The 72,089-nt window shown below is 37.7% G+C and overlaps 1 protein-coding gene across 1 annotated transcript; it reads left to right on the top strand.

The window, feature by feature from the left end:
• Positions 1 to 31,706: 31,706 nt before the first annotated feature.
• On the top strand, positions 31,707 to 66,636 carry LOC131901603 (zinc finger protein 724-like). The gene is made up of 5 exons (XM_059252706.1): positions 31,707 to 31,808; positions 54,245 to 54,371; positions 54,839 to 54,934; positions 64,769 to 64,841; positions 65,355 to 66,636. Exons 1-5 carry the CDS (start codon positions 31,707 to 31,709, stop codon positions 66,634 to 66,636), a joined length of 1,680 nt encoding a protein of 559 aa, XP_059108689.1.
• The last annotated feature ends 5,453 nt before the right edge of the window (positions 66,637 to 72,089 follow it).

The raw sequence follows: 72,089 nt of genomic DNA, 5'->3' as shown, positions 1-72,089 counted from the left end.
GATATACAGTGAAAATTCTTGTAATCATGAAGAACTCAGGAATGTTCTAAATAGGAAAAAGTTCCATGCTTCATATTTGTTCATTTCAAGGTTTTTAATGTAGCCACCATAACAATTTAATACTGTCTCCATTGCTGACAAATACAGATTTGCAGATGGGCTTAGAATAGGCCCTTTTATTCATTTTCAAACTTACCCTGACTTTCTATACTTCAACACTATTCATATATGAATAGGCTAATGTTATGTAACACACACACCCTGGGAAATATGTTGAAGGCATTATTCCACCTAAAATTTTCAGGAATGCTTTTTACTATCTATTTTGCCTCAGGCCACTACAAGACTGAATTTGCCTGGCTGTGGACCCCAGGCCAATGTCAATGCTTCATTTCAACTTACCAGGTTTTTTGAATCCTGCTTTCTCTGTGGACTCATTCCAGGATATTTTGCTTTGGTCAAGGTTGGTACATAGCTCTTCTGATGATACAGAATGTCCTGTGCATGAGAAGGAACATATGTCACAGTATTCATATGGTCCATCACAGTTGGAATCCTAACACAGGATCAAACTAAGAATAAAAGGAATATAATGGAAGATCCATAATTGACTTCCTCATTGTAGAAGGCTTGCTAAATGCTTTAAAGTATTGAGATTTTTTTTCAAGTTTCTATTTCTGTACAATTAATGCCATTTGAATTACAACAAAGCAGAAATACAAGCATGGAACATCATGTTAAGATTGGAATCCATGCATTATCTGCTATAGAGTGCCTGCAGCAATGTATAATACAAGATTGTAGGGATTATGTCATTGTGCAGGAGGACGGATATAAAAACCAGAATGAATGACATAAATGTGTGTTATGTACCAAAATTAAACCATTTGGAAAAAGACATCTAAGACTCATTAACACAAAATATGTATGTCTTTCAATAACACTTGATAGAAATCTCAAAGACAAACTACAAATCATGTAAAAAATACATAATCTTACCTGTAGAGACAAGGTTGGTATAGTTCTTCAACTTGTCATTTCAAGGCAAAGGCCTGTCAGCAAAATCCAGGCAACACAATTCCTCCTGGGTGAAGTCAATGCCCACACCCTTGAAAGCAAACAGGTTCAGAAAAAATAACACTATTCTAATTTATATCCATTTATGTAATGCTTTGATGACACAGATAAAAATTGGTAAAATATGAAATATTCTCTTGTCAAAACCTGAAATTATATTATTTGAGTAGATTGGTTGTGAGAGGGAGCATGGTATGAAATGTTGGAGTGTTGGTGACATGGCTGGTAGAGACGTATGGAATCAGAATTAAAGGTGAAATCCACAGTGAAATGTATTCTGTGATTTTGGCTTTTTGATTCTCAGGCAAGACCTGCATGAAACTAAGCAAAGGCAATTTCCCTCCCTATAACTCTGGCAGAGGAAGAGAGATGAACATACATTAAATATAGAAATAAGATGAGGCCGTTATCTATTGTCTGAAAAGGAATATTGGAGAATAGTAAATTTAATGGCAAGAGAAGGAATTTGATTTCTAAGGCATTACAGAATTTTATATGTAAATTTCTCTAGTGATATCATGACAAGATAGGAAGCCCTGTCATCCTCTCACTTTCCAAGTTGAACTATAAGAAAGCTACATTTGAGTTTCAAAATGAACTGAACTGGACTCATAGGGACTCACAGAGACTGAAGCAACATAGAACTTACATAGTAATGACCTAGGAACTCTACACATGTGTAACATTTTGTAGCTTATTCTTCTTGTGGGATTCCTAATAGAGGAGGCAGGGGTTGTCTCTGAATCTGTTTCCTGATTTTCAGATCCTTTTCTAATACTGGATTGCCTTGTCCAGACTTAGTAAGAGAGAAGTTGCCTAGTCTTACAGCATCTTGATATGCTATGGTTGGCTAAAATACAAGGGATGTCTCGAATTTTCTGAATAGAAAAAAAGGAGTGAATGGTGATAGAGAGAGGGATGGTTGGAGGAAGGGACTGGAAGGAGAGGAGCAAGGGAGGAGGAGTCCTAGTCAGGCTGGGGAAATTAATTAATTAAAAAAGCAAAAGAAATGGTTGTGATTGTTGATATCCCGAGGCAGATCCTAACACAGAACAAACAGGACATAGGCACATGAAACCATCAGAGCAGATGCAGAAGTTGAAATGTGGCGTGTAAGCCTGAAGCTAACTATTTCTAAAACTAGATATTCCTATGAATGTATCAGTCATCCAGTGCATAGGAGCTAAAAGAAGTGATTTATGCTCTGCAGTCATATCCAGAATTGAGTAACCATCTAATATTACTAAACCCTTTAGGAGACTGCAAACTGGTTTTATAATTTTAAAAAATCTGGATTTTTTTTATGTTAACTGCTATTTTCAACTGATTCTTGCCCAGAAGCAGTTTGGAGCATGGTACTTCACAGAAAGATAAAGATATTGAAACCAACCTTCCCATCAACAAATAGTTATAGCATAATATTTTTTTAAATTTTTTTCTTTTCATTTAATTAAGAGATTTTCTATTCATTTTACATATCAACCACGGATTCCCCTGTCCTCCTTCCTCCCACTTCCCAGCCACCCCCCCCAGCCCACCTCCCGTTCCCACCTCCTCTAAGGCAAGGTCTCCCCTGGGGAGTCAGCAGAGCCTGATAGATTCAGTTGAGGCAGGTCCAATTGCCTCCTCCCTGCATCAAGGCTGAGCAAAGTGTCTCAGCATAGGCCTTAGGTTCCACAAAGCCAGGTAATGCACTAAGGACCAGTCCTGGTCTCACTGCCTTGAGGCCTCCTTAACAGTTCAAGCTAAACAACTGTTTCACTTATCCAGAGGGCCTAATCCAGTTCCATGGGGGCTCCTCAGCTATTGGATCACAGTTCATGTGCTTCCAGTAGTTTGGCTAGTTATCTCTATACTTTTCCCAATCATGGTCTTGATATCTCTTGCTCACATAGTCTGCATAATATATTTTTAAGGTTTGCAATTTTTACATGTCTTATGGGGAATGGGAGAGTAAAAGAGTTCAGAAACTATGTGAAATGATAATGACTCTAGGCACATTTTTAAATCTAGCACAATAGAAATATTTTTTTACTAGGAATTTTGTGCATTTTACATACCAATCAAAGATCCCAGTCTTCCCTCCTCCTGCTCCTCCAGCCTCCCCCTCCAAAAACTAGCAGTATTCTTAACTACATGTATATACTTATGTGAAACACAGTTTGAATGGATATGACCTACATGAGTGGCACTGCCTGTTCCTTTGTGGATAGATTTCCACAACTAGCAAATGAAAGGGCCAGTCAAAATCTTGGCTTACTTCTTTTTAAATGTCTGCTGTTCCCACTGAATGACCTCCATAGGCTTATTTATTTGAATGCTTTTCTCTTAGTAGGTAGATATCTTTAGGAACAGAATAGAAGTTGTGCATTCATAAAGGATGTTACTCATCTTGGATGGGCTTTGATCTATCAAAGACTCATTTCAGGCATTAGTAAACAATACAAATATAGAGGCATAGAAATTAGACCTGCTTCAACATCTCTGCCTTTAACAGCTAGAGGGCATATACAAAATGTTATTACATTCCTCCTGTGTCACAAGGGAGTAAAGATAATACCTGAAAAGAAAATCCAGTTTCTACATTAATCCTGATAAAATCTGCATATTCCTCTGTCAATTTCCTCAAAGCTGTTACTACTGCTAAAGAGAAAACAGTGAACTCTAAGTGATGAAGGCAAATGTGAACTGCTCAGTCAGGGCAAGAAAATCAGCATCAGCCCCCATGAGAGAGATTGGTAGCAGGTGTCAGCACTACTGAAGGGCATTGCAGGTTCACTAGGAGGTTAGTAGTTAACAAAGAGAAACAATGGAGTAGACTCTAAATCTAGACAAAAAAATGGAAGAGTAAAAAGAATAAAACACTCTTGTTATGATAAATTCACACCACTTATGACTGACAAATTCCATTTGGAAGTTGGTATCATGTTTAAATTCTTCAACTTAGTATGTGACACAGTATGTCTTTATAGCAATTCTACTTTAAACATTATTTTTTGCCAGACAGTCGTAGGACACACCTTTAATCCCAGCACTTGGGAGGCAGAGGCAGGTGGATCTCAGTTAATTTGAGGCCAGCCTTGTCTACAAAGTGAGTTCCAGGAAAGGCACAAAGCTATACAGACAAACCCTGTGTTGAAAAGCCAAAAAAAAAAAATTATTTTTGGCAATGCAGACATTCCATCCTGTTTCTTTCTGCCTCTTTCTTTGACTTTTATATAATGAGCAATTGATGACTTGGAGGAAGGATCAAGGAACATGGGTCCTTCCTCACTGTTTGAGACAACTTAATTACATTCTCAGTAGGAAGTGAGTATCCATGTTTGTGTGATATATATATATATATATATATATATATATATATATATATATATATTAATTGAGAGAATTTATCCAGAAAAACTAAAATGGAGAGAACTTTGAAAAGTGGAGAAATGCACATAGGTGACAGGCAATCAAAAGTGTTTACTTTCACATCCACTTCAGAAAAAGAAACAGAAAGCCTTTTCAAAACTAAGGGGTAAATTAAACATTAGGGGCTACTGCAAATGAAGCACTTCTGTAACAACAGTCAATATATCTCATTTCTACTTATATATTTACCTGAGAATATGTCATCTGTCTTTTCCCTTCCATGTGGATCCTCTCAGAAAACTTTATTTTAAAACTTCAACTTGCTGATAATATTTCAGATTTCGAACACCAACAACACCCTGTGTTTGTTACCACACAGAGAGACTAGACGGCAAGGATCACAAACCTCATTCCTTGCTCTAGAGCAGAGCCAAGATACAGGGAAGTGTTAGCTCTCAGAGGCAGACCAAACTGAAGGTTCTTTTTTCATTCATACAGACCAGCAGCATGAAGGGCTTTAGTATAGAGGTGGGAATGTGATTGAATTAACCTGCTACACCCAGCAGAGCCAGCTAGGCATTTCAAATGGAGGCTCAGCACAGGTGTTATGCAGAAGCCATAAGGGCTCTTAAGGACCTTCACAATCTCTTATTCTTTGATATCTGATTACAACAACATTGATGCTTCTATTGGGAATGACAGAACACATCTGTGGATTAAATACAGATGAAAGTATTTCAACTGTCAGAAAAACCTTGGGATTTGGGGCCAAGAACCACAAGGGCATTCTATGCCTCTCTAAGGTCTTCAGTGATTTTTTCCCATTGTCTCTCATGACCCAGTTTATTATTATTACTTATCTAGTATAATTCATATTATTTTTTTCTTTTAGTTTTTGAAGACAGGGTTTTTCTGTGTAATCCTCTTGGCTGTTGTGGAACTCTATCTATAGACCAAGATGGCCTCAGACTCACAATTGGCCTCTCTCTGCAGCTACAGTGTTGGGAATTAAGCAGTGAACTGGCTGAAGATATTATAGAAAAATAGATGAAGAGAAAAAGGGACACACAAAACAGCTGGGATTAGGTGGACTCTGCCCTCTAATAGAGATACAACATCACCAGGAATTTCTGCCTATTCATTACAAAAAGATGAACAATAATTCATTGATAATACCCACAGCTAAGCAGAGAGGAGAGATCATTCTAACCATTTGAATAAGGAGGCATGTGTGGATCATTACTGGAGGGACAGTCTCTGTAGGGGAGCACTGATGAGGCTTAAACCACTATTGGAGAAGGCTGAGGTGAATATGTTCTAAACACTATCAACATTCACATAAAGCACAGGAGTTGTTCTCTTTTTGCTGAGCCTAAACAACACTCAACACCTGAAAGGGTTCATCTTACAAGTTTCCATTGGGCCTGAGTGTCTGCTCTCTGACATGTAAGTTTCCCTGTATACAAATGACACTCATTCAGTCCTTCACAAATTCCAAACTTCCTCTGCTCCCCATATACACATTTACTGATTTCTATGTTAGAATTTATGGCAAGTAATTTACTCTGAAGTAAACATGTGTTTTAATTTGTATTATGATCTATGGAGTTGATAATGTTAATGGCACCTTTCTACCATTAAATGAACATTTATCATGACAAGCCAGAATGTATTGAGCATAAAGCATTAATATATGTATCTGAAACTTAGTCAAGAGAATAATTTAAAGTTAAAAATTTCTAAAACATATGCTTAGTTAAAATTGTATATATTATGAACAAAATAATCTTCATGTAGAATGTAACACAAACACTAATATCCTAACTTTCTGATGGTTATAACTAGTACTACCACAGTTTAAGTCCTTATATTTTAAATCATTTTGCTTTAGCTAATTCTGGAACAAATTTAGCACCATTTTTAAGAATAATTTCTGTATGAAATTAGTCTATATAAAATTTTATTCCCTATGTAGTTTATTTACCAAGGAGTTCTTGGTGAATATCAGTTGTATTTCTTGGTAAAATGGTTCCAAATTTCATTTATACATATGGTTTCCTGTTTTATTTTCTTGGACATTAAATAAGATGTGAACATTGTTTAATATACTCAAGTCAGGTCCTTCTATTTTAAAGAATATTTTCTATGTATAAACACTGGAAGAATGTTTGTCAAAATTTTTGTTAACAAATTTTCTGATGAAATTTTTGAGCTTGGGGCATCATACTTGTGACATTCTTTACATCTGTATAGTTTCTCTCTTGCATAAATTCTGTAACGATCTTTAAGAGTTGAGAAGTAAGTAAAGAATTCTTCATATTGTGGACATTTATTTGAATAATGTCTGGTATTCCTCTTCATATTTGGTGATTCTATTGAGCCTTTGATGTACTTACTATAGTTGAACTATATGTTAGAATTGCTGTAGTTCTAGTTCTAGTACACCGAGTACAATTTCAGGACTCATAGATTGCTTCTACAAACTTTATCTTAGGTATGCTTCTAGTAGAGGAAAGAAGACTGTGAACATTGTTCAGGCACATTCTCAAATTGGACATTGTTATAATGATTTCTGAATAGCAATTTAGTGAGGATTGATACATTCAAGAGGCAAAACAAAGTTTTTACATTTCATTATTCATTATGAAATTAATAAATCTCAGTTGCAAATGTTGCAAATAATGTCTGAAAAACAATCATATATTGCACCTAAGAGCATTCTGACACTTGACACAATTCCTATGAAAGGAAATCTGTACAGCAGACATCCATATCAAGTAAGCTAGAATGTGCTGTTTCTCAAAAAATCATGTGGTTGTTATGCAGCCTTTTCTGAGACAGAAATACATCCTGTGACTAAGAACTCTGTGGAAATTGTCACACTGAAGTCACTTGGAAACATTCTGTAAAACTTAAATTTCCACTGCTAGTACTTGGGGATGTTCCGATTCTTAAGCATGAAGGCCTGTTATGTTCCCATCTATTTTTTCAGGTGGTTCCATTGATAATTTCACCACAGCTGCCTACTAAGCAAAACATTCTATTTCCTTGTCCATATGGTTTATTGGTTATATAGTATCTTTGCATGCTTTTGGCTATTATATCTACTCAGCACTAAGTCAGGGTGTGGTGATTTATGGATCTAATCTTCCCAACAAGAGGCAGTGGATGAAGGATATCTGTCAATTTGAGGACAGACTGATCTACATAACACATTGCAGGACAGCAGAGCTCTACACAAAGATCCTGTCTCTAATTAAACAAACACATAAACAGAAATACTCCAGGGAGTAGGGAACATACAAAAACCTCAGCAACGAAAACAATCTGGATCATTAGAGCTAATTGTATGCTCAGTAAGTCCCTAATGTCACCTTCAGAGAATTCATATTTCAGATTGGGAGTCTTGTTTCATAGGCTGAGGTGAGCTACCTAATCCAAACATCTGCTAATCTTTAAGGAAGGCTGTACTACCTTGTTTCACAAATGCAAACTGAGTTGACATAAAGATCAAATAACAGAATTTTGTGCACTCAATATTTTTAATTGTTTTTATTTGAGATGAGTATATAAAAATGACATTTTTAAAATTTGGTTGTGTAGAAACTCTGGATTTTGAGTTACTTTCAAATTTCTGAGCTATAATGAGACTAGAGTGCTCCAATTAATAAATATCCTTTTCTGTATAATTTGACTTATTTGTGTGGTTCCCATTTTCTAGTTCCTGACTTCTACTTCAAACATCTATGAGGTTGTATGCTTGGAATCAGAAGTGCATGGATATGTAATATAGTTTACAGGAAACATTCTTGATTATTCATCTTAATAACCACAACAAGATAAACCCTCAGTTAGCTCATCAAAATAGCTAGTCTTTCTATCCAACATGCTCTGTGGGTATCCATGTTTCTGCCTCCAAGGCTTGAATTACAGGCTGGCCACCCCACCTGGAATTTACTTGGGTTATGGAGATTGGTACTACGCTCCTCTCTAATTTCACTCACTACATTTCCCATTCCACTTATGAGTCTATTCATTCTTTGCCTTTTCAATTATTCCCAGACTTGATACATGCTAACACTATTGCTCATAAAACTCGAAAATTTATTAATTTCCCCATTTCTGTTTGAATACATTATTGACTATCTCCATTATCATAATTTCAATGATAGTCAGACATCCCTTACATATCTTAATTGTTCTTTCCCTCTATGCTGAGGACATTTTAATTTTGCCCAGCCACCTCATGTCATTTCCCCTTCTTTTTAATTTTTAAGTATTCCCTGTATTTGATACACATGAGTCTTCTCTGGTTACCTCTATTTTATCATTCTCTACTCCTTACTTATAGCTAGCATCTATTGCCAAGCATTTAATAATGACATTTTCTTACATTGTGCATGTCTTGATTATCATCCTTTTAATGGCCCCCCTCTTCTTTTTTTTCAGAAGCCTGTGATGCTTTGGAATTCCTTCTAAATCCTCATTACATTCTGTGTTCTAGTTCCATTCTCTTTCTAATCACTTCTTTTGACAATTCTACTTTCCATTTGATAGAACACTTTCTATTTTCATGAAGTATACCAATATCTTCCCTCATATTGACATTCATATATGAATGAAAGTAAAACATACATGTGGAATAGTCAATATTACTCAAGTTTTTGTAAAACAGTCATGCTTTTTAACAAAATTATTTTTCAATTGTGATGATTCTCCTACAACTTTCACAATTTAGACTTTCTTTAATGCTGAGTGATTCCATTACCTACATCACATTTTTAAATCATTTGCTGTGTAAAAATGTATGAATAAAAGGGGTATTTTCTTTCCCTATATTTACATAAAGAAACTTCATACAACATTTTTGGTGATGGAAGAGTGTAGTATAGTCAAAATTTATGTTACAGAATTCTTAAAAAAAATGTATGTAGTGTTAAAGAAAAAGTATTTTCCAACCCAACTCCTTCTGAACAGAAAAAGGAATCATAAAAATAAAAAGAGTAATACATCTAGTATCAATAAATAAGTAGCTGAGTAAAAGGAGAGTGATTGTACAAGTGAGGGGGTCAGAGACAACTGAACTGAGATTGTGGGAGCTCATAGACTCTAAACCAACAGTTAGAGTACCTGCAAGGAACCATCCTAGACCCTCTGCATGTGTGTGATAGTTGCATGACTTGGTGGGTTTGTAAGGCTCCTAACAGTGAGATCAGGACCTGTCCCTGGTGCTTAGCTGGCATTTGGGGACCTGTTCGCCATGCAGGATTACTTGCCCAGTCTTTATGCAGGAGAATGAACTTGGTTCTGTCTTAATTTGATGTGTCATGCTTTGTTCAAGCCCATGAAAGGCCTGCCCCTTTCTGAATGGAGGTGGAGGAGGAGTGAGTGGGGAGTGGTGTAGATGGGACACAGCAAGAAGAAGTATGAGAAGAGGAGGAAAAAGTAACTGTGTTCCATGTGTAAAATACATAAAAAATGAAAATCAAAAAAAGTAAATCATTAAATATTTTTAATAAGAAAAAGGAAAAGTCACTGTTTGGGCATGAGTGTCTTAAAGATGAGAAACAATGTTATTCATGCCGTGAATCTTCTAAAAATCAAACAAAATCACCACATTAGATTTAGTAAATGGTATTAGCTCATTGATGCTGATATGTACTGCTGTTTGGAATTAATGTAAGTATCTGTGTGATGATGCATGGGAGCAGGTGTCTTTTCACTCTTCTTTTTTTTTTTTTGGTTTTTCGAGACAGGGTTTCTCTGTGTAGCTTTGCGCCTTTCCTGGAACTCACTTGGGAGTCCAGGCTGGCCTCGAACTCACAGACATCCGCCTGGCTCTGCCTCCCAAGTGCTGGGATTAAAGGCATGGGCCACCACCGCCCGGCCGTCTTCTCACTCTTCTACCTTTCCTTCATTACACATATTGTGCAAATTAAGCTCTGTCCTCCCTTTCTCTCACAGCCCTAGGGGCACTCTAGGGCAACTTACTTAGAACAAATGGATTTTTTTCATGCCAGGTGTTTCAAGCTGTGATGCAAGTTACACAGCTATCGATTAATTTCCCCCAACCCCACCAGAAAACGCAGACATAGAAAAATAAAGGCAGTTTTGTAGCTGAAGGGTTTCTTTTGTCCTGACTGGCTCCAGCAGCCCCACAGTAAGGACAAACTTCTCTCACTCTTTGGTCCCACAGCTGCCCAGATGCAAGTAAACATAAACAGGCTTATATTACTTTTAAACTATGGCCATGGCAGGCTTCTTGCTAGCTAGTTCTTACATCTTAAATTACCCTATAAATTGCCATGAGGCTTGTGTCCTATGAGATCTTTACATCTTGTTTCTCCTGGCAGCAGGTGGCAGCAGCTGCTTTGCCTCTTTTTTCTCTTCCTATCTGTTTGCATTTTCTTCCTGCCTCTAAGCTGCCTTGCCATAGGCCAAAGAGCTTTATTTATCAACCAACCAGAGCAACACATATTCACAGCATACAGAAAGAAATTTGCCATCACAGATTTATTTTGATGACTCATAGACTCTCTTGCATATCCAGTGGTAAGATTATAGTCTAAGCTCATTTATGAGAAACTCATAAGATTTTACCTAACCACTAGTAAAGATATATTTTTTAGCACATAAATTTCCTTTGTGACATATTCCAGGCCTTATTTGTCCCCACCTCCTTTATTCACTCCCATTTTGGATTGCAAATGACGCTAACTATAACTGGTCTTGTGTGCACCTTGAAAGCTTTTGCATTGCATTATAAAACAGGTACTGCTGGTGAGGTTGTAGACTGGTTTCACAAGAGGACTGGTAAATTTTTGTCACAGAGGAATAAATTGGAAAGACAGAAGAGCTCAGTGTATTAAAATTATTTAACCTCAGATAATTTTCACAGTTGATAGCATATTTTCTGGAGACCATGGGAAGGAGACTATTAGAAACTGGACCCTAATAGTTTCCATTAATGAGATATTTAATGTTTATGATATTCTCTTCTATTAAGTATTTTAACATTAACATTGTTAAATTGTGTTGAAAAAACAGCACACATTGATAGTACATCATTTAACATTGGGCTTGTATTCAGGAGGCATACACATGAGAATCATGAATACAAATGTATCCCTGAATGATTACTGATATTCAAGCCAGGATTAATAACAAACAAAAAAAACCCTCAAGGGTATATGTGAAAATATGAAAAACAAAACCATTAACACCAAACCCCCTTTCATAGACACCCAAACTTGAAAAGCATGATCACACACTGTCTGATATTTAAATAAACAATGGATTACTTAGAAAATTTGCGTCTCAATATAAACATTACAGCAGAAAAAAATACCTATCACTAAGTAAAACATAATAATTGATTAACAAAAGCCACAGAAGGAACATAAAGAAGACATAGTAAAATTCACTAAATAGATTTGCAACACATAGAGCACATTTTGTATCTATGCCTGTAGCTGGAGTTTTTCCTGCCTGGCCCACAGTCAGAACAAATCTCTCTCACCCGCCAGTTCCACAGCTGCTTGGACCCAACCAAGTAAACAGAGACTTATATTGCTTACAAATTGTATGGCAGTACCAGGCTTCTTGCTAACTGTTCTTATATCTTAAATTAACCCATTTCTATAAATCTATAACTTGCCATGTGGCTTGTGGCCTACCAGCATCTTCACATGCTGTTTGTCATGGCAGCGGCTGGCAGTGTCTCTGACTCAGCCTTCCACTTCCCAGAATTCTTCTCCTCCTTGTCCTGCCTGTACTTCCTCCTGTCTGACTACTGGCCAATCAGTGTTTTATTTACTAACCAATCAGAGCAACACATTTGCCAAACAGAACATCCCACAGCACTTCCCCTTTTTTTTATTTTTCAAAAAGAAAGGTTTTAACCTTAACAAAGTAAAATTACATATAATTTGGGAATTTGGGTGTAGCTTCTCTTACTACTTCGTGCTGGAGGGGGGCCCTGTATCTTATGGGGACACAAAGAAATTTTAGGATTATGGAATAGTCCATGAAGCTGTATTGTCTGAGCCAGTTGCCTTCAAACCATTCTGGATGTTGGATCATCTGGGCCATGGTGTAATCGGAGACCTTTCAGGGGGTCTTGTCTGGTAAAATCTGATGTATCTTAATCTGGAACAAATCTATAGCCTCTTGCTTTCTATGGAAACAAAAGCAGAGCCTCCTTTCCAAAGCAACACATCCTTACATCCAAATTTTGAAGTCAAGCTATCTTTAAAATATACATATTGGTTTAACTCAACATCTTTTACGATCAAATTTTTCTCCAGTTAAAAATTATAAAGACAACACAATCCAGATTCTCTGTGTAATATTCATCTTTATGTGGCTTATTTTTTATAGTAATTTTACTGTCTTTTTAAAGACTTTATTTTTTAAAACTATATACTTGTTTATGTAACTGTATATATCACCTTTTTTGTCTCTTTCAAGCCTACATATATTTTACACACATTCTAAACTATTATATCTGAATCTGTTTTATTGTGAACATATTGCTTTAAACTGCAGTATTTGTAAGACTAAAATGGCGCTATGGCTGCTGGCTCCACCCACCTCAGCTTCCCGACATGGCAGTGGTATGTTTACTGCCAGCTCTGGAAACTATCGTGGGGCTATGCTTTTATCCAAGCAGCATGTAGCCCAGAAACCTCTCTTTTTGTTTTGTACTAGCAAAGGCTCAATCCACCACGCAGCTTAATGTGCCACTTGCAGAGGCCTCATTCCCGCCATCCTATAGGTTGAGCATGCATGCTAGGAACACACCAGTAGCTCAAACCAGCAGGTTGCTGCTCATTTGAGAGAGACAATTAGGAAGATGTTTTTAGCTCCCTTTTAGATTCTTTTCTCAGGTTTTAGGTAGAAACACTTGCCAACTCATTGGGCGCCATATGTAGCTAGAGTTTTCCTGCCTGGCCCACAGTCAGGACAAATCTCTCTCTCACACACCAGTTCCACAGCTGCTCAGACCCAACCAAGTAAACACAGAGACTTATATTGCTTACAAACTGTATGGCCATACCAGACTTCTTGCTAACTGTTCATATATCTTAAATTAATCCATTTCTATAAATCTACACCTTGCCATGTGGCTTGTGGCCTACCGGCATCTTCACATGCTGTTTGTCATGGCGGTGGCTGGCAGTGTCTCCGACTCAGCCTTCCACTTCCCAGAATTCTCTTCTCTGCTTGTCCTGCCTATCCTTCCTTCCTGGCTACTGGCCAATCAGTGTTTTATTTACTAACCAATCAGAGCAACACATTTGCCATACAGAATATCCCACAGCATATGCCAAAAATTTCAACATAGAAATCACAATGCAGTGATCTCCACCATCACTCGTGACAGAACATGTTAAGTAATTTACTTCCTTCAAGACCTATGATGAAAAAAAATGAAACATACTTATTCCTTGAATTTGCAGACAACACTGATGTCATGAATAGAGTTTTTCTCTTGTATTAGTTTATCCCCATTTCCTGCCTTCAAAATGATACAGGATTTAAAATACTTACAGCACTAAAGTCATGCCTGGGCAGTTAAGAAATGTTCATTCCCAGGACCAAGGTCTGATTTTTAAAACTTCCTATAATTCCTGCTACAAGATAAAAGAGTCTAACATTCTCAGGAACCAGAATGCAGAATCACACACCAACACAAACACACAGTGACATCACATAATTGCAAGTAAAACAATTCTTTAAATGAACAATTTTTCATGAAGGTTTCTCTCTTGTAAGCATTAATTCCTGAATGAGGTGTTGAGGCCTCTAAAGGCTTGCAGGCTTCTTCTTCTTCTTCATGAATTGATTTATGTAACAGTAAAAAAAGCACATAACCATGAAGTTGGAAACATCAGTTCTTCTAAGTTGGTGGTATCATTTGGGAATGTTTAGGAAATGGTGCCCTGCTGGAGGAAATATGCCACTGCTTTAGGATTTGAGAAATTACATCCACACACCATTTCCAGTTCTCACTCTCTGCTTCATGTTGCATGTTAAAGGTGTGAATTCTTAGCTTTATGCTTTAGCTGCCATGTCTGAACACTTGTTGGGAAGCCAATTTCATAGTGATGCTGTATTCTTCTTGAACCAAGGTTCAAATTAAGCTCCTTTATTAGGGGACTTACACATTATATCACAACAACAGAAAAGGAACTAATACAAATCTGTAATGTTTTACACCTGAATTAGTTATTTCATGCAATTTAAGAAAAGTAAAATATTTAAAAGTGTTTCATTATCATTTAAATATATAGTGCAAGTTTTATAGCTCTAGCAAGAAAGGTAACCTGACTATCTGAAGCGAGGCTATACCTAGAGCTGAGAATGGAATCTATCCAGAGTACCTACAGCTCTGAAGAGAAAGGAACACTGGCTGTTGGAAGTCAGGCTATTCATTCAGTTGTGAAGGGAAGACATCCTGGATACCTACAGCTCTGAAGAGAAAGGTTTCCTGACTATTAGAAAGTCAGGCTATACCAGAAGCCTTGTTTCAGTAGGGAATTATCTTTCCACAGAAATTTGTAATCCTGCTCCTCTCCAAAATGGAACCCTTACAGCTGGCCTCTGAGCCACTCTGCAAAGAGAGTTTCCAAGCAGGTGTGTCCATTGCTGCTCTGCTTCACCATATGAGGGAGTTTCTCAGCAGAGTCGTCAAGTGCTTCTCTGCTCTGTTCTGCTCTACTAGGGAGTTTCCAGCGGAGATGTCCATTTCTTCTCAGACTCACCCCAAATTTTTACTTTTATGCTTCACTCAAGTAAGGGGGAAATTGCTGCAGAAATATAGCACTTCTCTTGTCAAACCCAATAGTGAGTTTCTGATCTTCTATAAAAGGTCTCCTCCCAAACACATTCAAGAGATTTGAGAGCAAGGATTCCAGGATAGAGGCTGCCACTTCCAGGATGGAAAAAGACAGCTGCCAACTGAACAGGCACCAGGCTTGAACAAACTCAAAGACTGGCTGGATTTCATGCTAGGGAAGTGGATGGTTTCAATCTCAGGGATTGGTTGGTTTTGTTCTTAGTTGGTCAAGGGTAGAGTGTGCTTCCTTGTCTCTGGTTTCAGGTTCAAAATGTGTTGCTTTCACTGGCCCCTTTAAATATTTGGAGTCTGGTTTCAGGGTCAGAGTGTCTTTTGGTGGCTGGCCCTTTTACCCTATACATAAGCCTTCATGAATTCATAAATTAATTTTTTCCATGAGTTTGCTCGAAAAAACAATATTGAAATAGACATCATAATGTTTGAACAGTTTGCTGTCACTGTCAAAAATTTTCTTACAGGACACATACCCTTCTATAACTGATAATAAATGTGTTTGCTAAAGATCTTACAAAGTACTTTATAATAAGACACCCTCAGTATCTTTTTCAGATTCAAAGCATATTGTAACATGAAAAGGGTTTAAAAGCTTGACTGGACAAAAAAGTTTAATCCTGAATAATGTGCAAAACTTTACAAAGCTGACTATATTTATGGGGTTTCTCTACAGTATGACTTTTTTCTCATGATTTTGAAGATACTGATACAAGTAAAGGCTTTAACACACTGATTATATTCATAGGTTTTTCTACCAGGTATGTGTTTGTTTATGCTTTTGAAGATGACTGAGTTGTACAAAGGCTTTACCACACTGATTACATTCATAGGGTTTCTCTCCAGTATGTGTTTTTATGCACTTGAAGATCATTGTGATATACAAAGGCTTTACCACACAGATTACATTCATAGGTTTTTCTCTCCAGTATGTGCTTTTTTATGCTTTTGAAGATGATTGTGTTGTGCAAAGGCTTTACCACACTGAATACATTCATGCGGTTTCTCTCCTGTATGTGTTCTTTTATGCATGAGACTATTGTGACATGCAAAGGCTTTACCTCACTGATTACATTCATAGGGTTTCTCTCCAGTATGTGCTCTTTTATGCATTTGAAGACCATTGTGATGTCCAAAGGCTTTACCAAACTGATTACACTCACAGGGTTTCTCTCCTATTTGTGCTCTTTTATACTTTTGAAGATGACTGTGTTGCACAAAGACTTTACCACAATGATTACATTCATAGGGTTTCTCTCCAGTATGTCCTCTTTTGTGCATGTGAAGATCATTGTGGTGTGCAAAGGCTTTACGACACAGATTACATTCATAGGGTTTCTCTCCAGTATGCATTCTTTTATGCACTTGAAGAGTACTGGGGTATGTAAAGGCTTTACCAGACTGATTACATTCATGTGGTTTCTCTACAATATGTGTTCTTTTATGCTGTTGAAGAACATTGTGACATGTAAATGCTTTACCACATTGCTTACATTCATATGGTTTCTCTACAGCAATTTCTCTTGTATGCTTTTGAAGAGTACTCGGACATTCAAAGGCTTTAACACATTGACTATTTACAGAAGATTTTTCTCCAGTTTGACTTCTTCCATGCCTGCAAGAATAATGGCCCATGTTAAAAGAATATCCATTCAATACACTGTTGAATCTTTAGTTCTGTGTGAGTTTTTTGATGTATTAATAATGTAACTAGAATGATAATTACTTGTTTACTTGAATCAAATGGGGACTGCTACATATCTTCTAATTGTTCTGAGACAGGGGTATGTTATATATGTCCATATCCCTATGCTGATATGTCTTTTATCCAGAGTGACACATGTTATACCTTGTAAAGTAAGAATAACAAATCAAAGTTTTCCACACTGAATTCAGTATGACTTCCTGAAATCATAGACTTGTAGTAAAAGGATTAAGATTTAGCCACAACAATGTCCATTGACTCTTGACTCTAACTGCTCCTCTCACTAAACAGTACAGTCACAACAAGTATATGAATGATGCTAGCATTGCTATGGGCTATTTTTGTATTAGGACATTTTGGAGACATACTTATTTCCTCTTCAATATGTATACATTTTGTAATACGAAGGTTATAAAACAAATGGATTGACAGTACTACAGCATAGTTTTGTTGGGCTATGTTTCAAGTGATGATATCTCAAAAGGCATTATTCCCATGATTATTTCTTAAAAGAATGATATGCAAATACAATTATGAAGTTGAAATAAATGTTTTTGTGAGAATTTAATAATTATCAATGCAGTTTAAACTGTCCTTATTTACACTTTTAATTTGCTTAAAACTTCCAGAACACATTACAATGTTTTCACAAGTACATTTGTATCCTCTTGCACGTGATAATTACCTTTCATGTCTTCTGGAACTTCAACAATGTCCTTCAATATTATGGTCTTTCAATTGTTTCCTAAAATATAGTTCAAGAAAATGTATGTTATATTTTTGAAAATTGTGTAAAATTTTAATTACTATCTGCAGTGTAATTTAGAAACATGCCTGATTTATTCACCTCAGTCTTTTTCCTCAATCAAATTATGGAAGAGCATCAATTACCCAGGATCAGTTGTCCCCTTATTTTAAAACATGAAGGAAATTTTAATCTTACCTATAGTAGTGAGGTTCCTGTAGGTCTCCAGCATTACATCTTTGTAGAGATTCTTCTGGGAAGGACTCAGCAAAGTCCACTCTTCCCAAGTGAAGTTGACATGGTTATCATCATAGGAAACTGCATTCTGAAGTATCCCATACATGTGTGCAACAGAAAGCATGATATAGACAACATTGTAAGTATATACTTCTTTGACACTGTAGTCATATAATCTCAGTGTTCCCTATACTTATTTTATGACATAGACATTATAATGTAATCACCAATTCATTTTAGAATGAAAATAAAGTAGAGGTTTCACCTCTGTCATTTCTATACTCTTTGAATAACATATCAATTTGCCAAAAAAATGCCTATTCACAAACATAGAGGAAAAAGTAAACAGACCAACACTACAGAGTACTATTGGTGAAATTATTAAGGCCACTCCACGTAGTTAAAAGATTTATTTAATGGCATAACTTACAAATTAAGGGATAGGTAGGTTGCGGGGTCTGGGGAAGGTGTATCACAGTCCAGCAGTGTTCTCTGGAGCTCTGCTTGGTCCACCTCCACCATCCAGGGTGCCGGCACGGAGAGCGCCTGCCGATCCAGATCTTGGGTATCCAGGCGCGTCCTTTGGCCCTGCCTTGTAGGCGTGACAGTTGCCGAAGTCTCAATGGGGGTTGGAACTTCCAGATCAAAGCTGGAATGGCTACCCACTACATCTCCCCCTTTTTGTCTAAATAAGAAAGTTCTAACCTAATACAAGACTATATACAAAGGAATGGTTATCAAATATTGTCCAGGAATAATGAGGGATAATGACCTAGATAAGATGGAACTACAACCAATGCAAACAATGTCAAGCAAGAAACACATACTAAAATCCAGAGAAGTATAGAGCATAGGTAAATGGCATGTTACAAAGATCATTCCAAAAGGTGTCCTATCCTAAAGAACCTGAATCTAATACTTAATACATTCTATCTACTAAGTTGTAACTATAACTGCTAGTCTTCAATCCCATCAAAGACCTGAGAAGGAATATAATGGTACCTGAGAAATGGTAGATGGATGCAAGCAACTTTTGGAAATCTTGTGAGAGTAGACCGAGACAGCTGGCAGCCTGGACAGTCACCTAATGTTTCTCAGCATTGTTGGTGCATTCAAATTGGCTACAGGCCTAAAGTATCTGACAGACCATTTTCAGAAGCAGGAACTCTGAAAGACCATCTTACCCTGTCTTGGCAGAGTACAGTGGTCGCTTTCCTTGTGTCCCGCTTGTCCAGAAAGGATAGCATTGCATTTGTACTGTCAGCCGTCAAGGCAAGGGCAGTTCTTTGCCCAGTAGGCCATTTTGTGCCAAGAAGACAAACTTCCAAATGGAAATGTCTAGAAGCCCAACATTCCCTCGGGATCAAATTGGTGCAGCCAGGAGCAATTGTGTCTCACATCGACAGAATTCTAAGTTATTTAAATGTCATATTCTCTAGGTCTATGAAGTTTTTGAAGATTACCTGTCCATCTGACATATGTATCTGTAAATCTGTATAACCTAACTAACGTAACTATAGAGATGACAAGCATAGGTGACTATAAATCTATAAGTCTTATCTACCGAAATAACCTAAGGACTAAGGCTTCACGGAAACAAGGTAGACAGTCTATAAGCAAGTGTATGGTAAAGAACGATGACTTCAAAATTGTTACAATACACAAGATGTTATAACAGAGGTAGGAGTGTATAGTGCGATATCCAATATGACAATAATCTTAAATATATATCAATATTTATAACAGAGGTAGGAGTATGTAGTGTAATATGCAATATGACAATAATCTTAAATATATATCAATATACCAGATATCCTAAACAGAAATAGAACATACATAAAGTATGACAGATATAAATTTACATTTGTATCAATATACAAATATTTCAAATAAGAGTAGAAATATATGTACATTATAACAAGTATAATTCTGTATTTGTATCAATATACAAATTATCTTAAACAGGAATATAAAAATAGTTTATATTTGTATCAACATATAAGAATCCATAACTGCAAATTATTTAAAGCTGCTATTTTACTAAATTTGTTTACTAGTATACACAATAATCTACCATAATGTCTTATACCTATCCATTCCATTTCTTCTTTTCCTTTTTTTTTTCATCCATAACCCTGAGAATTATGAAACCTAAGGGAGAAGGGGCGTCGTTTTCTTAGAATTGCTTCCTACTGTTTAGGGGGTGATGTTATCTCTGTTGAGTACTGTGAGAAAGCACAGATAGTTAAATCTCAGTTAAACAAACTGTAGGTTCTGCAGCAAGTCTTAGAGTAATGGGTAAGATTGTCTGAAATTCTGGTAAGAAGTGTAGTATGATGATGATTACCATGGCATCATTCTGGATTGGGTAGAGTTGTTGTTGGGGCCCCATCTTCCTTCTGGAGAATTCTGAGATTGCTATTAGAAAAACTTGTTATCAAAATGGAAGATTTGGATTTAAAGAGGACATAGCATGTAAGAAAGGATTCTGAGAAATCAAGAGTAAGCATGGAGAGAATTAGAATCTAGAAGACAGTGGTCCCTTTTTATTGGTTGCCTTCTGTCCCACACCAGAGGGCTCTTCTGATATGGGACTGAAGAATCTCTCAAACTTTTCTTTTAGCAATGTGCTTGGGTTTAGAGAAGGAGTGAGCCAATTCCATCTCCAAAGCCAGCTTGGCTTATAATTGAATTGGAACCACAACTTTTCTAGATTGATAGAGAGATAGATGTTAGACAGTGAGATTTTACCGTGTGTAGATTGTTACTAATAGATTCTTTCTTTCTGCTGTAAACATCCGGATATCCAAGGCCTTATGATTTTTGGAAGATGGGTATTTCCATTATCCTGGAAACACAAAAACAGAACCCTACCCCAACCTTGATTGTTAAATTTTTCTACAACTTGTCGAGATGTCACATTGGTGGATGATCTTTTACTTCACCTCATCAAGGGGTTTTTCCTGTTCAAATCAAATTTTTATTAATTTTGTTGGTATCTACAGCTTTTCTTCTCCTGCAGAAACAAAGGCAAAACACCTTCTCCAACGTAGAAAATATCCAGGTTTCCATTCTGAGGTCAGCACATCCTTGAAATAAACTGGTTGGTTTAGCTCAGGAGTTTTGTCTGTCGTCCAATGTCTCTCCGCAGCTGTTGTTCCTTTCTCATCAGCATTGAGAAAATTCAAGGTTAATAAAGCACTATGCAATCTATTTCTAGGAGTCATTGTTACCTGTTGCTGTTTATTTAGCATATCCTTTAAAGTTTGATTGGATCTTTCTATGACTGCTTGGCCTGTGGGATTGTGTGCTATACCTGTAACATGCTTTACATTGTAATAAGCAAAGAATTGTCTCATTTTATTGGAGACATATGCTGGGGCATTGTCTGTCTTAATTTGTACAGGTATTCCCATGATGGCCATAACTTCTAATAGGTGTGTAATCACAGAATCAGCCTTTTCAGAACTCATAGGAGTTGCCCATTGAAATCCTGAATAGGTGTCAATGGTATGATGTACATACTTTAATCTTCCAAATTCTGCAAAATGAAACACATCCATCTGCCAAATTTCATTTCTTTGTATACCTTTTGGATTGCTCCCTGCAGGTAATGGAAGTTGGTTATAGATGGAACAAGTAGGACATTTTTTCACAATATCCTTAGCCTGTTGCCAAGTGATGGAGAAATCCTTCTTCAAACCTTTGCTATTTACATGGTATTTCCTATGAAATTCTGAAGCTTCTAGCACATTACCTATTAGTAACTGATCAATCTCATCATTGCCTTGTGCTAGAGGTCCTGGCAGACCTGTATGGGATCTGATATTTGTTATATATATAGGATGTTCCCTTTTTCTGATGATTTCCTGCAATTGTATGAATAATGAAGTTAATTCTGTATTATCAGGAATAAATTCAGCAGTTTCAATATGTAAACCAACTCTCTCTGCATATTGAGAGTCAGTGACTATATTGAGGGGTTCTGTGAAGTCCATAAGTACCATAAGAATGGTATACAGTTCTGCCTTTTGTACAGAGCTGTATGGACTTTGTACCACTTTACTTAAGTCTCCTGATTTATATCCTGCTTTCCCTGATTTATGTACATCAGTATAGAATGTGAGGACTCCAGAAATTGGCTTTTGTCATACAATGTGAGGAAGGACCCATTCGGTCTTCTTTATGAATTCTATTCTCTTGCTTTTGGGATAGTGGTTGTTAATCTCTCCCAAAAAGTTACTGCAGGCTCTCTTCCAGTATTCATTATTTTTCCATAGTGATGAAATTTCTTCATTAGTTAAGGGTACTACAATTTCTGCTGGGTCCATTCCTGTCAACTGGCGAAGTCTTAGTTTACCTTTTTGAATCAAATCAGAGATCTTTTCTATATAAGTCTTTAATTTCTTATTTGGTTTATGTGGTAAGTATATCCATTCCAATATAATATCTTCCCTCTGCATCAAAATACCTGTTGGGGAATGTCTGGAGGGGAATATGACAAGAATGCATTTAAGTTCTGGATCCACACAATCCACATGTGCTTCTCGAATTGTCTTTTCTACTAGAGCCAATTCCTTCTCAGCTTCGGCTGATAATTCTTTTGGACTATTTAATTCTTTGTTGGCTTCTAGAGTATTAGCCAAATTTTGTAGTCCATCTTTGGGTATTTCCATGATACCCAATAAGTTGGAAATGCTTCCTAATACCTTTTGAAAATCATTAAGAGTCTTCAATCGATCTTTCCTTAGCTGTACCTTTTGGGGTCTAATTTTTTGTAGCTCTATCTTATATCCTAAGTAGTTAATAGAATCTCCTCTTTGTATTTTTTCAGGAGCAATTTGCAGTCCCCAGTGAGGCAAAAGTTTTTTTTACTTCTTCAAACATGCTTTCTAATGTATCTAACTTTGGATCAACTAATAGGGTATCATCCATACAGTAATAAATTATGGATTGTGGAAACTTTACACGAATTATCTCCAATGGTTTCTGCACAAAGTATTGGCACAAAGTAGGGCTGTTTAACATTCCCTGTGGGAGGACCTTCCATTGGTATCTCTTGACTGGCTGAGAATTGTTATAATTAGGTACTGTGAAGGCAAATTTTTTCTCTATCATTTTCTTGTAAGGGTATGGTAAAGAAACAGTCTTTTAAGTCAATAACTATTATAGGCCATTCTTTAGGTAGCAGAGAGGGCAAGGGCATCCCAGTCTGTAGGGAGCCCATTGGCTGAATTACTTTATTAATATCTCTCAGATCTGTCAGCATTCTCCAATTACCAGACTTTTTTTTTAATAACAAATACAGGAGAATTCCAAGGGCTGGTAGATTCTTCAATGTGTTGAGCATTTAACTGCTCTTGAACCAGCTGTTCTAAAGCTTGTAGCTTGTTTTTTGTCAAAGGCCATTGTCCAACCCAGACAGGTTTATTAGTTAGCCATTTTAAAGGCAAGGCAGTTGGTACTTCTGAGAGTTCAACAGCAGTTGTGCTCTGTTTGTGAACAGCCTGAATGGTTGGTGCCTGATTTTTATAGCATGCGATGATATTATTCCTAGAAACATGCATTGGTCTGTATTCTTTTTCTGAAAGTGTAGGAATTTTAATCTGGGTATTCCACTGTTGTAACAGATCTCGGCCCCAAAGATTTAGTGCTACATTTGCTACATATGGCTTCAGCCTTCCTCTCTGTCCTTCTGGCCCTATGCATTCAAACCATCTCGAACTCTGTTTTATCTGAGATAGGGTGCCAATCCCTAAAAGTTGGACATCTACCTCTTGAAGAGGCCAATTTGGACGCCATGATTTTGGTGTAATTTTAGTCACATCTGCACCTGTGTCTACCAGTCCCTCCATAACCAGGCCATTAATTCGAATTCTAAGCTTTGGTCTTTGATCATTTATGGAAGTCTGCCAAAATATTTGTTTTATAGTGTTCTTTTTAAACTGTGATCCATCCATCAGAGCTGTTTTATCATCCATTGCAGTATCGGTTTTTACATTAGGCAGTGGTTTATTTAGTTGTCTTGGAGAGGAATTTCTTCCACAGTGGCTGGGAATGTTTGTACTACATTTGATTTGGGGGCCTGCAAGAGGCCCTCTGAGGTGTTTCCCATCAGTAAAGGGTTACCTTGTATATCTATTTTTGATCTGGACTCACTGGTCCAATGTCGGCCTTTGCCACACCTTCTACATAATCCGGGAGGTGGTTGGGGTCTCCTGTTTAGGCTATTCCTAAAAGGAGTATTACTCCTAGGAGTACCCTACATACAGTTTTTACTTATATGACCTGGTGTCCCACATTTAAAACATTTGGTAACATGGGGCCTTCTTTCACCTCTGGGATTTGTCTCTCCTATCCAAGCCTCATTACTGTAGTTATGAGACTCAACACCATTAGTATACTGAATCCATTCTTCCAAAGGAGCTGATCTGATCTTTAATGGTGTAAGTATTCTTCTGCATTCTGCATTAGCATTGTCGAATGCCAAGGACTCAGTTAATACTTTTCTTAATTCTTTATCTGATATAGCTCTTGTTATAGCTATGTTCAGTCTTTGTAAAAAATCAGTGAAGGGTTCGTGCGGTCCCTGAAATATCTTTGTGTATACCTCAGTTGGTTTTCCAGGTTCTGGAATTTTTCCCAAGTGTTTAGAGCTGCTGTACAGCATAGGGATATTGTATGTTCATCATAAATGGCTTGTACATTCCTGTCAGCGAAACATCCCTCACCAAGTATTTGATCTTGGGAGATCACAAAACCTCTGAGTTTACCTTGTTGTTCTAAATTTTTTGCCTCTTCTATCAACCAGCTTTTCCACTGTAGCTGCTGACTATATTCTAGAACAGCTGAAATTAACTGATGCCAGTCATCTGGGATGATCCTATGTGAGGTAGAACACAAATTTAACAATTGTTTTACGTATGTGGAGTGTATCCCATATGTAACTACTTCTTCCTTTATATTTTTAAAGTCCCTTGTTGAAATTGGTTGTAATGTATATGTATTATATGGCTTGGGGTGTGTGTCATCCCCTGGCATCTCATGGATGATAACAGGATAAGCCATTGTGTGAGAGCCATTTGGAGATGTTACAACCTCTATGGTCTTGCCCTTCTGCTTATTAGGTCCCTTGTCATGTTTACTGAGAGTTTCTTCTAAGGCCTACAAATGAGCACCTAGGGTATGTTCTATGGAGTGAACCTCCTCTCTGGCAAGGGACTCCAGATTTCTCATGGAATCATAGAAGTTTTTATGTTCCTCAGAAACACATGATTCCTTGGACTTTATCTTATCAATTAATGATAATCTTTCTTCCTTATATAATGTCTGGAGAGTTAGTGTTCTGTCCACTAAATATTCACATTTATTATCAATAAGATAAATTTTTGGTACAAGCCTGTTTTGTAAATCCTGATCAGCAGATTCCAGAAAAAGAATCTTTTTCTCTAAGGTCTCATGGCTATCCTTTAAAGCAGATTCCAGAGATAGAATCTTTTTCTGTAAGCCTTCATTGTTAGTTTTGAAAGCCTGTAAATCCTGGTTAGCAGATTCCAGAGAGATAATCTTTTTCTCTAAGGTCTCATTGCTATCCATTAAAGCAGATTCCAGAGATAGAATCTTTTTCTGTAAGCCTTCATTGTTAGTTTTGAAAGCCTGTAAATCCTGGTTAGCAGATTCCAGAGAAAGAATCTTTTTCTGTAAGCCTTCATTGTTAGTTTTGAAAGCCTGTAAATCCTGGTTAGCAGATTCCAAAGAGAGAATCTTTTTCTCTAAGGTCTCATTGCTATCCATTAAAGCAGATTCCAGAGATAGAATCTTTTTCTGTAAGCCTTCATTGCTCTTGCTTAAAGCCTGTATCAGTCCCAATAATGACTCATCTTTGTTCTGGTTTTTAAACCAGTGTTTGAAAACTGTGTGGATTATTACAATGAATGCCAAAATGGTACAGGCAGACATGCCTTAGGAAGGACGTATATTTCCAGGAAGATGTCATTCATCATACAGGCAAAAAGGTTTTCAAATTCTTGTGAGGTAATGTTGTCAGCCATATTACAAGAATTACTCAAAATTTGTTAGTTAATTTTAAGGTGTAAAATTATCAGGTACTTTTACTTACCTTTCGTGGTTTTGGGGGGTGTAGTAGCACTTTTCAGCCAGCAGGTGGCGATGGTACAGCTCCAAAGCAGGGCCTGCTGGTGATCTTGGCTGACTGCAGCTCGCTGGAGTCAAGATGGCGGGAGCTGGAGCTGGCGACCGGCACTCAGGAAGCTGGGGAGTGCCTCTTTCGCTGGTTTCAGGGCTAAGCTAGGGAGCTGAGACCGGACTAGCTGCTCCCTTTTTCGAGAATGGAACCATGTAGGTGTTCCCTGGTTATATGGAACTTTGCAGGTGGGTTTAGGTACCCGCTAGCTGGGGAGGAGGCTGAGGGCAGGAGCCACCCAGGTTTTTGGAATTTACCCCACGTGAGCGCCAGATATTGGTGAAATTATTAAGGTCACTCCACGTAGTTAAAAGGAGATTTATTTAATGGCGTACCTTACAAATTAAGGGATAGGTAGCTCGCGGGGTCTGGGAAAGGTGTATCACAGTCCAGCGGTGTTCTCTGGAGCTCTGCTTGGTCCACCGCCACCATCCAGGGTTCCAGCACGGAGAGCGCCTGCCGATCCAGATCTTGGGTATCCAGGAGCATCTCTTGGCCCCACCTTGTAGGCATGACAGTTGCCGAAGTCTCAATGGGGGTTGGAACTTCCAGATCAAAGCTGGAATGGCTACCCACTACTAAGTACACATGAGAGAAATTGAATACACAATTACTAACTACAAAAAGAAAAAGAAAATGGACAAATTGGGTATATTGTCTCAGGCCTTTAACCTCAGAACTCAAAAGACTGAGGCAGGTACATCTGCCTCTGAGATAAATGCCAGCCAAGTCTATGCAATCAGGTCCAGGAAAGCCAGAAGTACATAGTAAGATCCTGTATCCTAACAAACAATCAAACAAACAATAAAGATAGAAAGAACTCAGAAATTTTTACTAAAGTCCCTACAGAGAGTTATGCATTCACTCCAGTTCTATATTCAAATTGTAACATCAATAAGATTTTATTAAAGGCACTGTGTTTTTAAACAATTACAAATGGAAAGATGAAAATATTAGAAATGTAAATGTTGATTATAAATAATAAATACAGAGCAGGAAAGATGACTCAGTAGCAAAAGGCTCTTGCTGGTCATGCATATAAGTGGACTCAATTGCAATTACCTAAGTGGGGGAAACACAGATATCCATTATTCCAAGATCAGGGTTTCTTTTCTTTTCTTTTCTTTTCTTTTTTTTTTTTTTTTTGGTTTTTCGAGACAGGGTTTATCTGTGTAGCATTGTGCCTTTCCTGGAACTTACTTGGTAGCCCAGGCTGGCCTCGAACTCACAGAGATTTGCCTGCCTCTGCCTCCCAAGTGCTGGAAGATCAGGGTTTCTAAGAGCATCATTTTTCACTGTGAAAAACAGGTACCCACATGATGCATATCCATGCATACAGGAAAAAAATTCATATTCATGTAAAATTTAAAACATACACCATGTAGCAAGAAGATCATGTATCTGCAATCCAATGACTGAGAATGCTCAGGCATTATTAGTGACATGAGCACATGCTATTCTGAGAAAACCAATGATATTCTCAGCCAAAAGTTTAAGTTTCAAAATATGGGTGAAGCTCAGTACAAAAACACATGCTTGATATGTCTTGATATGTATGAAAACCTACATTCTATTCCCATTGCTTATTCATATAAAAAAATCCACAAATGTTGGTTCACTATTAATCCCAGGACTTGGGATCCAGAGTCAATGGGATCTCTGAGTTCAAGGCCAGCCTGATGTAAAGGGGTGTACTTTCAGAACAGCCAGGGCTATACAGACAAACCTTGTCATAAAAAAAAAACAAACAAAGAAAATAATTAAAACAGCAGGCTACCAAACTACCATATCTATGTGAATTAGAGATAGAGTCTACAATGCTGGTGAAATCATGACAGAAAAAGTAGGAAGCTGGCAGATTAGTTTCAACCAAAAAACTGTAGACACAAAAAGCAGAAATAGAGGCTACAGAGACTCATATCACAACCACAATGAGGAATTTCAGACAGAATCATTCCTGCTACTAAACGTTATACAAACAACCAGAAGGAAGTCACCACGGAGAGACACATCTTTAAATACATCATCCTAAAAATGTTTTTTTTAATTCAATCAATTATACTCTGACCCAGGTCACTATAGGCTCATAGTCATCCATGAAGAAAATGCATTTAGTCACCTTAGTGATCTTCATTGTATGCAACAGCCCTTATACTGTTAAAATGTCCAAAGACTCTTCTTACACTCAAGAGAACTTCTTCATAGTTACATCTGGTAAAATCAGAAAAAAAAAAGAACTTAATTCTGACTAACATACAATGTCACAGTACACCATTCACATTCTAAAAGAGAAAAATGGAGACACAACACAGTGAGGAATTACTGGAATAAGGCAAGACTGAAGCACAGCAGGACAGATATCAAATCCCTTTATCTCTGTCTCAGATGCATATGGCTTCAGTTTTAAAGGGCTTAGTGGGCCATATCCCTGCAACTTCTCATACATCTCTCTCCTTGGTTATTTCAAATCCTTATATTCTGAAAATGCTCCATGGAAGATGTCTCATAGCTTAGGTGTCTCAACACCTTGTGGTTTTTAAAGGCAACTCAGGCTGTTGTACCATATGATTTTAAGATGTGTTATATTTGTTTATGCTGTGGAACTTTTGCTTTAATGATTCAAATATTTATTGCATTCTTTTCAGATGGATTTATTTAACTCTGTGAAACTGTGATACTTTCACAGGCTGTCTAAAATACTTGATTGAGCTAACAAGGACCTGAATGTCCAATATCTTGCCAAGAGGGGATAGGCAGAATGAAAAAATGGAAGGAGAAATCTAGGAGGAAAAAAAGGAAGGAGGTTCAACAAGAGAAGAGGACACCAGAGGCCAGCCATGCAGCTGCACAGCAAGCCAAAGAATAAGAGGTAATGAAAGGTATACAGAATAGAGGAAGATAAGAGCCCAGAGGCAACAGGTAGTTGGGGTAATTTAAGTTAAGAAAGGCTGCTTAAGCTGGGCTGTGGTGGAGGCCACCTTTAATCCCAGCACTCAGGAGGTGGAGGCACGCAGATCTTTGTGATTTTGAGGCTAGCCTTGTCTCCAGAGCAAGATGCAGAAAAGCAACAAAACTACACAGAGAAACCCTGTCTTGAAAAACCAAAAGAAAGAAAAGAAAAGAAAAAAAAGAAAAGCTAATTAGAAACAAGCAAAGGCCAGACATTTGTAAGAAAAAATAAGCCTCCATGTGTGTTATTTATTTGAGAGCTGGGTGGCAGGCCCCTTAAAGAGTAAAGAGGGAAAAACTATCAACAACACCAGGCTTCATCCTCTTCATTTCATGCAGTGAGTACCCACAGTGCCCTCACTGAGTTTCTGCCTCTGTCAACATAGATGCTTGCAACAAATGCTGAACTGTAACCACAGACTAAGAATTTATGACCCTAAATTTTTATTTATTCTTGTTTTCAGGACATCACATAAAGGGGGATCCTGTAAAGTTTGATTTCTTAATTGGGGTGGACACTAACGTGATTGAACCACAGATAAAGCCAATTTTGTATTATGTTGCTTCCTGAGAGTAGGAATCACTTGACTTACTGCTTCCACAAATTAAACATTTAGCAAAATGGAGTCTTACCCTTAGGGCACTTTGCTAGGCTTCCATTCCATAGCAAGCACCTTCTTTATAATTGTGATAAACTCTTTGAAATTTCCTGCTTGTTTCTTAAAGACTCCCACCAAAGGCCCAGACACAGTTGCCCAAAACCCAGAAGAGCTGAGGGAAGAGATATCTTAAAATAAACAGAACTGAGTCAGTTTCCCCTTGCTGGAGAGGGTGAAGTCAGGTGTTTTCAAAGGAACAAAGTCAGGATGTCTGGTGGTGACCAATTAACCATGAGATGCCCCTCTCTGGAGAGAATATGACCAGACCCTGGAGATGGGTTGTAAAACTCCTGACAGGGCAAATAGATATGCTGAAATAAGACAAACTCCAAGCCTACAAAAAAACTGGACAAATCAAGGATGGACCCATACTAATCCCCTTCCCTCTAAGAAATTTTATGTCTATAAAAACTAACTTACCCAAGAAAGAGTAACTCCTCCCTGCCTCACTGCACTGCGGCCAAAGAATGCTTGAGATGAGTTCCCTGTCATGACTTGTAACAGAAATAAACCTTGCTTTTGCATTCTGGTATGCTCGTCCTTGGTGGTCTCTCTGGGGTTCACACTCTGGGCACAACATTTCCCAGTCAAATGCCATCTGAATCTACCTATTCATTTTCATTTATTTCTGCCCCCATTTGTTATCTTTTCACTCTAGACCTGAATGAGTCTTCAGTAATAACCATCTAACAAATTCGATATTCCTTTTAAAGAACTAGCCCTTTTTTTTAAATTCTGTCCAGGGCATAGGCAGAATAAGAAAAATTGTGGAGCCAAAATATCACCCAAATAACCTCTAACTTACTTTCTTTGGACTGCATCTGTTTCTGTCATTACTGTCATTACTCTTAACATTCCTATTTTCCTGGTCTTAAAAGAACAGCCAATTAAGTTCTATGAACAACTTTCTTTGGTTTTTGCCACCTAAATTCTTCATATCATCCACATTCTTCCAAAAGACAATATCAAAAGTTCTATTTAGGAACAACACCACTTTTGTTGTTCCAGTTTTTTTTTCTATGTTGCTTTTATCCTGCTGTGATTAAATTTTCTGACAAGAAATATCTCAGAAAATTAATGTGTTTATTTGGCTGATTGTGTCAGATTACACTCCATCACCTTGGGAGATTAGGACGGAAACTCATGCTAACAATTGAAGGAATAACCCATGGGCCAAGATTGTTTCTGGACTTCTTTCTTGCCTAGTCACTCTTTCATACTCAGACAGCTTCCTTTTCCATCCAAGGCCTCCTTTCTTTAGGATATTGCCACCCTCAATTGAGGAACCTTCCCGCATCAGTCATCAATCAACACAATCTATCACAGACAAAGCAGTTTCTGGCTATTATGAATAAAGCCACTATGAACATATTTGAGCAAGTACTTTTGTGGTTATATGGAGGGGCATCATTCAGGTAAATGCCCAAGAGTAGTATAGCTGAATCTTGTAGAAAATGACTCTCAATTTTCTGAGGATTGCATATTGATTTCCACAGTAGTTATACAAATTTGCACTTGCAACAGCAATGAATCCCCTTGCCCCATGTCCTTGCTAGCATTATCTGTCACTTGTGTTATTGTTTTTAACCATTCTGAAAGGTGTAAGATGAGAACTCAAAGTAGTTTTGATATGTATTTCCCTGATGGCTACGAATGTTGCACATTTCTTCAAGTGTTTCTCAGCCACTTTAGATTCACTACTGAGAATACTTTTTAGAGGTGTCTCCCATTTATACTTGGATTATTTGGTTTGTTGTATAGTTTCTTGCTTTCTTTACTATCCTCAGTCAGGCAGGCTAGAATCACATACACAAACATGGTATACTCACTTATAAGTGGATATTAGCAGTTAAGTAAGATATAATCACATTAATCATAGTTAATGACAGTACAATCCATAGATGCAGAGAGGCTAAATAACAACAATGGCCCTAGGCAGGATGTGCGGCTATCCCTTGAAAGAGAAAGTAGAATGCATATTTTGGGGTGCACTGGAGGCTAGTAGAGATGAGAACAGTCAGAATCAGGTGAGTAAGAAAAGGACAGAGGGGGAGAAGAAGGTAAGGAGAGATAACTGGAATACAGGAGCTTTTAGAAGGGGGCATGAAAACAATGCATTACAAATATCCTGGAATCTATGAGGGAGACCCTAGTGAGGACTGCAAATAATTAAGAATATGGAGGCTGAATCAGGCATCTTCTATAACCACATAAGGCTTCCAGTGATGGAACTGGGACACCAAGCCAGCCACTAAATATTCAACTGACACTTGCCCTGCCTACAAGGTATGCTGAGTCATGGCTGGCTGGTCATCAGCACATAAAATTTTCATACTCCCTACATCTCCAGTCAGTCTTGTCTGTCTTCATGAATGACACATCAATTAGTAAACTCTTTGGAATTATGAAATTACTCCTCCTGCAGCAATCAGGTCCTTTTTCATAATGGTGCATCCAACGGCTGTTTGCCTACCCTGTTTCCCCCAGCAGTGTACACAATAAACTATTACCTCTATTCTGGTCTAAAGACAGAAAATATTCTTCACATGCAAATCCTTTTTCTTTTACTGCAATAGATATTCAATTGTATGACTCAGATAGATAGTTTGAAACTCTGAGATAATACAATCATTCAATTTAAGATTTTGCAGGTGTGATAAAGAGGAGAGCAATGTCACTGCCCTGGAGAGCAACAGACTGGGAGCAAAGCCACTTGTGTCAATATAAGAGAGCTTGTGTCCGAAACATTTTTTAACAGGATTAAAATGCAGGTGTCCTATAATTAATATGCCTTCCCAGGGAGAAATCACTACACACACTTAAGAGATTAATAAGGAAAAAATATCTTTAATGATAGCATGCATCCTTCTCCACCTAAGGCACACAGAGGATCCAACCTAGAAAAGATTTTTGCATTCAACATAAGGCACACAGAGGATCCAACCTAGAAAAGATTTTTGCATTCAACATATGTTATCATCCTTGTGACTTTTAGATTCAGGATCCAGATTACACTTTGAGCAATATAAAGAGGGAAAGAAGATTGCAAGTCTACCCACTTAGACAGGTGGGAGACTTACACAGCAAAGATGTTTCCAAAATTATTTCTTAAATACCCCAGTGAAACAGCAGGAGCTTCTTCAGTGACAGGATTTGGAGGAGAAAGTCACAAGGAATGAGAAAGAGAGGAGAAGTATAAGGTAGAAAAGATAAAAGCTGGGGTGGGGAGGTCTTGCATGATCTATGTGCCATGTCAACTAAGCTTCTTAAGAAGAATAGCAACATGTAAACTACATGGGGGGGGGGAAAGAAATGGATGACTTCTATGAAGTCAGCTCAAACTATCATACAATGGAACAGATTCAAGTTCTGAAGCAGTTCCACCACAAAGGCCCTAGTCCCAGGTCATTACCAGTTCTCCAAAGCTTATTCCTGGTTTTAGGGAAGGAGCTCTGTATTAATTTCAATACATCAGGCCCTAAGGTAAAGCTCCCAAGGCTTAGGTCCCAGGCTTTAACTGCCTTCCCAAGAATTTTCCTCCTATGTTCCTGAGGGTGTAAATGAGATCCTTGCTTGATCAGACAACTCTGTAACACAATAGTGTTTTACTTTTCTTCCTTCTTTTTTATTAAGAGAGGTTTCACTGTGTAACTTTGGAGCTTGTCCTGGAACTCACTCTGTAGACCAGACTGACCTCAAACTCACAGAGATCACCCTGCTTCTGCCTCCCAAGTGAGTGATGGGATCAAAGGTGTGCACCACCACCACCCCGCTAGTGTTTCACTTTCCAAATAGTTGTCACCTGGTGTCATATTGCCCATCTGGCAGAAATACTTTCCTCAAGAAGAACACTAGAACTTTAAGGCATGGCAGGACTTAAGGTTGGTTGTGACCCTGTAATGCATCAATGAGCAGCTTGTTAGATATTTTTTGATATAGGGTTAGGCCTAGTGGCTGGTTATAAACCTGGGGTGGCTCCTTTGTAGTGGTTTGGAGCCAAACATCTGGATAATCAAGTGAACAAATGTGTATTCTACTGTCCTAATCTCTAACAGGCCTGGCTACAGTACACTTATCTTTAGGGGGATTTTTGGAGGCAGTCCTCCCTTAACTAAATTCTATTTTGTGAGACATACTATCCCCTAAGCATTAGTAAATCTGTTATATCACCAATTCTACCCTTCTACATCACACCTTAGTAGTGGAGTGATACCCAACACATAAGATGCCTTTTACAACCTCCACAAAAGTAAGTGTAAATGGATCTTAAACATGAAAAGCAAATGCAAAGTGCTAAACCTTTACAAGGTACTGGAGAAACTAGGACTCTTAAATATGAAAAACTGCTTTTGTGGAAGGGCCTGAAAACAGCTTGACCACATAGTGCCATGGCAGGTCTAAGGGCCGAGACACAGCTTCTGTGACCAGCTTACTAGCAGGCAACAGCCAGATACAGAAAAATACATAAGATTATACCACCCAGGGATCCACCCATAGATGGGGAAGCACCTAACATGCCAAACACTACGAAAATTAGATAAGGTGGCTAGATGTCCCTGAGTCTAGCACACACCAATTTTTGTTTTGTAGATACCCCTAGACAATTGTCAACCAATCAGGGTCCTGAACCCTGAAAATCCCCTCACCCCAAACACTGCTATTATGAAAACACCACTCCATCTCAGCTCAGGGCTTTCTGCTCTCACTGCTGTGTGGGACAGACAGATCAAGCCTCTGAGCTTGAAAATAAAGGCTCTTTGCTTTTACATACTGGATTCAGTCTCCATGTTGGTCTTTAGGGGATTCATGTGAACTGAGCATAACACTTTTAATGGGAGCACCAATAGCATGATGAAGTTGACTACAAAATGTTTCTACAAACAACTCCCTGCTTCCCATTCTGTGTGCAGATTCAGCCCACAGAGCAAAGTTATTGAGAGGTGTGCCCTGGGACAGGAAGTTTCAAGGACCACATGGGACCTCACAGGACAGGGATTCTGGCTGCAGGTTCCCACCCATATCTGGAGAGGCCCCACCACACTGTCTCCTGCACCACATCATCTGCCCTACCCCATCTGGGGACAGTAACACCTCACTCACAATGTTGTGGTTTCCAGCTTCTCCATGCTCTCTGCTGAGCTCCCTGCAGCAGCACTCACAGCAGACCACACGAAACCACTGGCGCCTTCTCCTCTTAAAAGTCAAAACCGAAGCTGGCTGCTAGTAGAACCCTGCACCATTTCTGACAGACAGGTCACCTGGAAGGCCTGATTGTCTAGTGAGGCCTGAGTGACAAGAGCACCACTGGTAGGGTTACACTATGCTTAAAAAACACAGCCCAATGGTTCTTAAGCCTGCCTTCCACAGAAGGCATTTTCTAAATCAGCAAATTTCTGCATTTCAATAGCTCTTATCCTGGGCTCCAATACAAACCCTGCAATCTTATTGTACTCCATAGGCACATTCTCTTCTTCCTTCTGGAGACAATGTGGCTACCTAGTGTGCACAGCCCACTGCACTGTGGTGTGGGGTGATTCCCTGTCACAAAGGTAGAAGGGTTTCCAGAATATTAACAACTGAAAAGAGATTTAAAGACAAGAAAGGAGATGTTTGTAACATGAATTGTTACAGGGTCTTATTAATAAAAACCTGGAGCCAGATATTAGGGTGAAAACTGAAAGATCAGAGAAGCAGAACATGCCACAGCCAACCTCACCTCACAAACTCTTCAGCTGATCCTGTTTCCTCAGACTGAAAGCCTTTGAGGCCTCACTTCTGAAGGTCTCAATTGAAGGGCTTAAAAAGCCTCTATTTCCTGATCCTCACCCCTTGTATACCTTTCTGCATCCTTCCATCAATTCCTGGGATTAAAGGTGTGTGTCCTTCCTAAGCAAAGACATGAGATCTCAAGTGCTGGGATTAAAGCTGTGTGCCACCGCACCTAACTCTCTTCCCAGTGTGGCTTTGAACTCACATAAATCCAAATGGCTCTCTGCCTTCCAAGTGATAGGATTAAAGGCATGTATGCCACCACAGTCTGATCTCTATATCTAAATAGAGGATGTTTCTGTCCTCTGATAGCCAGATGTGTTTTGTTTCTTGGAGCATGAATAAAATATCACACAGATGTGTGTTCTGTGACTTCACATTGTGAACTAGAAGAACTAGTTCACAAACAGATTAGGAACTAGACCACAAACATGATAATAGGTATTTCTCTCTTCAGAAAGCTGGATGAGCACATCCCTAGGGTAATAATGTGCTTATAGAACACAGCAGAGTGGTTCCTGGCCCATTGTTCTACCCCTGACCCAGGCCTATTCCAGATCTACAGAGTTTTGCATTTCAGTAGAACTTGCCCCTGGTGTCAATAACAGATTCTTTTATCTTCCTGCACTCCTTAGGCGCTTTCTCTTCTTCCTCATGGAGACAAAGTGGATAGCTTCTACAGTCCATTGCACAATGTGGAGTGGAGTGATTCCCCTCTTCCCCAGGAGGAGGAGTGTCCAGAATATTAACAATTAAATAGATTTTAGTACACAACAGATGGTGGTTGTTCTGTGGTTTCACACTGAGGAGAGGTGAACTGAAGGTACTTTTAATGTTGACACAGGGACTTCAGAAAACCAAGAGAGAAAAACAGAAACCAGATCATAAACAAGATGACCAGTCCTTCTCCCACCACAAGGCTGGATGATGACTCCATTGCTTTAGGAGTTTCCTTATGAAATTCAATCTCTTGGCAATTTAATAGTAAGAAGTGAAGTCTTCACAGTAAGTTGAATACTTAGAGAAATGGAGCAAGGAAGAACACAGCTATGAACAGTATTTTTAATTAAAACAATTTCCACAGCAGACAGGTGAAAAACATCAAAACAGCAGTATTAGTCAAGGGATATTTTTACGTCAAAGTAATGCAGAAACAAATATAAATTATAAAAATGATGGAAAGACATGCCTCTGGCATGTTCATATTGCAGTACAAGGTCTTATCCATCTATCAGCATTATGGTCACTGCTCTTAATTGGATGACTCTGCTGAGCTATTTTCAGCTCAGAACAAGGCTGCTTTTGCCTCTGGAGGCTGGCTCTGAAGAAGGCCACAGCTCTTTCCATGATGGACACAAAGAAGTTCATTTTCACTATCTCTGGCTGCTGTCTGTCTCAGGCCTGTGACACCACTGAAGAGAAATCCATTCTTTAATTTTTACTGTTTTTAACTTTACTTAGGTGGGAGTTTTGCCTACATGTCTCTCTGCACAGTATCTAAAGAGTCCAGAAGAAGGCAGGAGATGACCGGGACTGAAGCTAGAGCAAATGCTTAGCCACCATGTGGCTTCTAGGAATAGAACTTAGGTATTCTGTAACAACCCCCAATGCTACCAATTGCTGAGCCATCTCTTGAGCTCTTCTTTTTAATTAAAATGTATTGCTATAATTTTACTTAAAAAACATTACACCACTTTCTCCTTTTATCTCTTCACTCCATCCCTTCTCAAATTCTTCCATTCCAACTTCTTCCTTGAAAACTATGTGTGAATAAGTATGCTGATATACATGCAGACAGTCTACTAAGTCTGTTTTTTGGAGATTTTATGTACATGGTTGAGGGGATGAGAGCCTTAAGGAATTATACATTAGTGACACAGAAAAATACTCAAGCTTGTATGTCAAAGATCACTATTAAAAGTGTTTCGCCAGGCAGTGGTGGCACATGCCTTTAATCCCAGCACTGGGGAGGCAGAGCCAGGCGGATCTCTGTGAGTTCGAGGCCAGCCTGGACTACCAAGTGAGTCCTAGGAAAGGCACAAAACTACACAGAGAAACCCTGTCTTGAAAAACAAAGTGTTTCAAGTAGGAGGCCTGGTAGATGTCCATGAATTCATAATCTGGGTTCTGTTCATCTTGTGCAGCAAACTGGGTGGTGGAGGAGTCTCATATCTATTAAGTGGATAAAATAACCAGACCCAAAGTAAATTTGGTGGAAAATATTCACTTGACTCAAAATTTTATTGCTCATCCCTACCAAAGAAAGTGTTACCTTTTATGGTCCCCAGAGTCTCATGTTAATCATAACATTAGGCATTTCCCATAGTCTTTAAAAATTCCAACATTTAAAGAGTCTATAGTTTCCTAAAGTTATATTCTGTGAAAAAAAAATGAGTAACAGCCTAGTCCACTGTTTTCACAAAGGGAAGAATAGCATCCTGCATCACATTGTTCAAATTCTGAGACTCTTAATGGTATTCTGGGATCTCATGGACTAGACAAGCTCTATGTTTCAGGCTTTCCCATCCTTAGCACAAACAGCTCTCCTACAGTGCTGATAGAATTGCACACTTGCACCTCTCCTTCATTATCCTGTGGTTCTAGAATCTACCATAGCTTCAGGTTCCTGCTGTAAGCAGTCTTTTCTCAAGCCCTCTCTGAAGGTATTTCAAATCTGTGACATATTCATCAGCTCTCCATGAGCCCTTCAATCTTGGGTTGGCAGTCAAGACACCAAGGCAGAAGAATCTCAGGAAACGCTCAAACTTCTGGGCTTTACTCAGATTGCAAACAAGGGTAGTCTCTATTCCTTCAATCTACTGTATGGTGATTCTACTATTAACCTGATCACACTCTATCCATAGTCTGGAGTCAGAGAATGATAAATGTTGGTTCTTATTACATAATCCAGTACCAAGACCATGCAATGGAATGGTGCTATCACTTCTAGAAGAGAGAAAAGACCTCTCCTCTCAATGAACTTTATATACAAGACAATCTCTCATTAGCACACCCCAGAGAATAACATGATCTAGATAATCCTTCCCAGGTGTGCCTGGAGGAGTGTCCCTTAGCTGATTCTAAATCTTATCAAGTTGAAATTCAATATTAACCATCACACAAAATTAATAAAATTTACTGTGTAGACAGAAAACTTTTTTTTTTTAGTGATATCTCAAATATGAATGAGCCACGTTTGAGGTCAAAGCATGTAAAACCTTTTGAGCATGGACTTACTCCTTTCCCAGATATAAGCAGCAATTGTCTGAAGATTGCAGGACCAAATTATGAACCTCATGTAGAGTAAGGCACAGTGTAGAACTCTTCTGATCCACACTTTTACCTCATTAACACAGAGTCCCATCCAAGCATCCTCAGGAACTGACCTATGATCTTGTTATCAAAGAAAAGGAAAGACAGACAGACAGACACACAGAAAGACACTGAGAAGAGAGAGACACACACAGAGAGAGACTCCCTAAGAACCCATTGAAATGGATCTTACAAAGTCACCAAACCTGTAAGATGGCTTCCTACCAATTAAGTGGGGCTCTCCCTCATAAGACTACACTTTCCCAAACTTCTTTTTACTAATATCTGCAAAATTCCATAATAAAAATTTCTTTTTACCCAGGTATCATCAAGTGTGATAGAGGCTGGTGGACATCTTCAAGTTCCAGGCCTAGCATATCTACTACATAGAGAGTTCAAGGCCAGACAAGGTTAGAATGTGAGTCTCAAAAGACTCACTCCAAAATTCTCTGCTTCATAAACTTGAGGGCTGTGAAAATGGTTTAACACATAAAGTGCTCACCTTGCAACTATCACTTTACTTCTGCATTAAAGACAGTTTCAAGAGTGCATGCCTGTAATCCAGTGTTTTTAAGGCAAGAGAAAAGGCAGACAGGAAAAATCTCGCAAGTCTATTGACATGTGATAGCAAATTACTGACCCTGTCTCAAACATGCTAAAGGGAAAAGGCCACCATCCAAAATTGTTCTCTGACTCTTACACCCAAACCATGACATATATACACACATGTCCGCACATAAATGAGCACATACATTCAAATAATGAAAAGTATGTGCATAATAAAATTATAATCAGAGGATGGGGCATACATATTTTATTCCAATACTTGGATGGTAAAGGTAGGCAGAGTTCTGGGAGTTTGGGACCAATGTTACCTACATTCTGAGTTAAGGTACAACTAGAGTTATATAGAGAAAACCTGTCTTAAAATAAAATTCCAACTCTGATTTGTATTGACTCATCCTGGAAATGTTTTACAAAATGCACTGAAGTGTCCCAGCTTAACTGCTGCAATGGTCTCATGGTTCAGGACAATAACTCTTAAAGTCATTTTAGGTGTTCGCCACTAGTCTCTGATAAATCATTCTCAGAAATGAAAAGAGCTGAGTATGGTAGCAGAGCCAGGTAGATAAATCTCTTTGAACTTGGCCTATATAGTGCACACATACACACACACACACACACACACACACACACACACATACACACACACACACACACACACAAATATTTGAATATAATTTTTCTTTGTTGTATGAGACAAGATCTCATTAGAAAGTTCCAAGCAGCCTAAAAATCACCCTGTACAGTTTAATGAATAATATATATTGAAAATATGTAATATACAAAACAAATATAAAATAATATACATTGAATATATAAGATAAAATTGCCAGGCTGTGATGGTGCATACCTTTAATCCCAGCACTCAGAAGGCAGAGGCCAGCAGATCTCTGTGAGTTCGAGGACTGCCTGGTCTACAGAGTGAATTCCAGAATAGGCAGGACTGTTTCAATGAAAAACCCTCTCCCAAAACAAAACAAAACAAATAAACAAAAAATTCCAGTAAACATTTCATTCTATACCATGGGCTCGTTATTCAAAACATGACAGTTTTCTGTACAAAAGAGAGCTTCCAAACAATTGTCTAACCCTGACTCATCTAACCAAAATCTATAGGAACAGCAACAACTTATAATTTCAACAAGCTCTGTAATTCTGATGATAACCTATATAACTAAATTTTTAAATAGAAAATAGCAAATGCCACAAAGCAACAGTTATAAGTTTCTTTGCCTTATGACATTTTCAGTTTTACCAACTAGCTCACCTATGAGGATCACCATGCTGTCTCAGGAACTTCCAAGACTCTAGCAGTATCTGAAGTCTCAGAAGGCAATGGTGGCCCCCTGAAAAGCTCTGGGATAAGCTGGTCACCAGGAAATATTTGGAAAGAATTTGCACTCAAAGAAGGGTTTAGATAGTGGCTGAGAGACTAAGAAATCGGAAGACAATCTGGTGGCAAGAAGATCCTTAGAAAGGGTAGGTGGATTCCTGGCTCACTTTTCGTGCATCAGGTTCTCGCCTTTATGATCATGTTCCATCATCCTGCTACTTCTAACAATAACAGCAGCAGTACTGTGACCTCCACATCTCTGAATTTCACCATCAGCCTTTTTTGACTCCTTGTTTAGGGCCTGGGGGTTTCCAGGGACTAGTTCCAGGGATGCAAATAATCAGGCCAGATGACACTCCATGAACACCTCCTTCAGCTCCATAGATAACTGAGAGAGGCAAGAATAAAGCTGGGTTTGTGTACAGGGTCTGTGGGCTTTTGCAGCTCCACCTTCCTTCCTCCCTGGGCCAAGCCCACAGATCACCTCCTAAATACACTATTGGTGAAATTATTAAGGCCACTCCACATAGTTAAAAGGAGATTTATATAATGTCGTAACTTACAAAATAAGGGATAGGTAGGTCGCGGGGTCTGGGGAAGGTGTATCACAGTCCAGCAGTGTTCTCTGGAGCTCTGCTTGGTCCACCTCCACCATCCAGGGTCCCCGAACCGAGAGAGTGCCCCGCTGATCCAAATCTCGGGCACCCAGGCGCCTCCCTTGGCCCTGCCTTGTAGGCGTGACAGTTGCTGAAGTCTCAATTGGAGTTGGAACTTCCAGATCAAAGCTGGAATGACTACCCACTACAATACACCTTCTCCCTGAGGCAAACTCAACAGAAATTCTTGACTTCTTTCCTCACAAGCACAGCAATCTCCAGATGCACCCCCAGGCAAGTTCCTCACAGACACACCCAAACACAACATCCTCACAGACATTTTCCCTCCCTGGAAATGCCCTTCCAGACATTATTCTTAGCATTACTCAGAGGACTTGGGACTCCTGTGGTGACATCAGTTTTGGGGAAAGAGTCAGAATGGGGAGTGATTGGCAGCTAAAATGAAGAGCTTCTCTAAGATCAAGGACAGTGGATACAGCAAGGCAGCCTATCCACTGCAAATCACAGGGCCTTGGAAGAGGAGACCTGTGAAAGAACCAAGCAGTTTCTGGGAGGGCCATGATCAAAAGACATAGTCCTTGCAGTAGCTCCCTTTCTGCATGTACTCGGACTGCTCAAAGTTCAGCCAGATGTTTACTGTCTGGGGCCCCTCACCAACTTAGAGTTATGTGCAGTACGTGCTTGGCCAGCCAGCCCCATGGTGGTTCAAGGACAAAGCCTGGGACTTGTGCTGGACTGCCCCCAAAGTGATAAATTGTAACTACCAACCAGTAAATTCAAAGGTTGCATACCCTCACCCAATTAAAAGAGAACAGAGATAAAAAAAACCAATCCGAGTTGCACCACTACAACCCCCAACAGGCCCCCTGAAAGGCTTGTGGTTTTTGCCTTTAAAAAGCTAGCCACACAAAGAAAAAGCAAGCTCTTCCTGGCCTCACGGTTACTACAAGTGAGTGCTTTGGATCAAGCTTCCCTGCCAGCGGCTTGTAAACAAACAGAAATAAACCTTGCTTTTGCATTCTGTACCTAAGGTCTTTGGTGGTATCTTTGGGGTCACAATCTAGGCATAACAACCTGGACCTCCAGAGCAGGAATCATACAGGAACTTGGAAGCCAAAGCCACAGCTCGTATGGAAGACAGACCCTCACATATACCAGAAGATCTCAGGCGGAGAAGCAAACATGGCCAGTACATATACTAACATAGAAGGTCTAGGGAGATCTAATGAGACCCTCTTTCTAGAAAAAGTACTGGAGGAAACTAATGACTATTGAGAGGAAAAATTGTTTTTCCCAGATGTCAGCATCCTAGTTGGTTATTCAAAATAAAGTGTTCTGCCCTGAAATCATATAAATATAGAAATATCAAATGGACCCAGTAGTTCACATTTATTTATGAGCATATATATATATATATATATATATATATATATATATATATATATATATATATATAACAAAAGAGAAACAACCAATTTGAAATGGAATAAGTGGAGGCAAGTAGCAGATTTTATTTTGTGCCAGGAACCAGCTCCAAAATCATGACACAGAGACTTCTTTTTAGTTATGAATGCTTCCTGACACATGGATTATAGCACAAGATGCGGAGTCTGCCCTTTGTACCCATCCAACATCATGTACACACAAGAAAGCTCAGAAGATCAGAAACTCCTTTTGTCCCCTGGAACTAAACTTTACAGAATCACACTACTGTGGCTGGTAGTAGCAGAAACCTAGAACATTCTAACCATATATTGCTGAAAAACAATCCCCATCAGCATCTTTCTACCAATTTCTAAACTATTTGAAACATCTGGAGACAACCTAAAAGTGGAATGCAATATTCAAACTTACAGAAATTAGACCTTCAATTTTCCAAACTGTCTTCCAATTGCACACCAAAAAGCATTCCCATGTGTGCACACTGGGCAGTGACACTACAAGCATCATATCCTCCCATGCCAGGACTACAGAGTCTCTCCTTACCCAAGAAATCCACACACAGTGAGGCTCAGAGAACAAGGGCCACTGCCTAGGTCCCACATGAACCAACAGAACCACAGTCTGACACATGGTTGATCCAAATCTCAACAGAAATGACAGCTCAGCAGACCTGCTATGAATACTCTACACTCACCATGGCATATCTTGTGGTCATCTTTACAACACACTACAGCAGAAGCAGAGGAGAATCCTGGAAAGAACCTGCAAGCCACCTTCCATTAATACTCCTAATTGCTAAGCCTTCCCAGAGTTTCTCATTGGCTAGGGCCACCCAGCTAGGCCTACCCTGCTAGTCCTCATAATATTAACAGCTCCCCTACTGGGTGAGCACAGATCAAATTACTCAGAGAGCAAAAATCCTTCCCAGGTTGATCCTTTCACACTGTGGTCAGACAGGATCCTATTCCATGAACTTTGTAGTTCAGTAAAATCCTCCATTCTCCCAGAGCACTTCCTGTTCCTCTTCTAAAGGTCCTATTTGTACACATTCCATTACACAGTAAATGTTCAGAGTAGACAGCCCTGTATTTCATAGCTGCAACCAAACACAAGTCTCATTCAAACCATATCTGTTATTAAACAAAAAGAGACCATGAATTAAAACACAGTGGTCTATGGGAGGGATTGGAGGTAGGAAATAATACAGTGGAAATAATTTAATTATAATCCCAAAAAATTCTGTTAAAAAGTTGAAACAGGCTTTATGGTCATGTGCTCCAGAGACAAGGGATTTGTATTAGAGCACACCAAGTACTAACATTATTTCTCTCTGGGTATACGTCTTTTTTGTTTGTTTGTTTGTTTTTGATTTTCGAGACAAGGTTTCTCTGTGTAGCTTTACGCCTTTCCTAGAACTCACATGGTAGACGAGGCTGGCCTTGAACTCACAGAGATCTGCCTGCCTCTGCCTCCCGAGTGCTGGGATTAAAGGCGTGCGCCACCACCGCCCAGCTTGGGTATACATCTTAAACTTGGAAGACACATTCATATTAGAAAGGCTCATACCATTTTATCCACATCTACTACTTACAGTCATTTGGTTTCATGAAAATTGAGTTGGTTATCCAGATTATAGACAGCCTGTTCAATAGACTCAAGAAATGGCCAATCAAAACATTTATTGATCATCTAACATTGATTACCTCACTACTCATTGCTAATGTCAACTACTGTCAAAGCATGATAGCTTTCACCCTCTTTCTTGCCCATCCCTCTCTCAGCTATGGCTATATCTGCTTTACAGTTGGTCAGTGAGCTCAGTTGTTATGTCAGTCCCACTTCATTTCTAAATTCACAATAAAATATAGAGAAGTTGAAGGATATTCATTCACTGGTCTACTTTTCTTTCACACAGACCAGTAAAGGACCAACCTGGAAAAAGTTTCAGGATGTTTTTTTCAGCACTGGGCAGCAGAGGCAAGAGTAGGTGTTCAAAACAATTTTTATTTATATAATTTGAGGCAAGCCTGAGCTACAAGAGACATTGATCTGTGGTTCTAAACGTACCTAATACTGCGACTCTTTAATACAGTTCCTCACGATGTGATGACCCCCCTACTATAAAATTATTTTCATTGCTAATTCATAACTATATTTTTGATACTGTTAGAAATTATAATATAAATATCTATCTGTGTTTTCCAATGACCTTAGGCCAGTCCTGTGATAGGGTCATTTGCTGTCCCAAAGGGAGCCATGATCCCCAATGTGGAGAATCACTGCTCTAACTAATAAAAATATACAGATAAATAAATAAATAGCATTATAAAAAAAGTGGAATGAGATTCTGAAACTAGAAAATATTCAACAGTAAAAATTATAGTAATACATTAAAGAAAATGAATTTTAAAAATGATACCAACAATTAATGTTTTATAATGATAAAAATGATAAGAAGGACACTTAGGTATCCTGCTGTTGAAATGGAGTTGGTAATACCTTGATAGAGAGAATACCATTAATAAGACTCTGTATGTCTTTGTCCCATGTGAAATGTTAGCCTCTGATTATTGTGAGCTAACACATGGATTTACAGCCAATGGCCTATGTTTCAAACTTCTGAGTTAACTTTACTGTGTCAACCAGGGTTGCACATATATATCTACATAGGAGTGTTCCCTAATTGGAAACTGAATACACAGTAATTCAGCCTATTCTCCCAAATCAGTACACCCACCAAATCTGTCTGCCTTCATTCACAAGGAAGAAACTAATACATACAGGAAAATTACAGAGAAAGTCACTCACCATGCCCCTCTTTGTAATGGAGACCCCTGCAGCTCACGGCCTTCAGCTTCAGTCTGTGATCTAGCTATTGTCTAGTCTGTCTCCCCCTGCAGTGTACATAATACACTGTTCCTCTTCTTTTAGTCTGGAGAGAGAAGCCATGCTCCACACACAAATCCTTTCTCTGTTCTGCATTGGACAGTCCAATATGTGTCTCAAATTGGTAATTTTAGAATTCAGTGGTGGTATAGATGTATATATAATCCAAGATTTAGTCTGGTTAGTCAGGCTACCAAGGGAAATGCCCTGTGGGGTGACAGACAGGGTACAAGTCCACATCAAGAAACATCAGGAACCATGGCACAAAATTGCTTTTCAAAAAGACTGGAAATGCTCCTGTTCTAGAATTAATATACCTTTACTGCACACCAAGATTTAATGTTGTTTGCGACCTTGTACTTATCTCTAGAGCAGAATTTAGGGGCCTGTTTATTAATGGAGGGATGGTCCTTTCTGCTGGTTATAAGTCAGGGTTGTCTCTTTTGTTATGGGAATGTAGCTGGATAATCCTGGGGAACAAATATTTACATCTTATTATACTAATCTCCAACAGGCATGGTTAACATACTGATAGAAACTCCCAACATGCCCCCAGGGGCATGGACATGCATGCCCGGCAGGACTCTTAGTCACTTCTGCCTAGTCCTTTCTGGGTCAAATGTCCTGCCTGACCCATGACCCCATGGCCCTGTGCTTGTGTAAAGCACGCAGGGCTACCATGTGATCTATGTGCATTCATGGAATAGCCACATGGGCCTGTGTGCACAGGCTTGACCCAGCCTTTATAAGCCAGCACCATGTTTTCCCAGCCACCTTCACACTAGTGTCTTTCCACAGGCCTGTTCACATCTATCCCTTTCTTTTCATCTAAATAAAACTCTTGTTAGTGGATTCTGTCATGTTTCCTGACTTTTTCTCGCAGAGTAAGAGTGCCAAAAAAAACCCAACACATACTTCTTATCTTTGGGGTATTTGGGATGCATTCCTCCCTTACCTAAATTCTACTTTGTGAATTGATGTCTGCTAAGAACTGGTAACACCTTATACCATAAATTCTATTACCATCAATTCTATTTTTCCACATCACATTTTAGCAGTGGAGTGCTACTTTACACTGGAGATACTGTTTATGAACTCCATGGAATTAATTCCAGATGGACCCTAAACCTAAATGTGAAAAAAGCTCAAAGTGCAGTACTTCTGGAAGATAAAGATGATATGGGATGACAGTTATCTGAGTTTGGCAAATCTTTGTTCCAAGGCGACAAAATAAGCACTAAAGGCACAGGCATTTCACAGCGATGTCAACAACAAGCTTATTTACAGCCCAGTCCCACTCCCAATGCTCTGCACAGATGCAGTCTGTGGAGTGAAGATACACAAAGGCTGCCAGCAGGCCCAGGAATTGCAAAGACATTGCATGATCACACAGAGAAAAACCATGAAGGGCCATGCAAGAACAAGTGGAACTCTACATCCTGCCATTGACTCCCACCCAGCAAGAGGAGGACTCACCAAACTGGCTCCCATAACTCAACCGTCCACTCCTCCCAGTCTGGGGACAGCAGCCCCTCACTCACCATGTTGTGGTTTTCTAGCTTGCCCAAGCTCTCAGCTCAGCTTTCTGCAGCAGCAATCACAGCACACCACACAACACCACTGGCACCAGCTCCTCTTTAAGTCAAGACTGAAGCTAGTGACCAGAAGGACTCTGCACAATTTCTGACTGGCAGGTTGCCTGGAGGACCTGATTGGCTAGTGAGGCCTGAGTGAAAAGAGCACCTCCTATAGGGTTATACTGTGCCTTAAGCACAGCTCAATGGTTCCTGACCCTGTCTTCCACCCCAGACAAAGACTTTTTCTGAAACATGAGAGATTTACATTCCAATAGCACCTCCCCTGGCTCCAATAGCAGACCCTGCTCTCTTCCTGCCCTCCACAGGCACTTCCCCTTTTTCCTTCTGGGCACAATGTGGCTAGCTAGCTCATACAGGCCACTATACTATGTGGGGTGGAGTGGTTCCCTGTTACACAGGTCGAAAAGTACCCAGAATATTAGTAAATGAAGAGAAATTTAAGCACACACACAAAAAATGTTTGTTAGGTGGCTTCACACTGACATCAGGTGGGTTGAATGTCCTTTTTATCTGCTTGTCACAGGGACTTCAGACAACCAGGAAAGAAAATCAGGAAGTAGATCACAAACAAGATAAAAGGTCTTTCTCCCATGAGAAAGCTGGATGATGAGTACATTGCTTAAGGATTTTTATTCCTGAAATTCAGAGCAAACTGTTGGTAAAATAAATAATAAAATAATAATGAGTAACCTTCATGGAAATTTGTATACTTAGAGAAAAATGGAGCTAAGAAGAATGCATTTATGAGCACCATTGTTAGCCAACACATCTTTCTCTGTGAGAAGGTGAAAAAAAAAACACAACTGTATCATTCAAGTTTCTCTACATGATCTGGACTGGTAGACTGAAACTCTCCATGTATGTAGAAAGTTTATTTTAACAGAACATCTTACAAGCTGTGGTCCAGGTATTCCAACAGAGGCTCCTACCAGTGGAAATTTGAAAACCTCAGTAGTTGTTAGTTCATGAGGCTAAATATTTCAGATAGACCTCAGTATACACCAAAATACCAAGGAAATATGTTCTAATGCTGGTAAAGCTATGAACTTGGTAGCCAGTGTTATGGTAAGGAAGCAAAGAGAAAGAGAGAGAGAGAGAGATTGAGAGACAGTTCTCCTTCACTACACTTTATATGTGCAGGCTGCCACAAGAGGTACAATCCAGATTAAATATGGAATTTAATTTTCATTTATTTATATATTTATTTTTGGTGTTTTCAAGACAGGGTTTATCTTTGTAGCCCAGGAACTCATTCTGTACACCAGGCCAGAGACAATCTCAGAAAAATCCAACTGTTTCTACCTCCTGGGTGCTTGAGTTAAATGTGTATACAGTCACCAATGTGCTGAATGTGGATATCACCTTAAGTAACCAAGATTAAAAATGGACCTTTAAATTCAAAACAAAACTGTGAGACCAAAATGAGCCATCTTAGAAATAAGACCAAAATGCCTTCTCCCAAAAACTAAGGCCTAAGATTTCTCCTTCTAGGAATAGGCCAATAGTTACTGAAACAAGTCAGTTCAGATTCCAGAAACCAGGAAGTGTAAAAGTACAGAGTCACAAGATAGTCACGAGGTAATGCCTGCCAGACTATGGAATGTCCTCTCCCTGGTTTCCAGGGTAACTGACCATAAAAATGCCCCCACCTGAGGGCAGCCAATGAGAAATGTTGGCGGGCAACCACTCCCTTAAAAGTAAGATTAAGCCATGATTTCTAGAAAGCCCCTAGAAGTGAGCCAATCAGAATTGTACCCATAGTAGCACCCCTAAACGATGTAACCCTGTGATTTTTCCCTTTAAAAACTGAGCTTGCAGACAGTTGGGCACTTCCTCCAGTCTCCACTGCGTTGGATGTATTGGACGAAGTCCCTTCCTAGGCTTGTATTGGATATCCAAAATTAAACCTTGCTTTTACATTCCAGCATGCTCATCTTAGGTGGTCTCTCTGGGGGTCACGATCTGGGCACAACAAAAACAAAAATCTCTCACAAGCATACCCAACTCTTTGGGTTTCAGTTAATTCCAGAAGTAGTCAGTGTGACTAAAAAGAATATCCATCACAACAGCCAAGAAAGAAGAAATGAGAAAATTTTCTTACCTGCAAGAGGCAGGGAAATCATGCTTTTCCAAAACTAGGGAATATGTTAATTCTCCTTAGAAAGTCTGGACATGTTCATATAGAATTCTCTGTATTCCTAAACAAGTGAGTAAACAAGTCCACTTCTGAACATGATCACAAAGTAAAAGCCAAGATATTTAGGGGTATTCTTACTGCAATGTCATGCGGAATCATATATAAATTATAAAAAATAATGGAAAGAAATTCCTCAGGCATCTCATACCGCAAGGTCTTACCTGAAAATCACTAAGTGAAACAATGAAAAATTATTGCATTAAAGCCTATGCAATCTGTCAATCTTGATGTTCAATCTAAAAGATAACTACCAATGCCACAATTCTCACAGACACAAAAGATAGAGAACACAAATGCAGAAAACTTTAAGGAAAAGTCACTTAACTGTACTGTATACTCTGCTACTAGATGAATGGTTATGATGAGTTCTATTAACATCAAAACAAGGCTGCTTTTGCCTCTGAACAGACTGGCTCAGGGGAAGGTCACCACTTCTTTCATGTAAGAACACAGGGATGTCATTTTAACTAGCCCTGGCTGCTGTCAGTCTAAGCGCTGTGACGCCACTGTAAAAAATTCTGTTCTTCCCTGTTTCTAACTTAAAAAAATTATATAGGTGTTTTCCATGCATGTGCCAATGAACAGTACTTAAAGATAACAAAGGAAGGCAGAAGATCCCTGGGATTGGAGTTATAGCAAATTGTTAACTATCATGTGAGTTCTAGAAATTGAACCTGGGTCCTCTGTAACAACAGCAAGTACTCTGAAGGACTGAACCACCTAGCCCCTTTTTTTAATTAAAATTTATATGCATAAATTTTGAACTAAAGGATATTACATCCCTTTCCCCTTTTATCTCTTCTTTCACTCCTATCCCAAATCCCTTCTAAATTCTTTCTTGCTAAGTATGGGTGAATCAGTATGCTGAAGAAGTACATGAATACAACCTGCTGCATCCATTTTGATGGTTGTATATATATGGATAATTGGCTGACCATGTTGTATTGGACAAATAATTAGGGAATTTTTCCCTGCCACATTCTCTCAAATGAAGGAGAATTCTACTTTTTAATCAGCACCAGGGCTGGGTGGTGGTGGTGCATGCCTTTAATTTCAGCACTGGGAGGCAAAGCCAGGTGGATCTCTGTGAGTTCGAGGCCAGCCTAGTCTACAGAGCAAGATCCTTTTTTTTTTTTTTTTTGGTTTTATGAGACAATGTTTCTCTGTGTAGCTTTGCACCTTTTCTGGAGCTCGCTCTGTAGACCAGTAGATACCTTATCTTAGTGCAAAAAAAGAAAAAAAATTGTCTATTTAATTTCAAATATTAATGGAATGTCTGAGGAATTACAATGTAATTCATGTAGAAAACAAAGATAAAATAAGTGTGTGTAGATTTCTATGTTGTCAATGTAACTTCCAGGGTATTTTCTATGAATTTCCCCTATCATATCCATCGATATATGTTAAATTGCCACCAAAAACAATGATGTTAAATGATGGAATTCAGTGTTTTTCACTAAAATCTTAAGGTATTAGATGATTCTTTGGAGCTCAGATATTGTAAAAAATTCCACCTGGTTCTCCTCATTTTTCTTTCTTCTTTCTTTGTTTCTTTTTTTTTTGATTTTTCAAGATAGGATTTCTTTATGTTGCTTTTGGACCCTGTCCTGGAACTCAGTTTGTAGCCCAGGCTGGCCTCAAACACACAGGGATTCACCAGGCTCTGCCTCCTGAATGCTGGGATTAAAGGCATGTAACACCAGTGCCCGTCTCCTCATTTTTCACCCATAATTACTTAATAGTGTTCCTGGGTAAATTAATGTCATTATGAAAATAAATTTGTGAAATGTTTTAATCACTGCAAAGTTGCAGAATCTTAATATTATAAATAGTATCATGGTAACAAATGGAAATGTCAGTGGAGACTTTAGAGGGAAATACATTGTCTTTATGCTTCTTGGACACAACTATATTTTTTTTACCCAGTTGAAGAATTACTTTCATCATAGATACCGTATAGATACTGTGTGTTATCTTCCATGGAAGCCTCATTTTGCTTTAATCAACCACCTCAGAGTAAGAAAATGTGAGATTCATTAATGCTTCTCGATGTCAGCTGTGCTCAGCATCAATTTGAAATGCCCACCTGATTCTGCTATCTCTAGCAAGTCAATTTAACCATGTTACCAGAACTGTACTAAAGTCATTCATGCTGGTCAAACAGTCTACCTACATGAATGCATGAAAGTAGAAAGCTGAGTTTTGTCTGCTTCTGGGAGCTCATGTTTTTCTACATCACTGCTCCAATAAAGTACAGAGAGTGAGCTTTTTGATCCTCCTTCCAGTCTCTTAGTGTGGTAGAAAGTATACAAGGGTTTTCTTGCTTTGAAACCACAAATATTATCTGAAAGATGAAATTTTGAGATAAAGTTTCCTGAGAGGATCCAGATGGAAGGGAAAAAAGAGATGGCTTTTTCTAAGGTAAATGTGTGTATGGAGGTGAGATTTGTTGCCTGTTCTCCTACAAATGCTTCTTTTGTGGTAATCCCAAACATTTACATTATCTCAAAGTTTTTACAAGGCTCTTTTTTTCTATTTCTGATGCGGTTGTCAAGGTGAAGATTTTGAATGCATGTCACATGAGTGTGTGCTACTTTCCACTGTTTTCTCACTTTATTTTTCAAAATAAATTCTCTGCATTAATGCATAGTATTCTCATTTGATATACAAAAATACATGCATACTTATGTCCTTAGAAAATGGAATTGAGTCATATCATACAAATGAGAAAGAAACTATGTTCCATGATCCTTTTACTCAGGTATTTATTTGCTCAGTACAAGACTGTTGAAGAAAGAGGCACTATGAAAAAGGATGGAATGTCTTCCTGTGAATGGATAATGTTTAAATTATTATTTCTATGAAAGACATACTGTGTTATATACTAGGTTGAGGTATTTAAATGTAATACAAACTTCCAAATGGAATTTGCCAGTCATAATGTGGTATGAAATTATTCTATCAGTCAAGTTTTCTTCTGTTTATTGTTCTGTTTTGTGGCTGGATTCAGAGAGTCTATTCCATTGTTTCTTCTTCCTATCTATTAACCCTACAGAGAACTTGCAATGCCCTTCTGTTGCGCTGACACATGCTAACAATCACTCACCTGAGAGCTGATGCAATATTACATCCTATGGTTATAGAGTACATTTTTGAACAAATGAACTAATGGAGAATTTGTAGGCAAAGTGTATTTATATTCATGTTGATTTCACAAACAATCAATAAGTCTGAACAAGGAAATTTTAGGTGGTAAGAGTTGAAGTGTCTTCATTAACGACCAACAATATTAACCTGGGTGCAAGGATGCCATTATTTAGATACAGTGTTTGCAAGTGAATCCAAAAGAAGGATTTTCACTATTTAAAATAAACTTAAGAGAGAATCTAATCAAGTTTTTCTGCAAAACTGAAAAATAGTAGAATTGTAGAATGAAACATGGAAACTAAAGGGAATGCCTCATTAGAGACACTGTTGAGGTATCAATTTTCTACTGTGCCTTGGTTGTAGGCAAGTGTATTACTTAAGCCAGGGTGAGAAATACATTAAGTTGAGGCTACGGCTCAGATTCCATGCACTACTTCAAATACAGGTGTCTGTTATGTTTTAATTAATGATGTTAAGGAAATGGAATGTGAGGAAGGGGTCACTACAATTCTTACAATTGTGTTCAGACTCAATTTAAAATGTCTGTGCACAGTAAAAAGCAGGGTGGTGAGGCCGCCTACCCAACTTGTAGAAATTGCCATGATCTGCTGGAATAACAGACCCTCTCAATGCAGAAAAGGAGAAATTAAGTTTTGATCTCTCTGTAAAAATTCATGATCTCTGCATCTCTGCTATGTCCCAAATCACTGATTGAAGACATTTTTTTTTACCTGCTTTCTGGTCTCTGAGTGTGGTAGCAGGGAATACAGCTGCTGATACCTTTGCATACAGAATAGTATCAGAAAAATGAAACTTTAAGATAAACTTCCTGGCCAAGCAGTCGTGGCACATACCTTTAATCCCAGCATTCTAGAGACAGAGGCAGGTGGATCTCTGTGAATTCCAGGCCAGCCTGGGCTACAGAGTGAGTTCCAAGAAATGCTCCAAAACCACACAGAGAAACTCTGTCTCGATAAACCAAAAAAAAAAAATAATAAAATAAAATAAAATAAAATAAAGTAAAAAATAAAAATATAAACTTCCTGACGGGATCCATAGGAAAGGGGAAGAACAGATGGCATGTTCTCAGGTAAATGGTTGCACAAGGATGGGACAGATTGACATTCCACACATAAGTGCTTCATTTGCAGAGCTCTCAAAACCTCTTACAAAAACTATATTTTTATATTTTCTTATATTTTTGAAATAAATTATTATCACTGTCATTTCTGTTCTACATCCTGATTTTAATTCTTTCCTGCCTCTTTTATTTCCCAATATGACTTTTCTACATGACTTCATGATCTGAAGTATTTATAAATTTTCTGATATTAGAGATGAATATTGAAACTCAATTCATACTGAAGATGACTTCAGATGTTATCACTGAGAAAAGGCACATATTTCATGAAATGTTTAAATGTTGGGCACTTTGATCTCATGAAAGTGTCACAACATCCTCCCTCTTAATATATAACATTTGAAAATTGAAGATTGATTACTGATAATATAGGGATTTATTTAGTTAAATACTCTTTTGTGGGGCAAATAAGGACTCAAACCAATGTAACAAAGAAAATTTGAATTTTCACTTCAGAGTCCATTGACTTTCAAGGACGTGGCCATCAGTTTCTCCAAGGAGGAATGGGAATGCCTGGACACTTCTCAGAGGGATTTATACAGAGAGGTCATGTTGGAGAACTACAGCAACCTGGTTTCTGTCGGTGAGAATAAATTCTTTTACGATTGCTGCTTAACACTAGGAATGTCTAGCAACTTGTATTAGTATTTGAAATGTTTTCTATCAATGAATTCCAATTATTTCTACATTTCAGTGCGTGTAATAGTGACTGAAATTTTTCTTATTTTAAATTTTAAATGGCCTTTTAATTTAGCCTAATAGTTCCTTAAATCCAAATATTTGCAGTCAGTCACAATAATTTGTGAATACAGTTTGATTCCAACAGTTTTGTTTTTATAATGGGGAAATTAAAGGAAAGTTGAATGTATACAAAATGAACATTAAGTTTTCTTAAAAGTCTACAGAACCTGTCAAGTATATAATAAAAAGACTCCACTTATGAGCCTTTCTTTATGTAACTTCATGTCCACCAAGTATAAGCCTGTGTTAGATCCCAACACTTTTCCACATCATGTTAACTAATTTTCATATCTCTCCTCTAATTCACAGGCCTTTCTGTATCAAAACCAGAGCTAGTCACCTGTCTTGAACAGAACAAAGAACCCTGGATCATGAACATAGGGGAAGTAGAAGGTAGAGACTCAGGTAAGTTGGAAGGGAACTGGTTCATTTGTCAAGTACAAAGAAAGAAACAAATAATGACTTCATTTGGATTAGCCTAGATCCTCACGAGAAGAGATGCCTGAGAATTTCATTTAGAATTGTATACTAGGATCAAGCACACAGAGAATTTTACATGATTTTCCCTCATTTATTCAGAATAGTGAGTAGGTGAAATTTGGAATGCCAATAGCAATTTGACAATGTTTGTGGTGCTTTGTTTTCCAATAAATGCCTGGATTTTTTCCTCTATGACAGTGATTCTAGTGTTTTTCTGTATTTTTTGAAAATTTTTACAATATTTCTGGATCAATTTATTGTTATTTCTTTTACCTCTTGCATACTATCCCTTTACCACACTAACCTAATGTCCTGATTCCCACATCCCATCTCATTCTCTCTATCAAAGAAATAACAGAAAATATATTAAAAAATTGAAGATTTTTGCTGGCCAACTATTTCTGAACACAAGACTTTGAATATGAGTGATATACACTGATGTTACTCAATGAAAAACTGATTTTCTGACTCCTGAAAGCTAAGGACTGCACATGTTCTTGTCAAAAAGTTGTGACTATTGTTCTACTTTTGACTTTACAAGCTGAGATTTTGTCTGTCTTGAGTTTCTGTGGGTTTTGACCTTGCTCTCACAGACTTGGTGATTATATGGCCATTACTCTTATTCTATTTGTAAACTTCTTCCCTAGAGTCATTTACCATTTTTTGTCTTTATGTTCTCTCTGCATCCATTTATTCATATGTGCCTGAACCCTGATGCAAGAATTAAGATAAAGGAATCCCAGGTAGGGTTTGGTTCTCCAAAATCTTCACATTAAGCTTTTTTTGTTGTTGTTGTCATTGTTGTTTTTGTTTTTGATTTTTCAAAACAGGGTTTCTCTGTGTAGCTTTGTGCCTTTCCTAGAACTCACTTGGTAGCCCACGCTGGCCTTGAACTCACAGAGATTCACCTGGCTCTTCCTCCCAATTGCTGAGATTAAAGGTGTGCGCCACCACCACCACCACCGGGCCACATTAAGATCCTTTAGTGAAGGAAGAGTGATGCACAAATCTAATGGTATAACAATATAGCATTATTTATTGGCACATGACTTCAAGTTTGGGTATTGGATACACCATCATATAGTAAAGACATTTAAATTGTTTTTAGATATACACATGCTTTAACAAGATTCTACAGAAGTATAGTTGTCTATGTTTCTTCAAAATATTTCTCCAGTGGTGCAGAAAGATAAAAATACTTTCCTGCAAATCTGAATTGCAGAGTTCAATCACTAGGACAAAGACAGTAGAACGAGGTTTCTGAAAACTACCATCCAATCATATACATGCCCATATTCATAGAGTAAATAAATATATAAATAAATGTTTAAGATTATCAAGAACAAGCCTATAATCATAGTTACTCCTCTTTGTATTTGCTCTTCTACACTACTCTATCATCACTTTCATGACTTTATACTGTTTGAATTTCTCCTTTTTTTTTGTTTGTTTTGTTTTTGTGAGACAGGGTTTCTTTGTGTAGCTTTGCGCCTTTCCTAGAATTCACTTTGTAGCCCAGGCTGGCCTCGAACTCACAGAGGTCCACCTGGCTCTGCCTCCCAAGTGCTGGGATTAAAGGCGTGTGCCACCACTGTCCAGCAATTTCTCCTTTTTTTAACAGTGATGTTTTTAATTATCCCTTCTGTTGAAAATCCCAACATCCCATTTGGCCTATACTAGCTAGCTAAAAACTCTGGAAAAACATAGAGACTATAATCTTAAAAGCTAGCATCCATAAATTTGAGAAAATATGCAGTATTTTTCTTACTGGGTTAAGTTACTTAGTATAATTCTTCTCAGTTTCATCCATTTACCTACAATATGTATAATATCAAAAACAAATGAGTGAATTTCTTAGCATAGAACCTAACAAAAATAAATCAAATGACATAAATAATTTATTATGTTGCATATTCTAAAGTTGAACAGAAAGAACAATAAAAAAAATTCAACTTAAGAAAGCCAGATGAATTCAGGAAAGAATCCCTCCAGATAATTAGAGAAAAACTGACACCAATACATTTGCAATTAGAAGACAAAAATGGAATATTTCCATTTCAAGAACACATAAAAATAATTGTCTACTAAAATCAAGGTGGCTTCATCAAAGAAATGCTAATGAGAATCAACTTAATTAATCAATACATGTAATACATTAGAAGAACAGTCTATGAGAGCCCAAATGATCTCTTCATTAAATTCAGAAAAGGATTTTGACAAACACACCCCTTCATTATAAAATTCAACAGTAGGAGGAACACATCTACATATCATAGAATATGTTTATTGCAAGTAATTACCAACATAAACATTTTAAATGGAGAAAGCTCAAAACAGTTCTATAAATAGGAAAATAAAGGATACTCATTCTCTCCATATCTGTTATATGTTATGCTTGAGGACTTATGTGTCAGTCTAAGATGATATGGCATTCAAGGGGATACAGGTAGGAAAAGAAATGTCATAGAATCCACATTACACATAATATGTATTTTATACCAGAAAATTTGAATCATGATTCTTATGCTTGGTGCTAAGGTTACTGCTAGTCTCTCTTTCACCTATTGTACTGACTTTCCTTCCTTCATAACTGAAAAATTTTCCCAAGTTTTTGTTTCCCAATTCATAGTGTCCCTCTATCTCAAATCTCTAATCAAAGAATGATAGATACCTATTGAATGCTGTGACCAGGAGAATTGCCATCTGCCATGGGTTATCCCTGTTAGTGCTTGTCTAATGCAAACTGGTGAAACCTGAAATGATATAATCATTAACAATAAAGCTGGACTAACAATCTGAAGTAATATATTTTGTATGTATACTTGAAAAAATATTTACATAAATATGTAACTGTAACAATTATCAACTGGAGGTTATATTATTTATTTGAAGATATGGGAGGATTTGGAAGAAAAGTGGCAGGGATAATGTTAAAATGAAATTATATAATTATATTTAAAATAATTTACACTTAAAAAGAATTTTTGAATTTCACATGTAAACTCTGAGTTATGATATTTTACTTTGAAATACAATTCTACCTTTCAGTCTACTTTGAAAATATAAATTTTATTCAGTAGGCTTTTTATCAATGTGGTGCTTTTGGGGGGACAGAATTTCTCTGTGTAACTGCCCTGGCTGTCCAGAACTTGCTCTGTAGTCCAGGCCAGCCAGGATCTCACAGAGATTTGCCTGCCTCTGCCCCCAGAGTTCTGAGATTAAAGCCTCTGTGTCCTGAGTGCTGAGACTAAAGGCATGTGTCACCACTGTCCAGCTTGCTTTTTTTGTGTTTTTGAATAGAAACTTATTAGAGATCGAGCACTTTGCAAAATACAGATGGTAATGCACTCTGGCCACCATTCATAGTCTGCATTCAAGTCAGTGAAGACCACTTTAAGAAAAAGTCAGACTGTAATTCACATTGAAGGGCCATCTGGGATAATTCTATCAGTTAGTTACACTAGGACATGACATAGTGAGGCCAAGATCAAGGTTTGCTTTGCTGACAACTAGTTTTACAGAGGAGAAACCCATCTATCTTAATGTTGCCCAGGACAACATTGCCTAGTTGATGCTATTGGCATTTTTTTATTGTCTGGACATATGATTTACTTTTCTCACCTTTCCTCTTTTTTGAGACAGGATCTGTAACCATGTAGCCCTGATTGGCCAGGAACCGAATATGTAGATCAGGATGGCCTAATAACCGTAGAGAATCACCTGCCTCTGCCTTTCAAATGCTGAGATGAAAGGCAAGTCTTTTATCAATTTATGATATTCTAAGGCAGCTGAAAAATTGAAAGACCTATAGATAGACTGAGTGTCACTCTATTGGCGAAAAGTTATGTTGTGCCTCAGTATGTTAAGTGTCAGTTCACTTGTTCACATGTAAAATAGTGGTTTGGTTTAATTCAATCTTTGATTATATTTAAATATAATAAAATTAATTCTTATAAGATTAAATCTATCATATTAGAATTTTACAAGACAAAAAACAACAGAACAAAAAAAGTCAAAGAACAGGCATAATAATCAAAGATCAACTCATTGTCATGCTCAATAATTGCATAAAACCATTAAATCAGAAGTCATAATTTTTACACACAAAATTTGAACAAACCTGTGCAGTCCCTGTGTTTGTTGTTTCATTCTCTCTGAGTTCATATGAAATTCCCCCATGTTAATTTAGAGGGCCTTGTTTTCTTGATATTTTCCATCCCTGTGGCTCTTAAACTATCTCCAAGTCCTCTTCTGCAGGGTTGCCTGAGCAATGGAGGGGAGGTATTCGATAGAAAGATCTCATTTAGAGTTGAGTGTTTAAGGTCTCACTGTAGAATTTCTGGCTGTATGTCTTTATAATTTTGTATATTGTTTAGGAGAAACCTTACTTGATAACATGTAAACAACACACTCACCTATGAGTGTTGCAGAATGTCATGAGGAGTCATTTTATTGCTACAATTTTTCTTTCTTTAGATAAGCAGTATGTTGTTTTATCCCAATTCCATGGGCTTTCTAGTATCAAGTTTATGGTCATCTGAGAAATGTCAGGTATAGTATCCATCTAGAGAAATGGCCTTAATTCAAATCAATTATTGGTTACTTGCCCGATCAATCTTTGTTCCACCTTTGTCCTACCTTATCTTGCTGGCAGAATACCATTGAAGAAAATGGCTGTTTGGGCTGAGTTGGCATATGTTTCTGTTTAAAATGCAGAAATTGTTCTTCTATCAAAGAAAATAGGGGTTTAGTGCTCTCTGTAGGCACTAGGCCTATGTCTCAATTTTCAGTGATTTATATCATTATTGTCTTCAGTATTTAAACTTTATTTTCAGTTCACAGAGAGGAAGGAGTAAAACTGGCAAATGCCAGGCATGTTTGGATATATACTTTGGTCTACTTCGCTAACATTCAATTGTTTGGAACAATTTTTATAATGAAATGTGTTTTAGATCATAAGAGAGAGATATTTTGGACTTTGATTCCCCTATTATTTAGCAATATTTTTTGATATCTTTCATGTATACTTCTGGAAGTTCCTACTGAATTTTGTTTCAATGCTACACCTCAAATGACATTAAATTTATCAGTCTCAACCTGTACTTCTGCCTAGAACCCCATCTCTATTCACCCTGTGTTGTCTATTCATACTTGTTTATTCTATTTCCCTTCCTAAAGAAGATATATCTGTTTTATTCCCTTTGTGCTTCAACATATTGTAGATTTGTTATCATTGTCATCATGGCTCTTATCCACTAATAAGTGGACCATGAGTGAGTAGAGTCAATAGCAGAATGTCTGATAAAGGTCTGAGGATGAGATTGGGAGATAGGACATGGGAGCATGGATGCAGAATTGATAATGTGCAACTAGGGTCTTTGATTCTCTAGTAAGGATGGCCTCTGTTTGAAGAGAATTACTTCTGTAGTTTCTAGTAGGAACAAATCAATGAGTTATGAGATGAAAATTTGGATGGGGAAATCTGTGTGATCCTTTTTAGATTAGTGCAGGAGGGAAGAAATGTTTTCAGAAGTTGTGTTTTCTTCCAGATCTGGGGATGAGTCTTGGGGGATAGATTTAGAAGAGCAGAGAAAAAGGTGAAAATCAGCAATTTGCCTCCCTGCTTCCCTTCCCAGTTGGGTCCCTGGGTCTTTGTTTCTGCTGGATTTGGAGTGTGGACAATGCAATCAGGAGTAGAAGGAAGGTTCAGGGATTGGTTGTGGAATTCTCTGACATAGGGAAAGATGAGGCTGCTGCAGTTCTGCTTTAGAGCTTGGGATGAATATATTACGTTGGACTTAAAGAGCCATGGTGAGAGGTGAAGTCCTGGAGTTTACTTCTTACCTGGCAGGAGGGGCTCTGGAGTTCCAGGGACTTCCTGCCAGAGTTGGGTGCAGAGATCAAGAAAGGTTGTAAAAAATAGTGTTAGAATTGGAAGATGTGTTTTAACCATTGGAGATGAAGTCACAGGCAGCAGGGAACCTGCAGCAGGCCATTTTATCAGAGCTGAAGATGGGACTGTGGGATTGGATTAAGAAAAGAAAAAGTTGAAGTGAAGGTCTGAAGTTAGTATATCTGCTGTTCTGGCTGGAGTTGCCTGTCAGTCTTATATACTGTTTCTTGTCTTTTGTTTTCTATGGGTGTGCATGTTATGAATCATTTCATACCTTCTAATTCATAAAAAATCCCTTCTCCTTCAACTATAGAAGACAGTTTTGCTTACTACAGTAGTCAGTATAGGTCCTCATTCTCTTCAGAATTGCACTGTCCCTGGCTTTTTTGGTTAGTATCTTCTCCTCTGAAATACACCGTTATTCTAATTGGTTTTCCTTTACATGAGACTTTTATTTCCCTTCTTCATATTTTATTTTATTTTATTTATTTAATTTATTTATTTATTTTTTGGTTTTTCGAGACAGGGTTTCTCTATATAGCTTTGCGCCTTTCCTGGAACTTGCTTTGTAGACCAGGCTGGCCTTGAACTCACAGAGATCCCCCTACCTCTGCCTCCCGAGTGCTGGGATTAAAGGCATACGCCACCACTGCCCGGCCTTATTTTATTTTATTTTTTAATAATTTATTTTATTTTATTTTATGTGCATTGGTGTGAAGGTGTCAGATCTCCTGGAAATGGAATTATAGACAACTGTGAGCTACAATGTGGATGCTGGGAATCGAACCTGGTTACTCTGGGAAAGCAGCCAGTGCTCTTAATCACTGTGCCATCTCTCCAGCTTTCCCTCTTCATATTTTAATGCTCCTGTTTTGTTTTGTATATTAACTAGTGCTTGCTGTGTGTTATTTCTTTATATATTTTTGCCTATTTGGTGTTGGAATGTTTCCAGTATCTGCAATGTTATGACTTTCTTGAGTTTGGCAAATTTGTCCTTTATGATCTTGGGGAAGATTTTATCTATGCCATTGAGGTAAGATTCTTATCTTACACACACACACACAAACACATATGTATATATATATATATATATATATATATATATATATATATATATATTCATGTTATTATGATGTTAATCATTACCTTGTAATATTTTTAGTTCTATATTTAAATATACAAATATGTGTGTGTGTTTCTGTTATGCAGTTAAATTACTCTTCTTGTTTTTATTGAGTTTTGATAGTATATTTGCTATTTTTCTGTCTCACTTATAAAGCTTTATCTTGACTTTTCTAATTAGTTTCTTGTTACAACTTCATTTTAGACTGAGTTCTCTTCAATAAATCTATACTGTTTTTGAATTTTTTTGAGACTAGACTGTCTTCATTTATGTCTCTGTGGTCTCTTACATCACTCAGGTTTTTTAGTATCTCTTCATTAATTTTATTGGGCTGTTTGTCTCTGTCTTATTTAAGCACTTTGACTGTATTAATAGTGTTCATGATAGTTCTTCCATCTTCTGTATCATGGCAATATGGATTGAAGAATACTTTTATGAGACTGATGGACTTTGGGGGCAGGGGTAAAATGCTGGCTTTATTCTATATAGTCTATGTGTGATTTATTACTATTCTGATTAAACACCATTAACAGAAAAATGTATAAAACTAAAAGTTTCATTGGGCTTAAGGTACCATGAAAATAAAACTCCATTATGCCATGAGATGAAGTCAAGAGGCAGTAAATGTTGTAGAACGAACAGATAATGTTCAAATGTCAAATTTCAAGCAAGCACCAAAAAGGAAACTAAAGATAGTGTGTAGTTCCTACATTTAAAGATCCTAACTCAGTCCCACATTTTATGCATTAACACCATACTTCGAGTCAAATAATGTGGCTACATGAAAACAAAGTTGTCAAGTGTGTGAACTTTAGGGAACATTGTTATTCAAACTATCATATATAGTAATCATGTACTTGTGATCAAGAGTGGTCCTGTGAACTCTTTTGTAATTTCTGTGTCTTTTATGCACAATGAAGACTTAACAGGCAACAATAAATACAGGGAAGCTTAGGTGTGAAGGCTACATATAGCATGGGTGGTGGGGTGTCAAGTAGGCACAGGGGATAGGCAGAATTACAAGATGGGCATCCCATTGTAAGGGTGAATGTAGGAGTATTCTGGACAGAGATTATCAGTCTAAATATGGGCAATGGGGTAGAATACAGGATAGAACGATGGATTGGTGAGGGAATGTAGATGAGCAGATATTGTGGAACCACCGGTCTGATAACAAGTGTAAAATGTATGTTGTCAGATTGGTATCAAAGGTGCTCATGATTTGCATGAAGGAGAATTGGGAATGTCCTGTGCTCCCTTGCTAGTAATAGGAGAATGTCAGGGCCCTTCATAGTGTTTGTAAGAGTTAGCAGGACAGGTTGTAGTTTCTGTCTTGATCATGTGTTCAGGAAATTACACAGAGTCAGGTGATTATAAATTATTTATACAATTGTTTTGTGTAGATGAGAGGATATGCTGGCAACAACCTACTTACTCACTCTTATGGAGGATAGTAATAATACAGAACAGATGGCAGACATGACTGAGCAGGTTCTGGTTTATGCTGTCTTTGTGAGAGAAAATGAGTAGGGGTGCAATCCAAGTTGCCCTGTTAAGGAAATGGGAAAGAAATAGATGTTCCCAAGGAGGAGTAGTGTTAACAAAAAAGTGTGATCTCTTGGATTATGATTGTGTAAGCAGAAAGAATCATAGCAGGGAATACAATAGATGTGTTCCTTATGCACATGGCAAGTGGGAGACAGCGCCAATATTTTTCTGAAATTGTTGTCTATGTTTGCCTGTTACATGACCTTATGAAGGTCAAACATTCCATAAATTTCTCTCATTTATCATAAGCACATTTATTTCCTACAGCAAAACTTTGAAAATTTCCTATGTTACAAACTTGATATATTCCCCAGACAGCTGTCATTTTATGCATTATACTCTCATATTATTTTCAAATTATTGTGCAAATCAAGAGTTTATTTCTTTTCATTTCTTTCAGCTCAGTCGTTTTACCAGACCCAGGAGGTCTCCCAACAGAAGTACAAACAAGATTCTTTACAGGAAGAAGGAGCAGGCTTATTTGAAACTATTGGTCTCAACATGTTACATACAAGAAAGTTCTGGGATTATCATGGTGACAAAAGAGAATATGAATCATGTTATCATGAGAGGGATGTTTATGAGAAACATGTCAAAGGCATTACTTATGAAAACCATCAAGAACCTCTAGTGTGTCCAAAGAGAGCATACTCTGTGTCAGTTACAAGTTCAGAATCAAATGATTATATGGGAAAATATTCACACCAAGCATGGACACCTGGTTATAATGTACATGGATATGTAAGATCTTCACAAGGGGACACACAGTGTAACACTTCAAAGTCTTTGCAACATTTTAAAAGTGTTGTGCAATTAAATGATACTCCAATAGTCCCTGAAGAAAGGAGTGCTTTAAGTACAGAAAAATATTTGAATATTCAGCGGTATGGTATTTCCTATACTCAAAATTCAGTAGAAGTTCCTGAACAATTACTTCCACTATATGACAACTTCCACAATTTAGATCAACATAAATATTTTAGGAATGAAATGTGGCATAATATGTATCATAAGGAAAGAAATTGTGAAAATTCCAATATATTTAGTAATGTTGATAATGACCTTGCTAAGTTTTCTTTGGTAAATAATTACCAGAATAGTCAGTTTGAAATACCTTTTAAAGGAAAGAACTCATGGACTTACTCTACTAATGATGTAATTCCTAGTAATTCTCACATAAATACTTGTTCAACAGTTAATCATTTTGAAATCCATGAACATCAGAAATTTTTTCATAAGTACTCAAACACTTCTTTGCACAAACATGAACATAGCCAAGAAAAGCATAGGACAAGCAAACACCATGACCAAATTCTTAATGAATTCTCAAACTGTATTCAGTATAATGGAAGTAGTACTCAAGAAATTAATGAGAGACTCAGAGGTGATGAATGCAAGAAGGTAACAATTGAATCCTCAAATCTGGAGATAGATAATATGAAGCATACAGGAATAAAATTTTGCCAGATTAAAGAATGTGATAAATTATTTGATTTCAATTCAAACATCATTCAGAATGATTCAAGTCACACTGCAGAAAAGAAGCCATACAGATGTAATGATTGTGGAAAGTCCTATAGCAAACTTTCATACCTTCATATTCATCACAGAATCCATATGAGAGAGAACCTATATAAATGTGATGAATGTGGAAAATCCTTTAGGAAAAGTTCATCCCTTCATGTTCACCACAGAATCCATATAGGAAAGAAACCTTATAAATGTGATAAATGTGGAAAATGCTTTACTAGGTACTTATCTCTTCATGTTCATCAGAGAATCCATACTGGAGAGAAACCTTATAAATGTGATGACTGTGGAAATTCCTTTGGTAAGTCCTCCAGTCTTCAATGTCATAGGAGAATCCATACTGGAGAGAAACCTTATAAATGTGATGGCTGTGGAAAGTACTTTAGGGATGGATCATCTCTTCATGTTCATCAGAGAATCCATACTGGAGAAAAACCTTATAAATGTGATGAATGTGGAAAGTCCTTTGTTAAGTCCTCCCAACTTCAATGTCATAGGAGAATCCATACTGGAGAGAAACCTAATAAATGTGATGAATGTGGAAAGTCTTTTGTTAATTCCTCCAAACTTCAATGTCATAGGAGAATACATACTGGAAAGAAACCTTACAAATGTGATGTCTGTGGAAAGTCCTTTGTCCAGTCCTCCCATCTTCAATGTCATAGTAGAACCCACACTGGAGAGAAACCTTACAAATGTGATGACTGTGGAAAGTCCTTTGTCCAGTCCTCCCATCTTCAATGTCATAGTAGAACCCATACTGGAGAGAAACCTTATAAATGTGATGACTGTGGAAAATCCTTTGTCCGGTCAGCCAATCTTAAATGTCATAGGAGAATCCATACTGGAGAGAAACCTTATCAATGTGATGACTGTGGAAAGTACTTTAGAGATGGATCATCTCTTCATGTTCATCAGAGAGTCCATACTGGAGAAAAACCTTATAAATGTGATGAATGTGGAAAGTCCTTTGTTAAGTCCTCCCAACTTCAATGTCATAGGAGAATCCATACTGGAGAGAAACCTTATAAATGTGATGACTGTGGAAAGTCCTTTGTCCAGTCAGCCAATCTTAAATGTCATAGGAGAATCCATACTGGAGAGAAACCTTATAAATGTGATGACTGTGGAAAATCCTTTGTCCAGTCAGCCAATCTTAAATGTCATAGGAGAATCCATACTGGAGAGAAACCTTATCAATGTGATGACTGTGGAAAGTACTTCAGGGATGGAGCATCTCTTCATATTCATTGGAGAATCCATACTGGAGAAAAACCTTATAAATGTGATGACTGTGGAAAGTCCTTTGTCGAGTCCTCCCATCTTCAATGTCATAGGAGAATCCATACTGGAGAGAAACCTTATAAATGTGATCAATGTGGAAAGCCCTTTGTCCAGTACTCCAATCTTCAATGTCATAGGAGAATCCATACTGGAGAGAAACCTTATCAATGTGGTGACTGTGCAAAATGCTTTAGGCATGGCTCTTCTCTTAGTGTTCATCAGAGAATCCATACTAGAGACAAACGATAGAAATATTGAAAATGTATTGTATTTTACCCTTTGCTTTCTATTAATGTTCATCAGAGAACTCACATCTGAGCCAAGCTTTATAAATGTAAAGAAGGTGAAAATTTTTTAACCAAATCCTCAACACTTCATCTTCCCTGAACTCATTCTAAAGAAAATATTTACAAATATGAAGAATGTGGAAAAATACTTCTCATGAGCTCTCACCTTAGAAGACATCAGAAAAATTATAAGAATCTTTAAAAATTCTCTAATAATTATTAAATTTATTTCAGTATCATTATATTTATACAATAAAATTTCCTTCAAAATGTGTGTAATATACAAAATCTTTGATCAATATTCACTCCTGATTCAATATCACAAAAATCACTTTAGGAAGCCCTACCGTTGATGTGAATTTGGAAGTGTTAATTCAGGAGTAGACCTTATAATTACTAAATGCTTATTAAAAAATTTGCTATGGATATTTTTTATTAAACTATGAACTCATTAATTTCAAAGAGTACTTGTTTGAAAATACTAAAACAACAGCAATGTGAAACAAGAATTTTTGCTAATAGATGATTATTGACAACAATAGAAAGTCCAATTGGCGACATAACATTTTTTGCAATTTGATGATGATATTGTCTTTTGTGGGAGATTATTATATTCTTTATATTCTATATCATTATTATTTTCCCAGTATTTTAGCTTTTGTAGAGTGTATATTAATGATTGTTTTTAACTTCATATTGATTCCTTGTTTTTACAAGCCCAAATAAATGTAGTATACTTTCTGTTGATTTTAATTTACCTTGATGAGATGAATCTTCATTTAGTGTGAGGATGGTATAATGAAGATTAAATTTTCCAGAAATGACAGTGCTAATAAAAACATATCATTAAAATAGTTTCTATAGAAAACTGTACCAGTGAAAATAAGCATATGCTAATAGCAATATTGTGAATTCCAAAAGGAAGGAGACAACAAGATTATTTTAAGCAAATTATGTCTCTATTTTCACATTGAGATAAGATAATTCTTGATCCCCCTGGTTCCTACAATCCTTTTTCTCTCTATTCTAGGAACACACAAGTCTTAACAAGCAAGCAGATAGCCTTCATGGAACCAAACTCCACCCTCTACATATATGTAACATATTTGTAGTTTGTCTATTTTTGGAACTCCTTACAATGGGGGAAGGGTCTATTCCTAATTCTTTGGTTGGCTCTTTAGAGCCTATTCTACTTACTGGATTGTCTTTCTTAGTTAACTACAAGGGGAAGTTCTTAATCTTACAGCAACTTTATATGCCATGCTTAGCCTATGTACATTGGAGGCTGGCAACTTTCTTATCAGAGACAGAGGCGGAGTGGAATACAGTGTGGAGGGAAACTAGGAAGGTAGTTGGAGGAGAGGAGGGAGGGGAAAGTGTGATCAGGATGTAAAATAATCAATTATTAAATTTTAGAAGAATAAAGAATATAAACACACAGACAAAAACAAAGAAAAGATGTTGTTTATATATTGACTACCAATGAGTCTCAGTGTAGCATAGCCATTTTTAACATTCCTAATACTGTGACATTTTAATACAGGTCTTCATTATTTATCACCTTAAAGTATAAAAGTATTTTTGTTGCTTTTTCATAAGTACAATTTTGTTCCTGTTATGAATTTTCATGTAAATATCTGATATTTCTAATGGTCTGTGATGACCCTTGGTAAAGGGTCTTTGAACCCCCCAAATGAATATGATCCACAGGTTGAGAACTGTGGCTGTATGGTTCCTATAAACTGATTATGTAGAGAGATATACATATATGCAACATTAAGAAAGATGTAACTTATTCTTTGAATACTGTTAAGTGATTTCAAGCTAGACCCCAGAGAGCCTAGTATTTTTGAACACATCAACAAAATTGACAAAAGGACTCCTCAAGTAACCTACTAATGCTTTGCAAGACCTAAAATGAGTGTTCTATCCAAGTAAATTGAAATGTTGGTTCCCCGTGGCAGCTGAATTTGATTTTATAAACTGTTTTGAGTTTAATAATATAAAGTAAAGCTATCTATATGTCACAGAAAAATCATACAAACCTTTAAACTTTCACAAGTTATTCATTTCATAGCAAAAGAAAAATAAATGCCCCAGTATGATCCAATATAACTATGACATGTAGGATCTTTTCTTACAGAACTTAAACCTGAAATATATCATATATCCTCATCCACATTGACTGGAGGGAGGCCTTTAATCCCAGCACCCGGAGAAGGAGACACCTCCATGGGATGAGACCAGAACAGATTCAAACACTCTGTTTGAGGCCAACTCAGGTCCCAGCTGCTGATCCTGTGAAACCCAACAACTTGGAGGTGTTGTTGAGATTACGCTAATAAACAACCTGCTCAGCTGAGATACATTTTGGAGATGATTAAGAATCCTATATTCTGCAGTCTGAGGAAACAAGATCAGTTGAGGAGTTGATGAATGAGTAAAACATGACCTGAGAACACAAAAGGAGGCGCCGCCCAGCCACTGAACCAGATCACCAAAATCATAAGCCTACACTACAAAAACTGGGAACAGTTAAGCACCCATCTCTGGACTGGCAGATCAGGTCTCTAGCCCCTAGGCCCTACCAATTGGAGTCCCTGGGAACAGACAACTATCTTACCCTGCCACCCCCCACACACAAAAAAACCCCTATAAACCTAACAACCACTGAAATCATAAGCACACCCTACACCAACTGGGAACAACTGCTCCCTGAGATAGAATTCACTAACCCTGATTGGATTAAGCTGCTCCTGAAGAAACAAAGCCCAACAGCAGCAATTTAACCAAGAACTCCTAGTGGACCAAAAATAACAATTAGAACAAGAGAGGCACCTTCAGACACAGACACCTCCTGAACCAAGCAGAGGAAGAGATTAGTAGATGCCAGTGCAAAAATACAGGCAACAACATAAAGACCTATATGACAACATCAGAACCTAAAGATTCTACACCTGCAAGACCAGAACATACTAAGGCAGAAGAAGCAGAAGAAATCAATGATAAAATGCCTTTAAAAAGATGATAGAGGCCCTTAAAGCAGAAATGAAAAACTTCCTTGAAGAAATAAAATATTCCCTTAAAGAAATGGAAGAAAAAACAAACAAAAATTGGAAGAAATCAAAGAAAGCCAAGAGAAAGTAATTAAACAGATGAAGAAAACAATTCAAGATTTGAAAATTGAAATTGAGACAATAAAGAAAACACAAACTGTCCTGTTCTTGGTGCAACTAAGAGGGTACAATGTGATTCCTGGTTCACTGGTAGCAGGAATTTGTTTCCAATAATTATTTTGTTAAGAGAGTCTACCGTTGTACACATTTTTATCATTTATGACAGCCTGCACAAATTTCCTCAAAAGGAAAGGCATTAATAGTGAGAATCATTAACAATAAAAGCAAAAAGTACTGGAGAAATGTGATCCATCAGCAATGTCAAAATGCTGGAACTTTGTCAAGCAGCAATGGTCCACACGAGTATTCACAACATAGCTTGACATGTGATGGATATGTATATAATATTTGAAGTTCCATCCTTCTTCATCTCCCCATTAATTTTATATTTGCCACTTCATCTTGAAGTACTGCCTTCCAGGGGATTATTCAGAGATGCCAGATAATACAATGGAAATGAAATTTATTGAAACCAAAACAAAACAAACAAAAAACATTTTTGATATTTTTATGGTACTGTAATTATGGGTTTTTTGGTCATGTCAGATATGGAGGAACAGAAAAAAAATTATGGGGTCTTCTTTTGGCCTTTTTCATATGGTGATTAAGGTAAAGTCCCAGCCTTGCACAGATATTTCTTACTTAGCTGTCTCACTGCTCCTCAAATAAAATTAGTTGAGATATTTAATCAGGAAAATATTGACTTCCTTTTAAATTATAAACATATTATCATCTGATGTTACAGGAAAACAGGACAATTTGAGTAATAGATCCTATTTGCAAATGTTAGTGATATACTCCTATCTTTTTTTTCTTTGGAATGTGCTAGTTTATTCTGAGAATTAAGCTCTTGTTCATTACATTTTTCATAACCACAAAAGAATGCCATAGAATTGTCTCAGTGGTAAAGTTGGTTGTTTTTAAGCCTAATCACTTGAGTTCAATCTGTGGAAGACTCAAATAACTACAAAATTTTCCCTTATTGCCACATTAGCGCTTTGGCATAGGCACACTCCCTCAATGGCACATACCTAAATAATTTTTTTAAAGATTTTTATTTATTTATTATGTATACAGAAGAGGGCACCAGATCTCATTACAAATGGTTGTGAGCCACCATGTGGTTGCTGGGAATTGAACTCAGGACCTCTGGAGCAGTCAGTGCTCTTAACCTCTGAGGCATCTCTCCACTCCTACCTAAATAATTTTTAAACCCAAATAAATATCAATGAGGTCACTTGCTGCCAGAAGACTCCTTGGTTTCCTCTCTAGAACTCACATAGAAGTAGTTAATAGACACTTTGAAGTTGTCCTCTCACTGCCACATACACATGATGTCACAGATACACATGCACAGACAGAGTTCAGACATTTTTAAATGGGTGAAGTTAACAAAGCAATTAACCCAGTTATTGGGAATATATGAAATAATTTGCCACTTTACATTATTATTACAGAAATTCAAGAGGTATTACCATTCAATGCAACACTGATGATTTCTTTTAAAATCTTACATTATCATTTAATTCTCTGATTTAAAGATAGAACATTTCAAAACATATTTCAGCTGGCTTTAAAGGTGCTTGTCTGAAATCCCAGCATTTGGGAGACAGTGACAAGCCAGTGTCTCTGAGTTTGAGGTTTCAGGTGAGCTTGGTTCAAATAGTGAGTTCCATAACAACCATGGCTTTGTAGAGGTATCCTGTCAAAAAAAATTCTTAAAATAGCCAGGCAGTGATGGTACATGCCTTTAATCCCAGCACTTGGGAGGCAGATCTCTGTGAGTTCGAAGCCAGCCTGGACTACAGAGAGAGTTCCAGGAAAGACACAAAGCTACACAGAGAAACTCTGTCTTGAAAACACAAAAATAAATAAATAAATAAATAAATAAATACATAAATACATAAATAATAAGTAAAGAAAATTCTTAAAATATGTGGCATATCTCAAATTATAGAACTTTTTCTATAAAATCTGACTGGACACTGACTGGTTTCAACAAATCAGGTTTGTTATCTTTACTCACATCAAGGGAATTGTGTTAATAATGAAAATAAGAAGCAAAGCAGAGAGTCCATTCAAAAAGCACGAAAAGCCATTGAAATCTTTGATAGCCATCTAGAAGGGACTTTCAACACATTCAAGGGACAGGAGACAGAAGAAGTAATCGGGCATCTTCATCTACATTTTAATGTCAGATTTGGGAGCTGGAAAGTTTACTGAATATTCATGCTCCTCT

Source organism: Peromyscus eremicus, unplaced genomic scaffold (assembly GCF_949786415.1).
Source record: "Peromyscus eremicus unplaced genomic scaffold, PerEre_H2_v1 PerEre#2#unplaced_115, whole genome shotgun sequence".
Classification (NCBI taxonomy): domain Eukaryota; kingdom Metazoa; phylum Chordata; class Mammalia; order Rodentia; family Cricetidae; genus Peromyscus; species Peromyscus eremicus.
This window is presented reverse-complemented; position numbering and strand designations above follow the sequence as displayed.

Bases quoted from the DNA above. Each gene is read 5' to 3' on its own strand.
- LOC131901603 (XM_059252706.1), top strand. From the start codon at position 31,707: ATGGCCCTAGGCAGGATGTGCGGCTATCCCTTGAAAGAGAAAGTAGAA. The intron at 54,372-54,838 runs GTGAGAATAAAT...TCTAATTCACAG, and splicing joins CAGCAACCTGGTTTCTGTCG to GCCTTTCTGTATCAAAACCA. The intron at 64,842-65,354 runs ACATAGCCAAGA...TCATCAGAGAAT, and splicing joins ACTTCTTTGCACAAACATGA to CCATACTGGAGAGAAACCTT.